The sequence below is a fragment of the Rhopalosiphum padi genome, chromosome 3 (assembly GCF_020882245.1).
Source record: "Rhopalosiphum padi isolate XX-2018 chromosome 3, ASM2088224v1, whole genome shotgun sequence".
Taxonomy (NCBI): Eukaryota; Metazoa; Arthropoda; class Insecta; order Hemiptera; family Aphididae; genus Rhopalosiphum; species Rhopalosiphum padi.
The window spans coordinates 46113646-46174593 of NC_083599.1; the positions used below are offsets into that span (position 1 = coordinate 46113646).

At 28.2% G+C, this 60948-nt stretch overlaps 2 protein-coding genes and 1 long non-coding RNA gene across 6 annotated transcripts; 2 read left to right on the forward strand and 1 right to left on the reverse strand.

Moving 5' to 3' along the window:
• Positions 1 to 7712: 7712 nt before the first annotated feature.
• Positions 7713 to 8845, forward strand: LOC132924504 (uncharacterized). The gene is made up of 2 exons (XM_060988868.1): positions 7713 to 8194; positions 8803 to 8845. Exons 1-2 carry the CDS (start codon positions 7713 to 7715, stop codon positions 8843 to 8845), a joined length of 525 nt encoding a protein of 174 aa, XP_060844851.1.
• Positions 8846 to 8882: 37 nt separating this feature from the next.
• On the forward strand, positions 8883 to 10285 carry LOC132925133 (52 kDa repressor of the inhibitor of the protein kinase-like). Its single transcript, XM_060989553.1, has 3 exons — positions 8883 to 9663; positions 9726 to 9870; positions 10147 to 10285. Exons 1-3 carry the CDS (start codon positions 8883 to 8885, stop codon positions 10283 to 10285), a joined length of 1065 nt encoding a protein of 354 aa, XP_060845536.1.
• Positions 10286 to 21430: 11145 nt separating this feature from the next.
• On the reverse strand, positions 21431 to 51783 carry LOC132924727 (uncharacterized). 4 transcript variants are annotated; one of them, XR_009661379.1, is made up of 7 exons: positions 51510 to 51783; positions 43457 to 43646; positions 43170 to 43370; positions 43016 to 43087; positions 42620 to 42750; positions 42442 to 42534; positions 21431 to 22690 (listed from the first exon to the last, which is right to left on the reverse strand). It is a non-coding gene; the product is annotated as an uncharacterized LOC132924727 (long non-coding RNA). The 4 variants fall into 4 exon arrangements; XR_009661378.1 differs by lacking the exon at positions 21431 to 22690 and adding an exon at positions 31869 to 32187; XR_009661380.1 differs by lacking the exon at positions 21431 to 22690 and adding an exon at positions 36199 to 36544.
• Positions 51784 to 60948: the final 9165 nt, after the last annotated feature.

Genomic DNA, 60948 nt, shown 5'->3' on the forward strand with positions numbered 1-60948 from the left:
AATGTATTATATATAATACATAAGTGCATAGTTTGCTGGAGTTCGACGACAGAAAATTGTGAAATAACAACAATGTAATGATTATGATTATTATTATTATTATCATTCAATTTTCGAGTGCATTACATTCAAAAACTGACTAACCGAACACTATACAATAACGTTACCTATTGAACCATAATATTTATTATATTATGTATAAAGCCGAAATAACGTCATATTAGCCATTATTATATGTACGATAAAGTGATCTCTTAATGTCTGTCCTTATTATTAATATTTATGGAAAGAAGGCGTGCCACGTGGCACACGAAGTGTTTATCCTTGTGGCACTTGTGGACGAATTATTAGCCGTTATCATCGCTCACTTTGAAATGTTTCTATTTCTTTATATACAATATATAAATATAATGCATTATAATAATATACATATGATATAAAACGTTATATATTATCACTATATTATATAGGTATATCTCCTAAACTCAGTAATAATGCACTGTGTAGTAAATGTAGCAATGATTATAAGCTCCTTACCAGTTACCACCGTACATATTTTATATACAACAAAATATGTATGTATTATATAGACCTTATACCTAATATAAGGTCTTTGGTATGTATAGCCATATTGGTAGATATGAAATTATGTTTTTATCCCTCGAAACATTGTGTAAGTATAGCTTATTACCACTGCGAGCGTGCATCGTAAACCGCCACATATGGATCGTAATACTCGTACATAATAGTATAATACATATTAAGGTATGTATCATATGCATTATGCAGACGAGCGACGATTCTGCAGATTGTATTATCATTATTTGAACTTTGTTTTTCTTCTATATTAGGTATATTAACAAACTTGGGTAGTATTCAGAATTCTGGATAATTTTAGAATACCGCTTTCTAAAAATACTAAAACGCTGTATTCTGAATACTCTTAAAAGAATTTCGGTGCCTTATTATTGTTATTTTTTTTTTACATTATCTAATTAGTATATTTAAATCAATTTTTTATTTAAATATTTACTGTTATTTTGTAAATCATGTATTATCACAATTATATATACAATAAATAAACTATATTTAAACATTTACCATAATTTAACATTTTCCTGAAGCCAAAAATTGTTTTAATAATAAATACAAAAAATATATTTTTCAGAATATTATTTGTATTAATTATTGAAATGTACGAATATATTCAAAATACTATTTTTCAAAAATATTTGAGTGTAATAATATGTATAATAATATAGTATTTTTTATTCCCAATACTTTTTAAAAATAGGTTATAACTTATAGTAGATTATCTAAAGTCTAAATATTAATACATTATCAAAATCAGAAATTTTTATAAGTATAAAATCAATTATCAAATAAAAAATTGAATCCAAAACGCTAATATAGTTTATTTAACTGATTATTTTATACCAAGTTTTGATAGGTATCATAATTAATTTTATTGTATGTATAGTGTATACCGTAATATTACCGTACGTGGTGTAATTGTTTTCGATAACAATATTATAATTATGATTATAATATATCAGTTAATTCACGGTTTAAGGTAGGTACGAATAATATTTGAATCATATTTTATTGTTACAAAATGATAGGTATAGGCAGGTAATAAGAAGTATAGTTCTGAGTAGTAAACAAGCGAAAAAAAATCTGTTTATTTATAATTATAATTATAATTATATTTTTTGTATTTATTACACTTATACATACGTATAATTTATGTGTATAAGCAAGTTCTAAATAATATGCAATACAGTCACTCAAACTAAACTATTACTTGTAGAAGTTTATATTGTGCTGTCATTAACGCATGATTGTGATCTACTAAATTATTTTCATAAATTATTTCTAAAAATTAATTTGTCTTAAAAATCCTTTCTTCTCAATTGTTTTATAGTGCTGCTAGCCAGGCGATGTGAGATCACCGCAATTGTAAAAGTTGATATTATATTATAATATTATATCTACATACTACATATCAAATATAAAGGTTCATTATGTATATTATAATAGATAGATTGTTATTGGTTTCCCATACGCGTTTCCGACGCCTGTAGCAATATCACGAGCTTGATCTGTTTCGCGTTTATCTAAATATATTATAATGTTACAATTTACAGCCATGTCCTTGCACCGGTATATTGTAATAGGTACGCTCTTAAGTGAATAACCTAGCTGTGTAATATACGCATTTATCTACACATGATTAAGACTAGAGCAAACAGTTTTATTTCGTGTATATGACTATAATATACATAAATTACGGACAAACAATAATCGTTCGACTAAACACTCATCATGGGATATTTAGATTTTGGATACTTCTATAATGTTGTTTAATTACATTAGACATATAATGAAGTACCTAAAATAATATCTGCAGATTATTATTATTATTTATATATATAGAGAGAGAGAGAGAGAATGTAGATGATATTATATGGGCACTAGAGACAGCCACCGCAGCCGACTAACTTATTGTACTTATACGCACGACTTTATAGCTAGCACCATCATCTGTACTACTGTATAAAGTGTGTGTACAATACATACTTACCTTCTATACTAATCGTATACATTATAATAATATATATATACAATATACATATCCATAGTGTAGGGCTGGGGAGAACTGTCAAAGTGTCAAGATTTGGCAATGAACAGATGAGAGGAGTGGCAGGGAATATTATACTTGACAGTAAGATCTTATAGATCGCTAAATGAAGAAAAAGGCGATATAGATAATATTATGAATCGCAGAAGGTTACCCGTCATATTTATAATAATATTAAATATATTAAATATATCATACAGAATCTGTTAAAGGCAATAGGTATTTAACATTATCTATGGTTGGAAGGTAAAAGATAAAACTTAAAGTTACAATATTGTTGTTTAAATTTATTCATACAAGAAATTTAGTTGTTAAATAGTAGTACTGTATCTTAAACATCAATAATCAATATTTTAAATATTTCAATAAGATACTATTGTCTATCACCATCCTTCACGTTTTTCTAATTATATGCGGTTTAATGCGCCAATTAAGAATCCAAAAACAACGAATGGCTTAGACAGTTTTCATTATTATTTTAATAGATATCCAATTTTACTTGCCACGTCCAAAAATGTACTTACCTATTTATCGAGACAATATTTCAAATTCAATCAGAATTAGATTTAAAATTAAATTTATTAAAGAAAAACATCTTTAATATTCATCGAAAAGTTACAATAGATATAATAAAAAAACGATGTAACAAATCCATAAATCGTTTGAAATGTTAAAAACTATTCGGCACAAAAAATCACGATGATTTTGATTTAGTACAACTTACTGTATTATTATAGGTACGATATGATACAAATATATAAAGTGACAGATAGGGATATTTTATGTTGCCGGAAAATGCTTTCGAGGGGCGAGGGTCTCTAAATAAATAATGCGATGATGCAATAGCGTTAATGTGTATATAATTTGTTAAAAAAAATTTATCGTTATAAAAAAAATATAAAACAAATCTATACCTTATATTGCTACAACTTATAATATTTTAAAAGCTTTTAAAAATAATAAAACTACAAGACCATCATACTACGTGGTATTGAATCATTCATAATTTAGTTTTGCCGTTTTGCGTACCTATTCCTAATCTATACAAAAATGATTTTAGTAAAATCTAAAATCTAAAATTCCTATTTTACCTTCACTTCTCTACAGCTATCAATAATAAAAATTTAACATTATTGAACGGAGTCTAATTTACTTTCCACGGGCAGATTTATCAGCAGAAGACAGCTGCCCATCTCACAGTTCGGTACGCCGGTACTCGTACTCTTCGTCAAACTATATATAATATCTAAGTCCACGGAAATGGTACATAGGTATACAGTTGCTCAAGAATATAAATAATATATTAATACAATATATGAGTTCGGGTGGTCTGTAGCTGCACATGTGCGAGTACCATATTGATGGGTAGGTGCAAGTGTACCAAATAATATTACCGTGTTATAGGTAGGTACCTGCACATCCGTCTAAATGCAATATCCATTAAATTAGACGCAGACGACGAGCCCACGCGGTTTCCGGCGTGCGAAAGTGTTTGAATCGAAAGGGATGGTTTCCTATACAACTACATGCACCTTTACCTATAATATTATAATAACGTATATTATCGGCGCCCTCGAACCCCTATCGTGGGCGCGGAACAAACACCTGTTTGGACCACCGATGCCGGGATAACGCTGTTTCGGTACTTACAGGGGGAAGCGTATTTCAATGAAAAAGATGCTGAAGCCTTCTATAGTTTTTTCAATTGAGAGGTTCTTTTCCAGAACTGCTTGTTTCCATTTTCAAAGAAATTGAGTTATACTTATATATGTAACACTAATATGTAGGAAAACACGACAAATTGATGGGCTTGATTAATTTTTAACAAAATGCACTATTTCCTATTTCATTGTAGATCGTAAAAATGTTTAAGTGGTATTTATTTTAATTGCCAAGTTTAATCTCATTTTAAGAGCACATATTGATAATCAAAAAATCTTAATTCCTTGAGAAAAATGCTTGTGTAAAAATACTATAAAATTGTATATTCTTTATGTTTAAAACAACTAACTAATTATGTTACTGATAAAATAAATAAATATCTTATTTTCGTGGACATTAGTATTTTAGGTACTGAAAAAACGTATATGATATAATAGGTGAAATGAGATAAAAGCTGCATGTACGTTTAAAAAGGAAAAAAATTAATTAATTAAATTTATAATGTAATTTGACATTTTGGCAATATGCCATACCAATTGTAATATAGGCTTGTTATTTTAAATAAAATATACTTCATTTTATCTATATTATTGTATTATATATATTTTTTATTTTTGGAGTTTGCCAAGCTTCAAATACCACCGCATAACACTAGTCCGTAGACTTATAGATAATTTAGGTGTTAACATAAAAAAGTGTTTTGGTAGTTCCACAAAATGCTTTCAATATAAGAGGACAATTTAATGGATTTAGTGTGTAGAATGAAAACAAAAATCCAGGTCATGTTTACATGTGGTGTTATGTTCACGTCATGTTAAATTCGGTGATGATTGACACAATGACACCACTAAAGTTCGCGTTTAAAATTTAAGTTTATTTGAGCTAAACATTAAAATATTATTATAATAACTATCATTTAATTATTGAATATAATATAACATATAAATCACATCATAAATTATAATACATTAAATGCAATTATTTAATTCATATGCTGTATTTGTAAGAATCATATCTAAGAATAGCTAAATGGGATAATATAAGCAAGTATAGAACTAATAACCGTGATAAGTGAAACGCGATAATGGGCTAAATATAAAAGTTTAACTAATGATTTTGAATTAAATGTATGATGTGTATGCTACTTAAAATAGTAATGAACTTACTCGTAATATAATGATGATTTTTATATTTATATAGCAAAAATATTTTTTAAATCTGATAAAAATTATCAAATATTTGAATTTTTATCGAGTGGCGTGACCGCTACCATTCTTCTTTAAGTCGGTGGTCTAATGGTGGAGATGCACCACTTATTTTTATATTATATTTTTGGACTTGACTAACTTTCATAATGGCTCTATTGTTCGAGTGTGAACTCCAGTATTTAGGTTCACAAAATTGTCATTATCATTTATAGTACAACACTATATAAAACCTACAAAACTCAAATATTTAATGATTTTTTATCAGATTTAAAAAATAATTTTGCTAATTGATAGATCACATATCGGACCAGTCCCAGTCTAATTAAATTTGAAACAATAATAACATCTAACAGTTTATCATTTTTAAAAAAACATTCTTTGATAACTCCACTTTCACTTTATTTACTTAACAAGAGAATGAATATATTACAAGCCTATAATATGGTAGGATCAATCAGTGCGTTATGATTAATTATTTATTATAGGTAATAAAAAGTTCTTGATATTCATATTACAAATCAGAGTAATCTTTTTATTTTAATAATCGTTTCTATAGTCTACATATTAAAATGTGAGATTATTGTTAAATAAATATACCCATAATCTTTGTAATTGTAATAAGTACGTAATAGTTATCTAAGGTCGATCACTTTTTAGAAAGAACATTTTTTTTTATCAACAAAAAGAAGTATCAGGTTCTACCACACAGAACTAAATCCACGATTACTCCAACAATAAGCTTATTGGACACGAAATTTAACAAGTCAAAATGTATCAAAAAAGGTCAAAGTTAATGATTATAAAGATGATGTATTTGGCCTCATAGACACCGAATACGACATATGTCTAATTAAGATCAGCGTGACTGAGAAACGTTGTTGAACAATAATTAACTGTGTACGGATATACAAATTCAAATGCAGTGATTGGTGTAACATCTGCACAACTACAAATAGACACCGTAGTTAAACAAGTTGAGCTATGGGTAGTGACTGATTCATCACAGAACTACGACTTGTTCATAGAGCGTACGTTTGCCAACAAAGAAAATGTGACTTTCGTCAAAACACAAAATGAGGCAAGATTTAGCTACAACTTTACATTTCCATTTGCAAACGACAAAATTAATAAAACAGAAACAACAGTGTTTGGAGTAAAAGATGATCAAATTGCCGAAGATATAATCGAGTGCGGATCAACGTTAAGTGATAATCAGAGAAGTGAATTAATGATATAAATAAATAATTAGTGAAATTGTTTTGCGCTCAGTTACAGGAACTAGGTTGTATGGATATTTTAAAAATGAACATAGAAGACCGCCAGTACAATTAAGACCATATAAAAATTCGGAAGCAACGGACGTAACCAAATAGATGCAATAATAAACGAATGGAAGAGTGCCAGAATAGTAACAGAGACTGATTCAGAATCAGTGGCGTATTTGAGGGGGGGCAACAGGGGCATTTGCCCCCCCCCCCGATACTTTTTTTACGCAAAATACGTTAGCACTGAGCTATTATTAAAAGTCAAATTTCATTATTATGCGTATTGCGTATTATGACTATATTGACTAGGCAGTAGGCTTACTCTCCTATCATGCGTTCCCACCAAATATACGGTACCCAGTTTTGAAACTACAATAGTAACCATTTCTAACATAGGTACCATACTACCATGTTCTGTGTTACAATCACGGTCTTAGATTAGTTTACAATCATAGATAATAAAGAAAAATAGTTGTAATCAATATCAATTATCAATATTCTGTGATAATAGTTAATAATAATAGTAAATAATGTTCAGTCTTCAGTGTTTATCTGTTGTATAAATTTCGTATTATTTGTTTCGTAGTTTCGTACGTTAATATGTCAAAATCAAATGTGCAGAAGCAACTAACCCAATGGGTGTTGAAAAAAGGTGCAAAACGTTCTGTTGATGTCATTAATGACAATTCAGAATTGAAATCTAAAAAAAATTGTACATCTGACAATAACAGTACAAATGTCAACTGTCCTCTGTTTTCAAATTCATTTTTTAATACAAAAGAATCATCAACAACATTCCCAATCAATAATGAGCCGACAGCCACTATAAGTAAAAATATTGATATAACTAGTGATATATACAGTGTAGACATAGGTAATTTTTTAAGGACATTTGATAGCTTATTAACTGATCATGTAAAGGCCAAAATTATCAATATGGATAACATACCTTCAAATGATTTTATTTATCCATTTACTTTGAATATCAGAAACGGTAAAAGTATTAAGAGATCATTGAGAAAAAACCATTTTGAACAATACAAATGGCTGACATATTCTAACTTAAAATCTGGTTTATTCTGCAAATATTGTGTTTTATTTATTGTCAAAGGTGGTAAGTATAACAAAATAACTTTAAAAAAATGTATTACTAAATTTTCAAATCTAACTGGGAAAGATGGAGACTTAGAGGTGCACAACAATAATAAGTATCATATAAATGCCATACAAATTGCTAATGATTTTTTGAAAACTCTTATTAATCCAAAAAAAGATGTGATTAATTTAATAAACAATGAAAGATTATGTCAAGTTCTTGAAAATCGAAAAAGACTAATACCAATAATACAATCCATCTTATTCCTTGGTCGCCAAAATATACCATTTAGAGGGCATCGTGAAGAAGGTAATATTTTAGATGATAGTGTTTCCTCTGTTAACATGGGCAATTTTCGTGAACTTCTAAAATATAGAATACTTGGTGGTGATTCTACTTTAGAAAATCATTTAACAACTACTCATTCAAAAGCAACATATATTAGCCCTGTAGTCCAAAATGAATTGATAGATTGTTGTAAACAAATAATAACCCAACAAATTTTACATGAAGTAAAAGAATCAAAATATTACAGTATTTTATTTGACGAAACTACTGATATGAGTCATGTTTCTCAAATGAGTCTTATTTTGAGATACATTAAGAAAGGTGTAATTCAAGAAAATTTTATTGCATTTATTGATTGTCACAGATATATGTATGGTAAAAATAAAACAGTTGATTCTAATGAACATAACATCCAAGATACTACTTATAATACTGTCATAGAACCAAAATTAACTGGTGAAATTTTGGGCAATACTGTTCTTAAGATATTGAAACATTTTTCTTTAGACCCTCAATACTGTGTTGGAGTAGGTACAGATGGATGTTCTGTAATGGTATCTTCTATCAGGGGAGCTATTAAAATAATACAATCAGTTGCTAAAAATGCTATACGTTGTTCTTGTGCTAATCATGCATTAAATTTAGCCATTTCCAAATCATCAACAGTTCAAAGTATAAGAAATAGTGTTGGTCTTGTAAAAGAAATTGTTTCATTTTTTAATATGTCTGCAAAAAGAAACTTTGTTCTAAAATCAGTTTTAAATGGAAAACCTCACTTAAAAAGTCTATGTGAAACGAAATGGACGGACCGCCATGACAGCATAGCAATTTTTAAATCTTCAATGTCTGACATAATAGAAGCCCTGACTAATATATCAGAATGGAATGAATTAGATTCATCATCTAAAGCTAAAACTCTTTTAACAGCTATGTGTACATGTGAATTTATAATTTCAATTAATGCCTTATCTAACATATTATGTGTAACAGCTCCTATAAGCAGAATACTTCAAGGCATTGATAATGATATATTAGCTGCATTTGAATGTATTCAAAATGTAGTAACTATTTTGGAAAATATGCCTACAAATTGTGATACAGTATTTAAGCAAATATTTGAAGAGAGCTGTTTATTAATGAAAGACTTTGAAATTGAAGTAAAAACTCCAAGGTTATCTAAACGTCAAACTCAACGTTCTAATCACCCATCTGAAACTACAGAAGATTTTTATAGGGTGTCTCTATTTATACCATTGGTGGAAAATGTGTTAAAAGATTTAAAGTCACGGTTTTTAAGTAAACAAAACCAGACAGTAACAATTTTGAGTCAACTTATACCAAAATTTATTGTAGATGTAAATGATGAAAAGATTGACTCAATAGTATCAATAATGAAAAATGGTTATAGATTTGATGATGACTTATTAGAACTATTGGAAGAATCACAATTAAAATCAGAAATACAACTATTGAAAGAAAAGTGGAAATCAATAAAAAATGAAGGTAATAATAATTTACTATGAAATAATTATATTATGAAATTATAAGCTTTAATTGTGTTTCAGGTGGAGATGTAATAAAATATGCATTAACAGCTATTGACCAATGTAATGGTATACTGTACCCAAATATTAAAACAATTTTGTATATAATTGCATGCTTGCCTACTACTGTTGCCTCTGCTGAGCGTAGTTTTTCGACACTAAGAAGGTTTGATCCTTATTTCATTAAATTTAAACTAATGATACACAAAATTTACATTTATTGTAATATTGTATTATACTAATGAGTTTAATCACTTTTATTAGCTTTACCACATATCACTGATAATTTTTAAGTATAATTTGAATTAATTATTCATAGTAAATTTCTTATCTGCTATAACTAGCTAATTTTACACTATGTCCAAATAGTCATTTGCTTATTGCTTATTTGCTTATGCATGATAATTTTATTATTTTGTTATGCTTTGCTTTTTCAACTTAGGTTAAAAACTTGGTTGAGGTCAAACATGGGGCAAGATCGCTTAGTTGGATTGGCTTTACTAAATATACACAGGAACAGAGACATACAAATAGATGAAGTTATTGATATGTTTGCTGCCACAAAAAAAAAAAAATATTGACTTAATAATATAATTATTTTTTTTACTAATTGAACTACTTTAATATTGACTATTTATTATTTTATATTATTATATTATTTTTTAGGATTATAACTGTATACAAGTTAGAACCGTGTCTAACAACGAATAAAGTACCAATTACATTCAAATTTCCTGATATTGTAACAGTGAGAGATTTTTGAATTTTGCCCCCCCCCTGAAAAATTATCCCAAATACGCCACTGTTCAGAATACACATCACCAGTGGCGGCTCGTGCCTAGGTGTGCAGGTGTGCGCACACCACATACATTAATATAGATATAATAGTAAAAATGTATAATAATAATGTATACTAATTTATTAATTTTAATACAATATCTGTTAAACTTTAGGTATTTATTAAATAAAAAAATTAAATTTTAAAAACAAAAAAGGCAATTTATTATTATTATACTCCTAAAATGTAATTGAGTTATGTAACAAATACACATAAATTGGTGTGCAGCTCAGTCTGAACACCGCCCGTCCGTATAAAATACGTTTAGTTATCGAGTGGGGGAATCAGCAATTATATGTGACTTTGGTGTGCAGTTCATACTGCACACTCGTCAAGCGGTCGCACAAATAAAAATTAAAAATGCTAATAAATATTTTACTAATTACATTTATATTTTGAACTGATTATTTTTTTTGTTTAATCAACTTTTGAAATAATTGCACACCACCTACTTTGAACACCACGAGCCGCCACAGTACATCACCTGTCATGGTGATCACAAAAAAAGAATGGAGAACATAGATTAGTACGTAGTAGACTACCGCCAACTGAATAATAAAACAATAAAAACAAATTTTCCCGTAGCAAATTTTGATGATTATATGGAAGATTTAGCGGGGACTATGATGTACTGCTCTCTGAGTTTGGCTTCAGGTTATCTTCAAGTACTACTTACAGAGAAAGCTAAACTAAAGAGTGCTTTCATTACACAAATGCAAACAGGTCAGTTTGAAAGGATGATGATGCTTGTTCTTACTAATGCTCCATACATATTTTCAAAACTGATGGTAAATCTACTGGGAAAACTGCCAAATAAAATAGCAAAATGCCAAAATGATATCTGGATGAAATCCTTATTCTAGCAAACGATTTTCCTGGGATGCTAGAACGATTGGAATTGATTTACAAGGCACTTCAAGAAGCAAAACTAACACTCAAGTTACGAAAATGCAAATTTGCATGTGATACCGTACCATTCCAAGGTTTTATATTGATTCTAGAAGGTCTCAACCCGGGTAGTGAAAAATCACAGGCAATATGCAGTTTTCCACAACCAAAGAATAAGCATGAGGTACGGCGGTTCTTAGGTCTTACGGGTTTCTTTAGGAGGTTTGTGCCCGCTTACGCAGTTAAGATACAATCTATTAGCGACCTACTAAAGAAAAATTTAGACTTCACTTGGAGCCAAAATCAGAAGGTATTCTTCAAATTATTAAGATCAATTTTTACTAATAATCCTGTTTTACAACTGTAAAACCAAGCAGCTGGTTCATTTTTCCCGCGCGCGTTAAATATAGCTAATAACATCTTCTCTTCTTTATATTCATTAGATTTTTTTTCATCTACTCGTGATAGTTTTAAATACTATGCTATATTATTTTTAAGAGATAGTGAAATATAAGCTAATTTTATGTAAACTTCATGTACCTATATATTTTTTATCAATTCATTTATTGTAATAATTTTTTTTTATTTTTTTTGTTTTTTTTAATGTTCATACACAATAATATATTATTATAAAGGACCTAGGTCTGTTAAGTTGTTTATAAATAAATAATCTTTGTAATTGTAATACGTGATAGTTATCTAGAAAGTTAATCACTTTTTAGAAAGAACATTTTTTTGTCATTTTTGACGTAACAAAAAGAATTATTCAGGTTTTATCACACAATCTATCATTCAAATATTTAGGAAAAATACTTAATGGGGCTGTTTTAAGCACGTATTTTGTAATTGATAACCACAGCATGTTGCAGCGACACCATCACAACGCATTACAATACACTTGGCAACAACACATCGCGTTACGCAACTATCGACGTTGCCGGTTACGTTATAGTATAACTGGCTGCTGTCATTGAACACGGTGCCGCTTGGGGGCAGCACCTAACAGGACTACATTTATTCATAACAATTTCGAAATATCTTTACGCAGTCTGGTTAGAACATGTTTAATTTTGGTTTAAGAGCAAAAATACTTATTTTAAACTTAAAATATGACAGTATATCGGAGTGCAGGATGGTGCATTATTTATTTATTTCGAATAACCTGTGATTTTTTAAATATGAAATGTTCTATAACCTAATGAAATAGGTACCTAGTTGCGCAATCGACAAATGAATCGAGGTTTATAGGCTTTTAAGAGTAAGAGACAGTGAACTGTACATTTGATGTACTATTAAATAGATAGAGAGAGTTAAATATGACATACTTCTCTACCGATTAAATCTGACTTTGACGACAAAATCATAAAAGATTTTTAAATGCATCAGTTCCATAACAGTATAACAAAGTATAAAAATTTGATTAAGTAGATTTTTTAATATATTTGAATCATACTATAATATCAATTATGTCTGATTAATTATATATGACTTATATTAATTAATTAATTAATTATATAATATAATTCATCAGTTAGTTTTTAAAATATCTTTAATAACTTATTTTGTAAGCTAATAATATTATAAAATATAAATAATTATGTGGAAAATATTAACATACGCGTTACGTGTGATGTGTAACTTGGCCTATTAATTTATGTTTAATATTATCTAGTGTTCATCATCTATACTAATATTATAAAGCTGAAGAGTTTGTTTGTTTGAACGCACTAATCTCAGGAACTACTGGTTCGAATTTAAAAATTATTTTTGTGTTGGATAGTCCATTTTTCGAGGAAGGCTTTAAGCTATATAACATTACGCTGTGACCAATAGGAGCGAAACATCAGTAAAAAATGAAACAAAAAAGAATTATTAACCGCTTATTAGACATATATTTAGTATCCTAGCAACCGCTTAGAAGAAATAACAAATATTATTAAACAATTAAAAAATACATATATCTATAGCTTTTACCCACTTAGAAGTCGGATTTTGAATTCATCTATCTAAATAGATTTTTTTGCGTTTGAAAGAAATGCAAAAGAAAAAATGAGTAATGAGAATCAGGATATGACATTAGCATATAGTGATGATATATACAATGACGCACTTATCATAATTGAAGATAAGATTCATGAGATTTGTGATAAATCATTAACTGATTTTGGGCTTCCTGCATCAAAAAGGAATAATTCACATAATAATTTGGATCCGTTAGAAGTAGCGTTCCGAAAACCGTATGATGTAAATTAATTAAACGAGTATATTACTGAAAATGAACCAAAATTAGTTAATGATCAGAGGACGGCTTACAATCGTGTTAAGCTCAGTGTTCGTTTTAAACGAAGGGTAACGTCGAGTAATTCATTATATAAAATAAAACATAATATTATAGTTGGCACTTTTAATGGGCAATGAAGTGCACGGGATCAGCTAGTTATTTAATTTATTTTACTTAATTTATATGTTGTATCATTTATTATTATTAGTTTTTAAGATTTTTAAATATTCTATTTCCTGATAATTGATATTAACTTCATAAATGTTGTACGTATGTTGTATATCTTTTGATTTAAATTATATGATTAATTTGTCAAGTGTTTATTATAATAATCGTTTTAATTTACATTAGGCAATTATGAATATGCTAACATTTTTTTTTCTTTTCGAGCTGTTGACGATTCTTCTCGATTTTTGTAGGTATAAATAAGCTATAACTAAAGAAATTTCATACCAAATAATGTTCTCAGCCTACATCCCAATATCCTATACAATCTCTATTAACTCATCTCGATTATTAGCTTTTCATAATCAACATTTTGTTTATAGACAAATAAAAAATTATTATTTGCATACGTTGTGTAGTCGATAATATTAATACCAACGTGTTTTCTTATTTAAAATGGTACACCGAAACCGCCGCATCACTGCACCATATTACAGCGAAATCTCGCTACATACGGCAACACTGCATGCATGACTATGCTATTTTAAACTATACGTAACGTATAGAAACTCAACTCATGCTGACAACAACGTACACCAATGCACCTCTGCAACAACGAATGACGTGGCACAATTATTATCGACGCTGCCAGTTGCACTGCAATGTGTGTAGTTCCGCCGTTGTTGAAATTCACGGTGCCGCTTGAGAGCAGCACCTGACGGGACTACATTTATATTTTTTTCCCGTCAAAATGTGTAAATGTGATTCGAGTAAGACTCATTTACATTTGATTTTAGAGCAAAAATACATATTTTAAACTTCAAATGTCTTGCACAACAAAATATTGTAGGCGAGTTATATTCATACTACGTATGCCTGTTTTTACGACTAAAGATCACCGACGGGTGTGGGATCCTTTAGATTATATTTACTATCTTTCATATGAAGTATCGGAATTAATTTTAAAGATGATACTAAATGTTTCCTAAAAGTAATATTTTTATTCTTTATTGAGTTAAACGTTTTAATTTATCAAAATATTTAAGTATTTTAAACTTAAAAAAAACTTAAATTTTAGTAGTTAAGGATTTCTTATTATTTGTTATATTATTAAAACTAATATGTCTTCCTCGTGAATCATGATACATGTTTATTTTTATAATATTTGTTATAACATCATTCATTATCATTTCACATTAATTGATTTATTAATTGATTTATTCATTCATTAATTGTTTATAATTCACATTAAAACGCTATCTTCTTTAGGGGTTTCAATTTCTTATAAAAATTATTATTTTAACAACTATTATTACCACTATTCAAAATAAATTTGAATTTTTTTATAAATATTATTTACCAAAGGTTATGTTAATAAAAAAAAAACAACGTAAAATTGCCTAACAATTAATAACAATAATAGTAATATAAAATATTATGGTTGGAGGAAAAAGTCGTTTACTGCTAGTGCTATATGACGTCAAAACATATTAACCATAATAATATACTGATAACGGGATGAAAATTGTTTGTAAAATTTCTGAATATCTATGTCATAAATGCTAAAAATGTATTATAATTATTAATTGTTTTATATCAATCAACAGACATTTTTTTAAGCATATAAGCTAACTAATGTTTAACAAAGCGATATGATTCAGAGGGAAAAATATTATTTTAATACTTGTGCTGCCACCTACCTTATAATATATTGTACTTATAGTTGTATATAATTTAGAACTATTGATATTATTTTTATTACGGCTATTTAAGTATTTATATTTTTGCCGAAATTACGACGTTTACGATATCTATAATTAGTATTTGGCCATAATGAAGTTCGACTGTTCGAACTTCGAAGAACGTAGATACGTAAATAAATAATAGGTAAACATTAACAACAATCTAACTAATATTATTTAACAAAGCGATATGATTCGGTGTAAAGAAACGTTATTTTATGATATGTGCTGCCATCTAGCTTATAATATATGCATTTATCTGTAATCTTATATTATAAAACGGGACGTCGTTCGCCCGTTTCCCGTCGGCGCTAGCTGTAATTTGAGTGTTTTCCAATCAGAAAATTAAATTTTTCCCAAGCCCCGCCCGGCCGCTTATCACGACGGCGTCGGACAACTGTACGATTATTACTATTATTATTATTTATATTATTACTTTTCTACGGTTTTTTTCCCGTAGTATACGTTATTATTATTATATATTCCGTATTCGCGTAGTATACGTTATTATTATTCTGTCGTGTGATCACGACAAGCGATTGTGTATGAGACATATATAAGTCGTTTAATACATAATATAAATATAATACGCATAAAAGGGATATCGATTACAAATATATTCAAAAGAAAATCAACGAGAATGTCTGTGCGTGTAATGAAATACGAATTAACGAGTAAAACGACGTACAACGCGAATTCGGTGACGGTTCGGAAACGGTTTAAGTGCTCGAGATTTGTCGTGGGTCCTCAACTCAAACTGTAGTCGATAGGATTAGGCGTTAGGTTAGGATAGGAATTATACAGGTAAACGAGATCAAATCCCGCTCCGGCGAAAATCCCGGCGGCGCTTTGATTAGCACTGCGAATCATTTTTTGCATTTTTTTTTTATTTTTATACGATTTTGCTGGCAACGTCGGTCTATTTTTTTTATTACTCAACTAATAAAAAGCAGTATTTCAATACATATGTACTAATTTTCTTTTTGAATCGAACATATAATATATTGCAAGTGTTAAATATATATGTTTTGGTATCAGCTTTGTTATTATGTTTTTTGTAATAGTACTTATTCACTACCACTGAGTATGTTGTATTATATTATTTATTTTTTAAAAAATTTAATTATATTTCTATATTTATTATATTGTAAAAAAGATTGGTACCTACCTGATGAAACACAATATGTGTATGTATGGAATACCTAGAAAATATTTTAAGAGACTGTGCTATAATGTATTTATTAAAGTCATATAGATCGGGTATGCACACTAATATTTAATTACAACCTGATGTAATAAATGTATTGTGGATTATTTCACTTATAATAACTCATAATACTCACACTGTACGCGATCCGACGCAGTCTGATTGCCTACCTGAGGGGTTTGGTAACACTTAAAGTATATTCAATTTTTAGAAAATAAAAAATTCAGATTTCATAATTTGCGCCCACATAGTCTGCAATTCGACGCAGTAAATAGGACGTAGATGGGACGTTATAACACTTCGTTCGACTTAAACTTTTTCTCCTACTATACGACATCAGACTTTCGACGTCAGGAGGTATAACAATCCGCCGTAGGCGTATTGCCCAGCACAGGTATCGATTTGCATCGAATGAGGACTGATAGCTAGACACTCGATTACCATTTTTCGTACTTCTTTATTTTTTATACATTCAAAAAAGAGCCGGGCAAGCCTCGAGACAAACTATATATGTGACCGATTTCTAAACACCCGACTACCATTTCCAACCGAATTTTCCTTGAAACGATTTTCACTCGACCCCCTCGAAGGCGGCTTCCACAAACCGAGAATCGAGGCATTATAATAATAATTTAAAAATAATATTATTATCGACGCCACGAACGTCTTATTAATTTCCGACAACAACCGCCTTATCATCATTCATCCCGATAAGACTCGCAGTACTACCAATCAGCGGTAGGTATTTCTTTTTTGAAAACTTTCCACTTTCAAGCTCTTTCATCCGTCCTAGGGTATTCACTTACAGCGAGTTTCGCTCAAAGCGAGTTTCACTCAAAGCGAGACACACCCGAAGCTAGTTTTGAATTAATAATTCGATACAAATTCATTCTAACACATCTTTTACCTAATCCAGTAAGTACTCCAAAGAGGATTTATTTTATTACTTACTCAAGTTAAATACAACGTTTGTATACTGTTTGTATCCATGCATGTATTCTCGTAGGATATACGCGTATACATAAATCTGGTGATTTCAACCGTATGTCCGTGAAATGACATGAATGAATTTTTGTTACGGCTACATAAATATTTATATTTTCACCAAAATAACGACGTTTACGATATCCATTATAGGAATTTGGTCATGATAATAGCATTCAGCTAAGAACTTCGAAGAACATAGATACAAAACAGCGATAAACTGAAAATCAATACACATTACACATGCATACAATATATACCTATTCATAATCAGCCGTCGCGCCCGTTCAATGTATAAATTATAATTGTGTTGTACGATTTAGTTACTAATTACGAGTTTATAAACAAATATTATTTTAATCTAAGATTACCTGTTCGATCCTTTTGTCCAAAACTGATTACCGCTGGTCTTGGACAGGGGTATGATAAGTGACCGCGCTCGGTTACCAGCGAAGTTGGCACCACTGACGTGTACGTCGCCCTGGTTCGGGCAACGACGCATACGCCGCCGCCAACGGTCGTTGTCGTTGTTTACGATTCACGTGCTCTCATGTTAACGGCCATTTTTGTCGTACGAAGTGTATTCTCACTTGCAATATTCGTTATTATTGCTATTGCTGTAAAAGCTTATTATAATCTGATCCGATTTACTGTATGATCCATACATCGAGCTCCGATCGAATTCGTAATAATTACGTCGCGCTCTGTTCCGTTCGCCGTTGCGTACATTCACGTGCTCACGTGTTAACGGACATCTTGTTGCCAATAGGTGTGCTCGCACCACAAGATTGCTCCGTTGATATTTCTCTATCAGCATATTATAAATCTATTCGATTTAACTATACGATCGCATCGAGCTCCCGATCGAAAACGTCATTTAACATGCGAGTGTCGATACGACGTTGATTCGCGTGCGCGACGTTCCGGTGCTCCCCGATCCACGTGTTCCTGAAGTCTTCAGTTCCGAGATATAGCAGCTCCGCCTTCAATCAAAGATCAACCGCAGTTCAGCATAGCCCCAGGCAGTTCCGCCCATCATTGAGTGTTCCCTCAGAGCGGTGTTCCCCGCCCACGCTACACGCTCGTAGTCGCGTACAGTTAATATTTATGTGTAAAATATATACCTCGTATTATTTATATCTTTGGTTATAATCATTTTTACAAACAAGTGTTACCTATTACTCCCAAGGCTCCGGAGGACCGTGTGCCCGACGATAACCTTGTTAAAAGGCTCGTTGGTACAAACATTACCTATAATCTAATAATATGAATCAAACTTGAACCAATATTTTAAGTTATTTTTCTTTTTAATTTACAGTGTTTAATGTTTATCCTTTTTAATTTACACATAATAAAATGTAGTTACTTAAAATGTAATCTAAGTAAATGATTTTGTATTGTGAATGTTATTTATTTTATTATTCCATAAGCGCAAATTGAAGGGGGCTTGGGAGGGGGCTAAATCCCCTCAAAATAAATCATTGCCCTCCCCAAAATGATTTGTTTATATCCCCTTCCACCTTTATAAAGCTCAGAGATCATACAAACAGTACATACATGCAAATTATAAAATTATAATAGCCCCCAAATTTAAGACTCAAATTGCACCAATATGGTAATAAACTGTAAAACCCGTGTATGGATTAAACATTTTTTTAAACCATTTTTATTTAGGAATGGATAAAACTCGATAAAAATTTAGTTACCATTCATTCTAAAAGAATAAAATACTATTTATCGTATAAATATGTCGTAGGTACTTCTATTTGTATTGTTTATTATGTGTTTACCGATCAGATAAATGTGCACAAAACAAAAAAACTAAAAACTTTCAAATTACTTATAAACCACTTACAGACTAACCATAATCAGAATATTAAAGTAGAATTAATCAAATTTAATACTATGGAAGGTAAATTAAAAAAAATTAAAAAAAAAAAAAGAGCTAGGTACTTTTAGTAAATGTTTTAATTTAACTTAAGATAAATACTTCATATACTTCGTCACACTTATCAGTTTTAAAATAATTATTTATAACATATTATGTATGAGTTAAATTAACAGAAAACAGAAGTCAATACTTTATAATACTTGTATAGTTTGATAAATTATACACAACTGTTGTTATTGATAGATATGGAAATGGATATCCAGTTTCTTCTTGCTTTTCAATTAACACGTTAACAATTTTATTAGTAAAATCAATCCTTATATTTTTATGTCTGATGACAAGCTAGCATATTATAATACTTGGAGTAGAGTAATGAAGCCAGTTTAAAAGCAGTTATTATGAACATGGAATGTTTTAAGAAACGGGTTTAAAAATGTATGTAAAATGCGTACCAGTGTAAAAAATTGTGTGTATAAATAAAACCATAAAAACATTATTGCGCGATACAGAGGCAGAACAAGGAGGACTTTATGTTGAAATATCTCAAGTAACATCACAATTCATAAATGATACAAATACAGTTGAATTTGGTAAATATTTTGTGAAAAATTATTCAACAAAAATTGAAAAATGGGCTTATTTCAACAGAAATCCTTGTGGAATAAACACTAATATGTACTTAGAGGCACTACACAAAAATATAAAACATTCGTACCTCGACGGAAAACAGTAAGCGAATAAACTTGGATATTCATGTAATAATAATATTAGTCATTAGTACGAGATAAGAGTTTTGAAAAGATGATTGAAATGTCTAAACAAAAAAGATCTTCAAAGTTAGTAAAAATTATTGCAAGTCACAATAAGACTACTAATATATTATCAAATACAATTGCAAATGTTTAGGATATTAATCGCCTCTCCTAGTCTCATCCGTACTTCCTATTGTTTGTTTTATTTGTATAATTAGTTTTATTTGTATTTGTATATTTTTGTAAACGGTATCAACCTATCGGCAACTCAAAGTGCACAGCACCGAACACCGACGTTCGGATGAGATACCTTACGTGCACTTCATGCAATGTTGTCGTGATCGTCGCTCGAGTCGTTGTACGTCGGCTATAACACTTTTTTGTTTTTGTTGTGTATGATTTATACAACACAATACCGTACCATTTTTTGTGCCGTCTTGTGCTACCATCGTTGTCAACCGTTTGACACCGCCAACTACCCGATTACAACACCATACATACCATTCACCCTTTGCCATCTACCAATCACGATCATCATTCGACTATCACCATCTTCGCGTATCGTTATTTTGTTATTATTATTTTATATATCTATACCTATATTATCTACCGTATTTATATTATTAGTAGTCATTTTAATATTATTTTATAAGATAGAATTAGTCCCTCTGTCGGCCGGCATACTTTTGTGCCCACTTATACATATATACCTACTGATTTATAACCAGTCTATTGGTTTTATTATTTTGTTTTATATTTAATTATTAATCAATATTATTCCATCATTGCGGTAATTTACCAACAAACATCATTTGTTTTATTTTATTTTTATTTTTTATTGCCTTTTTTTTCCAATTATTTCATACAGTCCACTTTCATCCCAAACAACAAATTTTGATTACTTTTGGATGGTTATATCTGAAAAATATACGACTATTACATGTTGTTTATTATAGATGACAAAATAAGTATCAGCTATTTCAGTACAACTCATATTGAGATTTTTAATAAAGTACCATATTCGTACAAAACGTTACTATAACGCACACACAACCACATGAAAGAAAGGAACATGGTTAAGTACAATTTTTTTAGCTTAGGTGTGTACAAGATTACATAATGATAACACTTATATCTTAACAGTAAAATGATACCAGTTAACAACACTCCCACTTAATCTTGTAACTATTAACATTTATAAATTTCTAGTATACATATAATAATAAAATAATAATAAACATATAAAACAATATAACTAATATAACATAATTACATAAATCATAATATAATAAAACTAATCTCACTAATCTTAGTATTCATTGACACCAATAGGTTTCTTCAGTCTCATAAATGTTGAAGCTGGCAGTGGTTTAGTAAGAATATCGCCTAGCTGATTTTCTAATCGAATATACTCCAGTTTTATTTCATTGTTGGCAATGGATTCATTAATGAAATTGTACTGGGTATCTAGATGTTTAAATTATTGGTGTTTTTTTTGGCTTTTCAGCAATTTTGATGCAGGATTGATTGTCTTCATATAAAACAATTTGTTTATCTATTCCTATAACACTAATTTCAACAAGTAAACCTTTGAGCCACATAGCTTCTTGTATAGCCGATGCCAATGAGAAAATAGATATTCAGCCTCTGTTGAAGAAAGTGCTACTGTTGATTGCTTTCTTGTTGACCAGCAAACTTTAGATCCGTATATTTTAAATAAGTATCCAGAGGTAGATTTTCTATCGTGGATGTCATTAGCGAAATCTGCATCAACAAATCCCCTTAATGGGCTTACTTCCTTACCTTTTGTATATATAAGACCATCATCAGTAGTACCCTTCACATAGCATAGTACTCTTTTTAGTTAATTATACAAGCTGTCTGTTGGTTGAGACTGATATCGACTAAATAAATTAACTGCAACGCTTAAATCTGGTCTTGTTTGAATCATTACATACATAAGACTCCAATTAATTCGCGATAAGGTTTATTGGTTGTCTCTCCATTTTCTGTATTAAATTTTGTGTCTATAGGTGTCGATATCGGCTTGCAGTCTTCCATTGAAAATTTCTTCAATAACTTTTGCAAATAATGAGTTTGACTAATTTTCATAGTTTCTTTAGTACGTTCTATTTTAATACCTAAAAACGATTTTGCTTCATCTTGATCGGTTAATTAAAATTCTTCTTTCGGCGTTCTTCTAAAGTCATCCATCCATTGACTTCATAGAGCTGCTCACTAGTAAAACATCATCCACATACAAAAGTAAAAATAAACATACATTACTGTTAATTTTTATATATAAGCATTGATTAGATATCTTAACAGTAAAATGATAACAGTTAACAACATTACATAGGTACAAAGTAGAGAAAACAGTTGCAATTTGTCATAATTGTTTAGGTACTACACTGTAATATATTTTGCCAAATTTGTATGCATACATAAAAATGCACTTTTAAGGACCATGTTATGTGCTAGAGACAATAAATATATTGACAATTAATAAATATCATATAATATATCAATAACTCCTCTAATTTTATTTGAAAATCATTTAGTGATAGAGAATTAATTAAATAATTTTGAATTTAAGGAAGACTCAGAAAAAAAGTCTTCAAATAAGAAGCAAGATTGAAATGATGATGGGTATGTATAATAAATCTTTTTTTATAGTTTTAAACCGAAGGGGCCGTGGGAACAGCTTTCGAATTCCTTCCACGACGTCACCATAATTTATTTGACATCAAAATATAATAAATACAAGTTTTTTCAGACAAAACAAGACTTACCCTCTTACAGTTACAGTTATTATTATTTATCACCTGCTATCTTAGGTCTTCGCGGGTCGACTGAAGTCCGTCGCTATGGTGCTCTGGAAGTCGTTCGTCGTGCGATACCGTAATCGCCATCCTTCCCAATGTATAATAAATCTAACTTACCGAAAGATGACGAAAATGGCGTTAAGAAATATATATTGTCATAAAATATTAACTTAACTCATTAAAAATGAAGAGAAATATTTTAAGAAAACTTAGATTAATAATAAAAGAAAACGAAAATGTATTCCTGAAAATATAAATAAAGTTCAGTAGAATAAAATATTATTAGAAAATCTTTAATAATAATATAAAAAAATATGTATTAATCGTAAATGAAAATAAATTTGATGTGTATTTGTGTGTAATGTACATTGTTTGTTTATTATAAACGAAATACGAAGGTCGGATATTGAATATGGAATTATTATTATTTATCACGACTCTCTTAGGTTTAGGAATCATTGATAAGAAACCATGCTGTCAAAATCTTAAGTCCTAACCTAACGCATGCGAGAGAATGCTTGGAACGTCCCGGCGCAGATCAAATCGTGATAAAATAAAGTAATATAATCACATGGAAGAAACGATAAAATGCAGTTGCTGATCTCAAAATTTAAAACTCTGATTTAAAAAAAACACTCTTATCAGTTGTTTTCTGAGAAACCCGTTGGGTATAGGGTGAGATAACATATTACATTTATTCTAACCACGAGTTACATAATTTGCTTATTTTTTATGTAAAAAAGTCGTCAAGAAGAGAAAACATTCTTAAAAGAGTATCTTTAAATTAAAATTATAATCTTGATTTAACGAAAGACCTTCGAAAATTGTCGAAATAATTGATCTCAAATTATTCTTATATCACAACAAATTTCAAAAGAAATTTAAATAATACCAAATTTATCTGAACGTGTAAGGTGTAACACATATCAAAAAAAGTAAACCATTCTCTGACAAAAATACAATAGCAGAATCTTCTATGTCAAACGACAAAAAAAAACCTGTACAAAAGCTACAATGATATACTAACCCCTCGCCAGTACCATTAATTGAAAAATCTTAACAGTTTTATTATTTCATTTGTGATTTTTCTAAATAACTTGGCAAGTTAAATCAAGTGATAAAGCCATTGAATTCAGATTTTTAAAAATTAAATAGCGTACCTGTAGACTGTAGTTATAAAATTATTTATAAGTAAACCAAAATATTTTAATTTATTGTGTATAGTATACAATGTATATCAAAAACACACTATAACATACTACACATACTACATGTTATCACAATTATATTATTAAGTCAAATTAAAAGTAAATTTTACAAATGGGCTATTAATTTACTTTTTAAAAATAGTTTGGTGAGCTTTATGGTGATGAATTTATATCACATAATGTTCATTCACTGTTATATACTTGTGATGATTTTATATGTTATGATAAGTACGGCAGTAGGGTTTATTAAATAATTGATCTTGTTTCCATTTGAAAACTTAAGAAAGAGGTTGAACCTATTGAACAGATTAAAAATGACTCAATAAAAATAAAATCATTTTGTATTAGTAAATGAATTAATGATTATTTTTAACTATTAATTATGATAGTATTTAACATTTATTACAAATATGTTACTAAAAAACATTTTTATTTGTAAATAATTTATTCCAGTAGTCACTTTAATTAAAACCTATGATTTTTAAAATTGCTTGTGTTAGTAATTTTTAATATCATTTAACATCTATCGATATTGATGATAAATGTTGGAAGAAATATATACTATTTAAAAGGTATTTACGATGATAGAAATATTAAGATTGCGTTTCCTTCTTTATACTAAAAATAAATAACACTACATTGTTATAAATTTAAAAAATCTATAAATGTATGTATGTCGATTGTAAAAAATTGTATATATTTATTTTAGATTTCATAAATTATGATAATATTTGTATAATTTATGACAACATTATTATTTAATTTAAATTAGCATTTTTATTGATCAATGTAAAGTACCTATTCTGTGGTTCATTTACCATTGAAGCGATTCCAATAGTTTGAGTCTATAACAATATCATGAATATACTTGGTCTAAAAGTTGTGCAAAGCCATTAAACTTAATTGAAAAAAGTTATACTAAATAAGAAAGAATTTAAGTAGTTCAAAGACAAACAGAAAATATTAAATAAAAAAAACTTGTTTGATGAATGATATTATATTCTTAAATAATAGTTACCTAACACTGTTCTTTTAATAAGGATCTTTTAACAAAACAATTCAAAAGCTATGAAAGCATAATTTACTTTAAATTTGTCAGAGTGATAACAAAGCTAATCAAAAATACAATACTAAAAATATTACTCGTTCTCTATCAGCGGCTTTAACTTCATCAGATAATTACTATCAAAACTTTTCTTAAGTTTTATAAATATTTAATTATTTTACATTATAAAATATTAACTAGTTTATGAATAAATAGGTTTTAATACTATATTATATATTCTATAAAAAAATTGTGAGAATTTATTATCCAAGTATACAAGTAAAAGTTCTATCAAAAATGAAAAAAAGGTCATATTGTATGACATCATATCATAACAAAATCAAATCTCAATTTAAAATAATACAACTAAATAATGAAACAAATACTTTAATACACAAAATTCCAATTAATTAAAAAATATTAAAATACTATAATTCATTATCAATTATATTTATTTTTAAATGTAGTTATTTTATGGCAAATGTTGGTAAAGTATTAATTTCTGTCTTAACCTTAGCAATATCATAAAACTCTAAGTTCAGGGAGGGACACTTTTCCCTGTGTACAAAATTTCCATTAATACTTACTATTTACTCTAAAAAACATAAATGAATCTTTTGGTAATGTTAATGTTTATATTTTTATGTGTGAGAAAGCAAACAACAAATCCCTAACAATTCCAAATGTTTTTAATTCCTCATTTTTTAAATAATTTATGTATTTCATTATTTATTATGATATAATTTTACCTAAATTTGGGTAAATAATTTCTATAATTAATATTTCTAAATGTGTGTTATAAATGTTATAATATAATTTATCTAGATATAACACAATTAAAAATGTTAAAATAAGGTTATATTTATTGTACCTATTCTTAATCATTAAGTTTTATAGATACCTATATGAATCATTAATTGTGGTTCTTACGCCAGAAAAAAAAATGAAAAATGGTTGGTCTCTATAATCATCCACGAAAAAATGAAAGGTAGATTGTGTATTAAAATAATTATTAACTAAATGACAATTTGTTATTTAAAATATATATTTAATATTAAATCTTAGTAACAATGCAAAAAAATACTTTAAAATAATTGTTTGATATTATTTATTAATTCCAGCTCTAACCTTTACCAGGATAAAAGTAGTTAATTTATATATATATATATATTTTATTTATTTATTTATTTATTTAATTTAATTTCATATACATATGAATACTGGGCCCCACTGAGATGACTCGTGTGGGGGCCCAGGAGTTCAAAAATATAATAATTACATACAAATTACAAGTATAAAGTTAAAACGAAAATATATAAAAAGAAATAAGCGTATGAAGATTTAAGGTGTATACAAATTGAGTTAGGTAACTTATAATAGAATTAACAATTGAAAATAAATACAGAAATATATTATTATAAATTTAATTCGTAAGGAGAATCCAATAGCCATTGTAGAATGTTCCTTTTAAATAAGTTTATTGGGAGGTTTGTTATATAAGATGGTATTTTATTGTATAGTTTGGTACCAATTGTTTCAAAATATCTGCTTGTAGTGGTTTTTTTTACTTTTTTTTATGTAATAATGATTTTTTGCGTATCTAATGTTGGCTCCATCGCATTGGTTGCAATAAGTTATGATTTTTTATGAAAATAGCTGTTATTTTTAAATATATTTTTTTATAGGAAGTACATTTAATTCAATATATAAGTTTTTTGTTGGATACATACGATCTTTATTGAGTAATAATCTTATAATTTGATTTTGACATATTGGTAGGTGACTTATAGTATTTTCGAAAGCACCACCCCAGCCTATTATTCCATATGAGATAATCGATTCAACCAACGCTAAATAAACCTGACGTATTTTTTGTAATTCTAGAACTTTATTTAAATTTCTTAATATATACATCATTTTTCTAAGTTTTCTTCTTAATTGTTCAATTTGGTTTTTCCATTTCATATTGCTATTTATTTCGATACCTAAATAGTTAACGTTATATTCAATATTTATTGAATCACAAAAGCAATTATTGTCTAGTGTGCAGGGGTCATTATGAATTTTTATTTTTGTTTTAGTAGGTAGTACATTTTCTATTAAGGCATGAGGGACAACAAATGTTTTTTCTAAATTAAGAAATAAATTATTTTCATTTTTTTATCAATTTTAAGTCGGTTTTTATTATATTAAATATCTCATCCCACGAGTCACCTATACATAGCACAACTGTATCATCTGCATAGCAAATTAGTTTACTTTTTAAGGGGAGTGTGTGAATATCATTTAGCTGTATATTGAAAAGTATGGGGGAGATGACTGTTCCTTGCGGTACACCACATTTTACAATATTTAGTGAACTGATAAAATCATTTATTTTGACACATTGTTTTCTATCACTTAAGTATGAACAAAATAGCTGTAGAGCTTTATTTCGTAATCCTAATTGTTCTATCTTGTGTAATAGTATGCTATGATCAATAGTATCGAATGCCTTAGCAAGGTCTAAATAGACCGTAGCACATTTTTTACTATCATCTAAGGATTTATAAATAAATTCAGTCACTTTAGCGATGGCTTGATCTGTGCCTTTACCTTTTTGGAAACCATATTGTGATTGATGTATAATATTGTTTGTATCTAGGAATGAAACAAGTCTATCTTTAGTAATTTTTTCAAATATTTTTGCAATATTTGAAATCATTGAGATTGGTCGATAGTTATTGAGTAAATTTGTTTCGCCTTTTTTGAAAATTGGTGTGACTATGGACGTTTTGAATAAATCTGGTACTGTTGCCTTTGAAAAACTTATATATATATATATATATATAGTAAAAGATGTTAAATTTATATTTACAATTTTTAACCAGAAATTAATGTTAATAGATAATAATTAATATTTTGCTAAGTTTATAACGTTAATTACTAAGGATATACGTAAATTCCAATCATGTTAATTGTATTTAAATGTTTGTATTTTTACACAATAATTAACTATGGTAATATTGGTATTTCGAATTGCATCATTTTCCAACTACTCGACAGGCGCATTTATTCGTTTTACACTCTGTCTTACCATCTAAAGGCTATTACATCCTGCTGCTTTTCAAAATGTCATCTCTTTTTATCTAGATAATTCAAATATAGTTTTAAGACCAACCAAAATTTCTTTGCTTATCTTGTATACTTTTATTTGAGAAATCCATTTTTGGTACCTTATTCAAATATAATTTTTTTTTATATAAAAAACAATTTATTATAGAAATTAACACATTTTAACAATTTAACAATACAAATATAAAGTTTATTAACCTCCTGTAAACAATAAGGCTTGTGTCGGTTAGGTTAGAGAGTTATAATAATTAATAATATATGTAGAAAAATTTAGATTGCATAATTTAATTCATATTCAGCAATTTAAACACTAAAATTAATTAAAAGAAAAACTTATAAATATATAAAACATTATTGGTAATAAATACAACAAAGATAAATGATCACATGAAAGGACATAAGGTAAGTTAGTTGCTATATAAAGTGAACAAGAATACTATATTTATTTACTATATTTCTGGCCTATATTTTTTTTTTAATAATATATTTTAATATCGTAGGCAATAGTTTCTTGTTTATTGGTAATATTTTTAATTAGTGGAAGTTTTTTTAAGATAAAAGAAATAGTTTGTTTCTTATATAGCTGATATACAGGTAGAACACCAAGTTCTAGGTAGTTTTTGTACATGATACAATTTTATTTATTTTATTTAGGCAGATACGAATGGCTTTATTCTGCTATGTGATTAATGGTCTTAGTATATTCTCAGTAGCTCCCCTCCCCCCATACTATTATTCCATATTGGCAAATAGATTGATATAAAAACATGTATAATATTCTCCATGATATCATTAGAGATAATTTTTTTATTATAAAGTTTGAATATGATTGTCCTTAACTGTGTTGTAATGTTTAGTATATGTTTATGCTATCTCATATTATAATCGAAAATCAGACCTAAATATCTTATTTTAGTGACTCTATTTATTTTGGAGTATGTTAAGTTATATGTATTATTATCATTATAACACACTATTAATTCTTTAAAAGTGAAGTTTGAGCAATTGTATACAGAGAGGCCATGCAAACTGTTTTTTGATAGTTTATAGTCTTTTTTATAGAGTTTAGTTTATGTATTATACGGTTTGTTTCCATAATTGATTTATGGACTAGATTCCTTGAATTATCAGAAAAAACTGAACATGTATCATCCACATATGTAGTTATAGATCAATCAATTTGCATGTTGCATGTACTATTTATGTACATTATGAATAAAACCGGACCAAGGACACTCCCTTGAGGTAACTACACCACAATTTGGAGTTGACTTATTTCAAAATCATGAATACATTTCATTTTATTTTACTTACAATTGGGTGTAGTACAGATTATAATTATTATTTATTACTCATTATTTATTATGTGTCATCCACATTACTAGCATGTCTTTGCTATCTCGGTTAGTTCTCTCTCTACACACCCTTGACAAGTTTAATAAGACGCTCTTTATTATTTATTGTTAAAACATCATACTTACATACCATTTGATAAATTTTTATACCTAATATTTTTTCTTGAAATTTTCATCACAAATTTTGAATGTTTTAATTGTTCAATACGAATATTGTACTCATAAATGGTTAGAAATTAGTAATTATCGCTACCTACGTTTTTTTTTTTTATTAATTTTAACTGATATAATATGTAGTTAAATTTGTTTTCCATATCAAGTTCATTCATATTTATTTTTTTCATATTTATCCTGTGGTATTACAAGTATACGACAATAATATAACGAACAATATCAATTCTATGGGTAGGTACCGTGAAAGGCTGATAAAAATATTATCTAAAATAATTACAATTGAGTCCTACATTCTTACAAGCCCATCTAAAGTTATTTGTAAACATAACTGTAGTGACTAGTGGTTGTAGTTAGACCATAGGTTAGGTATTTATTAAACACAGGACTAACCTATAGTAGATATTAGATACTTCCTATATTCCGTGGCTCTATCTACTGCGACTGTAATACTAACTCATAAGTCATAACATTTAGATAACATTTTAACAACATTTATTACATTTTCTGTCGTATGTAGAAATTATCGATAATCAAATCCAAAAATAATTAACCACGATAATTACTAGTTTGTTAGGTAACTATTGTTTTTTTTATTAGAAAATAACGTTAGTTTGATGTATAACATCATTTACTGTAACATATATATATATATAATTAATTACATTTTTGATTAATAGTAGGTATTTTGAAAAATAGTTTAGCATGCAAATATTTTTTTAAATTTCAACACCAGAAATTTGTAGTTCTATGTCTTACCATTAAATATAAATTGGTGATTATTTTATTTGATAATTTTTATTGTTTCGTTGTAAGATTGCTCCATTCCGATAAACAGAGAAGTAGATTTGGTTATCTTTGCGGATAAAACGCTTGGTAAATTTAAATTAAACTTGGAATATTTAATTGTACCATTTGTACCTAAATATACAGTTTAAAAATTAATTCTTTTAAAAAGTAGAATTTGTTCTTGTCTTATAGCTTCATGAACTTTGTGTGTTAGAACTTAGAAGCAGTAATAAAGTTGCAGTTAAGAGGATAATAAAAAAGTTCTTTACCAGCAATTTATTAAAATAATATTCATTTTCTTGACGGAAGAGGAAAATACATTTTTCTTTTTGTATGGCCAATGGCTGGCCATTGATACTTACAGCCGGATTCATAGAAAGTACTAAGTAAATTCTAAGAAAAAACTTGTGTAGGAAAATTCGTAGATAATTTTTGAAGAAAGTATTCAGAAAAAAAAGAAGATAATTATCAGTCAAGATTTTCGTTTAGATTTTTCTAAGTCGTTACAAAAATCTTAGTTAACAATATACTAATCACTTGGAAAAGAAAACGTCATTGACATCGCTATCATCATATTTGTTGTTGTTATCACTTAAAATGTTATTTGAAATTTAACACGTTATTTATTTTTAAACTCATATAGTCATATTAGCCATACATATTATTTTTTATATTCTTTATAATTGTAATTTTCAAACATGGATAAAAGTATTGTTGAAAAAATGTGCCAAAGACAAAAAATAAACCTTTTATACCTGATGAATTGTCACTGCTTTCTGAGCTAGTATACAAACACAGGTTTATATTAGAAAAAGTTGGTAAGCAATATTCGACAGTGACTGACAAAAGAAATACTTGGGAATTATTGACTAATGAATTTAATAGCACGGGATTAAATGTTACTGTAAGTATCAATGGTATCATTTATTTGTATTGATCTATAATTTGTTTAAATATTTTATTTTTTTATTAATTTTCCAATTATATAATATTTTATTTTATTTTTAGCGTTCTCCTGACCAGCTTAAGAAAAAATGGGACAATATCAAACAGACTAGAAAGACAGAAATAAGAGACACAAAAAGACATCAATATGCAACGGGTGGAGGCCCATCTTGTCAACCAATTATTAATGACTGTACAGCCGATCAATTTTTAAATGAAATAACTGATATTGAATTAATTGACACACCAGATAGTGATTACATACCATTACACTGCAGTGTACCTACAACAATAGAAAACAAAACAGTTTCAGATCAACCAGTGTATTTTATAACAACTACATCTAATAACATTTCACTTAAATCACCAAAAGCATGTCCAACAGGAAAAAAAGATAGTGACAAAATAAAAAAAACCGGTAATTATCTTTTCTTTAATTACCTATCCACAAATTTAAAATTATATTGCCTGTAATATTACATTTTTATGAAAGGAGTACTTATTCAATGCCCTTACTTATACTTATAGATATCTTAGCTATATAAAACCATCATAAATTATATAAGTGCTGCCTAACTCTCATTAATATTATTATTATTAATTTGTATTTTATAGATGATTTTGAACAGAAACGTTTGGAAAGTTTCAATAATGAAGCTGAATTAAGAATTAAACGACAAATTAATTTAATTGAACAAGAAAAAATAATACATTCCTTAGAGGTAAATGTTTATGAAAAAAAAATAGAATTACTTAATCTAAAAATAAAAAATAAAAAAATGAAGCTTAATGAAAATCAATAAATTAATATAAATATTGTCCTACGATAAACTGTGATTATATTAAATAAAAATATGTTAATTACTTAAAAATACTTATATTATTTTTAAATTGCATAAACTGTTATTGTTTAATAAAAAAGACTATAAGTCATTTTTACTTTATTATTAAATAAATATATATTAATTACTTTAAAATACTTATATTATTTTAAAATTGTTATTATTCAATAAAAAAAGACTATATTATGTAAGTCATGTTTACTTTATTATTAAATAAATATATATTACTTTGAAATACTTATATTATTTTTAAATTGTTTAAACTGTTATTGTTCAATAAAAAAGACTGGTCATATTGTGACATTATGAAAAATTACCAACAATAAATTCTTCTCTGATTAAACTACCTCTTACATCATTAGAATTTACTTGTACTATAGGTGTTTGAAGGTTTTCAGAGAAATTTTCTTCTATAGTGTTATTAAATTTGTAATGAATGCAAATGTTATGTAAAATAACACAGGCAATAATTATTCTAGTTGATGTTTGTAACTGTGTTCCAAGTTTGGATTTATTGGATTAAACTATTGGATTTATACTTTTTAACACTATTGGCAATAAAATTTCTAAAACAATGCATTTAGGAAATCGAAACCTATCTAAAAACTGTGTGTCGTTAAAGAATTCAATGGGATTTTGCATATCTCTAATTTACCTTTTTGGTATTTTTTGCACAGTATAAAAATTGTCAATATAAAAATTATCAAAATAAAAGTCATCATTGTACATATCCATGTTTTTACCAGTTAAATAATAATTATTAAATAATTATAAAAGATTTTTAAAATTCAAATACAAACAATTTGATAAATGATAAGCATAAAGGTAGCTACTAACTGACCTAAGAATTAACTTAGAATTTTCCTATTAGAAAATTAATTATGTTACTAGATAATTCTATGAATATCCAATAAAAATTTAGAATCCAAGATTTTCTTTTATCTAAGAATTATCTTAGAAAAATCTTAGAAAATATGTCTATGAATAGGAATTTGATTATAAATCTTAGATTTATCTAAGAATATTTTAAGTGCCATCTATGAATCCGGCTGTTAGTATAAGTGTGTGATCATTCTACATTATAATTGTTTATAGTTATTTACATTATATTACTATATATTGTTAAAAGATAACATGGATTTATACAAGTACTTGTACTACTTTTCAAAATCAAAATAATCAACTATAACCTATAGAAAGGTACGCATTTTATTATATACATGTTTTTTCTAGTTAGTCCAAAACTTGACTTCTAAACATTAAAAGTTCATAAATTGTATTACAACAGATATTAATCAATCAATTTTAACTTCACAAATAACAATATTATCTTGTATTTTAAATACTTTAAAACATGATTATTTTTTTAAAAATCTTCAATATTTTTACATTGATTTCTTGTATTATGGGGAGAAACATTTTATAACTAAAATTTAAATACGATATTGAATACAATTTGCTTTAATTTGTGTATATACATTTTTTTATCGAAATTACTGGCATAAGCTCCATTTATTGACTAATATAAAACTAAGATTATTTATTATTATTTTTAAATTATACTAATAATAATTATGATATTTTGAAGAAGACTCAGTTTAATATTAAATAAAAATTCTATATGGTATTGACGTCAGATGAATTGATATTATTTAATTATAGAGTTAAAATTCTTAGAGAAGAAGGATTATATAACCCCATTAACAGTTAAATAATAAAATAAAATCCGAAATAATAAGTAATAAAAATAAATAGTCTAAGAAATAATAATTTATATACAAAATCATACAGTAACAAATCGTTTTATTTCCCTTTTTTCACAAGCATATCCATTGGAATTTACTTTATAGTATTTACTATATCAAATTAATTCTATGAGGCATATGCAAGTATAATATAATCAGCCAAAGAAGAAACTGTTCAGGCGCTTTCAATAATAGTGCAACCATGGGCGTAGGTAGGAAATATTTTCGGAGGCGGTTTTTGTCTAAATCTATATTAATAATATAAAATTATGAATAATTTATTTGTATTTATTAAATAATACAATTGTTTTATATAATTTCTGGGGGTGTTTGAACACCCAAAACCCTCCCCTTACCTACGCCCATGAGTGCGACAACTATAGTTAGGTCTTAGATATAGCAGTATATCTCACATTGTAGAGCCTAAAATATTAAATAATTATTCCTCAACTTGATCTTCGTCCTAATCTTCAATAATTCACCACCACCAGTATTATAATATTATTTTGAAGGCACTTTTTTTTTTTTTGATAAAGTATTAAAAACACAATACATAGAATAACCTTAATATACGAGTAAATATATATATTTTTTGTATATAATTAGGTATTTAATATAAAATTATTGATTTTTACCTTTCACCATTCAACTCAAGTCGGACTAATTGTTTGGTTCAATATATTTGTTATATTTTGCCATAATATGCGTAACAGCTATGAATTCTTCAAAATAAACAAAATTTCTAATTCTTTGATATTTAATTTAGGATACTTTTGAAAAAAATCAATTAGTAAATTTAATATTCTTACTCATAAGTTACCTATACTTAAAGACTTTTTGTTTTTGCTTCCATTATGCTTTTCACACCACAAAATATACTTATACAGTAACTACTTTTATGTTTTACATTATACTCATTTAATTATGTATTTCATTATTTGTTACAAAATTTTAATTTTAATTATATTACCTATTTTTTATAATTTTAATACATTTTTATAAATCATGTAAATTAAACAAATAAATAAATAAAAAAGGTGGGCAACTGGATATCACTCTGCTGTATAGTACACAGGAGATGAGTAGGTCACTATAATGGACATGTTGAATTTGAATGCAATGACAGGTATCATTGTACCTATCCAAAAATTGATTCTGAATGGAGATGATTTGTAAGTCTAAGATAATTAGTAGGATATATTATATTATTACCTATATTTAAATTGTAATATATCGTTATTATCGTTAAATCGTTATTTTATTCGATTTCGTAAAATAATAAAATACTTACACTCATTAAATTTTTCTACATTGAGGCTGGAGTTTTTTTTTACTGTTATTTGAAGAAAACGTTATGGAGAACCTTGTGTTGGGTTTTTTTAACCTAAGATATAAATCATAAAAATGTTATGAATTTTCAACTTCAAAATTCCTTGCAAATTTTCGCGATTTTGACATTGTAAACATTTGAACTTTTAATACTTAAAAAGTTAAAAACAAAAATTGTGACTAGTAAAAATTATAAAGTCAATAAAAGGAAAAACCATACAAAAAAAAATGTCTAAAGCTTGTCGTTATCGTGTACTTTATCATTGATAAATAATAAAAGAAAATACCAATTCCAGTTAAATGCACTAAAAGTTTAATTTATTATAGGGTTGATAAGGTACTATAACATTTATGCCAATGATAAGTGCGAACTCAAAATCAGTAGTTTATTATTATTTTTAATTTTTATTGTCATTATAAACTTTCATATCATCGTCCGCAGTTCCGCACTCCACTGTACGTTGTTATTATTGTATTGTTTCCAACTCGTTGTATCCTTATTTTTTTTGCGAATTATCCCAGCGACCGTCGATCATTTTCTTTGTTCGCACGAATGTACGATCACAAGGATCACAGTATTACACTGATGACTGATCATAGATTTAATAAAACCAGATAGTGCACTTAAGGATTTATTAAAATTACAAACACTATGTGGATTCAACGCCTCGTGCTGAATCAGATTAGGATCGCCAAAACTATGTGTACATGCCAAAACAGTTTGCTAGTAAAAAAAAAAAAGGATGAAACAATAATTAATTTCCAAATAACGGTTCGTGTCGTTTGATGTTTTTGATTGATAACATAAATATTGTAGATACAATTTACAATAATATTGTACACATGTGTAAACAAAACAAAAAAAAACATTATCATGAAAAATCTAACATACTACCAACACACTGAAACGTAACGAATTTAAATTTGTTTTCTTGGCCATACTGATTCGAAAAGAATAAACATATTATTTTGTTTACAATTTTACGATTTTCGAAAGTGCAATGTCTCAACTACATAGTTATTTTGAATTTGTGGTATTTTGGTACGATCATTAATACGTCCACCCACGAACGCCCATCCATCAGGCATACGACACTGTGTGAGTGATTCAGTCTAATTAGATGAATTGAACACGGCAGAAGTAAACGTTTCCGTAATTCAGGTAAACAAACGCATATCCTAAGACTTTAAGCAAGTGTCGGCAAGTAATTTCTATTGGAATCCGGAAGATTAAAAATACACAAATGATGCCCGAACAAAAAAAAATGTTGTCAAATCTTTATAATAAATGAATTACGTACACAAGCTAATTGAGATATTTTGAGGGTCCAATATTTTGCCTTCCGAGTTCAGATTGTGTCCACCAGTTGCCGACTGTTGTCTTTAGTAAGAAGACTCGTCTCCTTGTTTTCATGAAGTTCATATTTCAGATTTATTATAATATGTGTTCTTGGATACAAGCTAACCATAAGAAACTGCGTCTTTTTACCCAAATCGGGTTATAGTGACCTTGGACACGGAATTCTCAGGGGGAGGATGTGGTTACGTTATTATAAATACCGTTAGATAAATCATATCAATACTCAATAGCATAAGAGTAATAACAAAAAATAACAATATTAATATATTATGATATTAAGTTTCTAGTAAAACGATTACAAAAACAGTATCGTCAAGAGTACTGAAAAACGAAACTATGAAAAAATAAAACTCGTTTGGTCGTTAGGTAATGTTTTATACTATTACCCATTTATAATTAGGTAACAATACATATTGTCGACATTCTATCAAATTACGAATACGGTTTAAACTTTTGAGTTGAATATTTTAAAGTAATCCAAACTTAAAGGGGTATAGTCGTAAAACGCAATATAATCGACAGTCATCATAATTCCTTTGTTCGATGAAAAATATTTTCATTGACCTCGAAATTTTCTCTTCTTTTTTTTCTATGATATTCGTGATAATGATACTTGTAAAAATTTAACAAATGTTCTATGGTTCTGATACGGGGCAATAAATACGTTATAAAATAAATGGTTATTAATTATTACAACACCATGCCGAGCCTCCACAGAATTCTTGTAAAACCTCCAGGCTAATGTAAGCAAATCGAATTGGAATAAAGTACAGTGGATTGATCAGTTGATTGAATATCGCTTCCATATTGTTCTGTGATACAACACGTATCTTCTCGTTGAATAAATAGTTTTATTTATGTAAAAAAAACGCCAAAACTCGTTTGGCATTATCAAATATCTATAACTAATAACTATTCGGTATACTTCGCACTACAATAAGAGATCACAACTCCGCTACGCATCCAAATCAAAGAATTCCTCACTATGCGGTCTCTAGTACTCTCTGCCGTGTGACTGGTTATGACGTGTTTCGCCACCGGTATTTCAATTTATCGTAGCGCTGAGTATTTTCTGTTCGCCGAAGCTAACACACGCATCACAACAAGAATGATAACAAACATTGATAACTCACGGCAGTCTTTCGAAATGTGACCAACATAACAAGGCATTCACCAACAATTTCAATCGATAAAATGGCGTCGTAACATATATCACTGCCGTCAGCTTACATATGCGAAACGGGTGCATTATCTCGTCAAGGAGTCTCGTCAAAAAGCTTAGAGTTTTTCCCCCATTTGCAGAGCTAATAATACGAATTGTGTCCCGGTTTTTTTTTGGATATCATACTATAGTTATGTCCGGCAAATTATAAAAACTAAACAATATTTCGCTTACCGTTTTTATACAGACTTTGTCTATACCTAGTAATAATTACAATAGGTAGATTAAAAATATTGTTTTTGTTTTTAATATTATAATTTTATTATTGCAGATATTTGTAATTGTAATAAATAAAAAATATTACTATTTTGTGAATTCAAATCTACTAATTTGTTTTAATTAAAAATCTGTCATCACTTGTCTTGAAAATGGTTCTTTATTAATTTGGATGGTTATAATATTATGGTTGTTTAAGTGAGTACTTCGTTTTTTTGTATAAATATTAGTTTGTAACTTGTTCAGAAAATGATGAATTGAAAAATGTTTGGATGGGCATTATAAAACGTCATGTTGAGCTTAGAATGATGAGCCGCACAACTATTCGTAGTTCGCATAGTAGTAGCCGAGTATTCTGTCTTTAATAAAGGTTAGATTAGATTCCAGTTGTGTATACAGTTTCTAATACATATTCAGTGAATATATTTATTATTTCATCCAACGGTTTAATAGATAATAAATTATCTGTGAAGTATTTAATCATTTCGTCAGAATATAGAAACAATAAACCAAAAAAATATTTCAAAAATTTACTTGAAAGAATTTATCTTTATTGCATTTTCTTATAACAAAAATTTTAAACCAAATGCAATCCTCATCTTTTTAGAGTTGTAGAAGGCCAAACTGATAAAATTGTAAAATTTTCAAAACATTTTTTGGAAAAAATATGATATTGATTTAATTACATTCAAACAAAATGTGCAAAAACGCTTTTTGATAAATTTTTGATTCCTTATCGGTAAGTAGAAAAATTAATAGTGGTGTATATTTACCATTTTGTAAACCATGTACTATGAAGATTCGAATAAAAAGGCTTGAACAACTTTTAATTTTAATTTTTACAATGTTGCTTAAAATGATTCAGTTAGTTTTAGTAAGAAATAATAAAATATTCGAATCCTTCGTTAATAATTAATCACTCAAATTGTCCAATGAAGTATATTTAATTCCTCCAAATGTATTGATGATTTTGGCAAAATAGACGATCGTGCATACCTAGTTCATATTTTTTTCAGATTAATTATATATCATATGTAGTTAACGTATCTACATAACAGTATAAGTAATTCACAATTAATTATTTTACTTGATTTCTCACAAATATCGAGAGCATTTTGTTGTAATTTATTACTCACGATTTGACCGCTTTATATTTTGTTTTCTAAACGATAATATTGTCCATAAGAAATCTATAAAATTGGACCTCTTACATTAATGCATAAACTGGAATAAAATGTTCTTAAATCTTTGGTATAATGGTACCCAAGGACAAAAATTGTAACACTATATTTGAAGGCATGTGGATTAAAAAAAACCAAATAATTGTATGTATGAAGCTGAACAAATTATTGGGAAATGGGTTAGGAAATTGAGGGAGTAGTAAACTGAGTCCCAAATAATTGGGTGGATATCGGTGCTAGGTAAATTTAGTCTGGTAAACTTTAACGTGCTAGGTAAACTGAGTCCCGAGAAATAATATTTTTTGAAAGAATAATTTATAAATAACAACAATGTACCTACTTAAAAATAAAAAGTCTCTTCAATGAGTACTGTATAGTGATTATAGTCACCAATTAGTGATTATCGATTACCGATTTGCTTACTTAAATACATTCAAATATATATATATACGTAGCAAAGAGGTAGGTATAATTAAAATGAAAAAAATAATAGAAAACAATTTTTTTGAGACAAGAAATGATGTTGAAATATGAAAATAAAAATATTTCAAAATTTGAATTTGTTAAGAATATCTGAATATATCAAATACATTTTTACCATGTACATAAATAACAATAAATAGTAATAATCAAAAAAAAAAATTTGACTTGAATTTGTATATTATATATTTAATTAGTAGTGATTTTTAAATACAACGTAGTGAATTATATTAGATATTAAAAACAACAAAAACACATTTTTAACCACACCAGTTATATTATTATTTATCCATAATGCAAGGCTGGGCATTAACGAATTAATAAGTTAAAAGTTAAGTTAATTTTAACTTCTTAACTTAACTAGTTACGTTTGGATTTTCATTTACTTAACTATTAACTTACTTAATTTATTTTTTAATTAACGTGAAATTAATGAATTTATTTTTCATTTTAAGAAATAAATTGAGCTAATTTTTTTTTTTTACATTCACTATTTCAGTCGTTTTCATGTCAAAAAATATTTTATTGTGAATTTATTTAGAAAACGAAACGAAAAAAAATTAAATATAACACATACTACCTATATAGAAATACTGTATGTATGAAGTATAAGCATTATAGTCTATAATTTAGTTGTGTGTTGATAAGAAATAAAGTACGCTAACAAATAAAAAAAAAATGTGTATTAACTTTTAACTTAACTCAGTTAACCAAACATTTTATTAACTTATAACTTTTTCTTATTGTAGAAGATTAACTTAACTTAACTGAGTTAAAAAAAATCATTAACTTGCCCAGTCTTGCCATAATGAATTGTGATTTTTATGTACAACGTTGTGTATTATATTAGATATTAAAAGCAAAAAAAGTATATTTTTAACCACGCCAGTTATGTTAACAATAGATAGTACCAAGCCTGTAAAAGTGAGAGGGAAAATGTGCTGTTTTGAAAACTAAACCTATTATAACCAGGGAATAAGTTTACCTTATACCTTTTCAAATCCGGGACTCAGTTTATTACCACAAAAACGGTATTTCGGACTCAATTTACCTAGCCCCGGAAATTGTGATTTAAAAGTTCTTAAGACATTTAAGAAACAGAGATGATGGCTATTATTGAAGTATCATTTAGTGTTTATGGCTGTTAATTTAAATGTTGAAATGGAAAATAGAAAAATTAAATGTTGTCACTCAGTCAGAACCCCTTTATCTGTAAGTTGAACACATAATTCAAGTATAAAAATTTGGAATGTTATATGGGTATACGTAAGGTATGTTTTTCAGCTCAAACCTTACTATATTCATAGCAGATTCTTTAGAATTTTTATAAGATAATAAATACCTAGAGTTTTCTAAGATTTAAATAACAACAGAATATTTCCTGGTTGTTGACCTGATGAGTTATAAGCAAAGCTGGGCAATAACTAGTTAAAAAGTTAAATGTTAAATTAAAAGTTATTTTTTTATTAGCCTCTAGTTAAAAAAAATAGAATGTTAGATTGTTAAAAAATAACTTAGTAACTACTAAGCAACTAATTTATTTCTTTTTATAAATAACTGTAAACTAGTTATACTGTTAAAATTAAAGTTATTTATAATGTTTTTGTATTATATTATATTTATAAATATATTACCATACATTTTTTGCATTGATTTCAGGTAATTTTTTTTACTGTGTTTAAAAATCTGATCATATTGTAATATTGTAAATACCATCGTGCATGTACAGCGACAACGGACATAATAATACATGGCAATATTTATCCATTTTTGGTTTAACATAAATTAACTGCTACCTAATGAATTCATTTTTTTTCGAATGAACTAATCAAATGTATTTAACAGTACCTCATAATATTTCCGTTTTATAATTATATCACATTTTGGTTTAACCTTTTAGAAATAAATAACACTTAAAGAAATTATATTGCGAATTTAATAAAATGAATTTATCATTGTAACAATAATTTCTTAGTACTCAATAAAATAGGCATGTTTTTGTGCTAATAAAACATAATAATCATTAAACGGAAAGAACTGGGAATGGCACATCGGACTGCTTTGAAAATTAGACAGGAGCAAATGCCCACCTTGCCCCCAAATGACACCACTATATGGCTATTAAATTAATTACGAAACTGTAAATTTCATACTATACATACCTAATGCTGAGTTATCAATTGTAGCACTGGTCCTGGAGACTTTAAAGAGCGACGAGGATGTATAAATAAATTCTTGTGCTTCATCTTGTGCATCTGAAAAAAAGGATAATTGACATAATTATTAGAAGTTTTTTAATTTTTAAAAATAATCTTTATAATATTATTATTATATACATACTAAGTACTTCGGCAGCTGGTATTAACTCTGGGCTCAAAGATAGCTCATCAAAAAAATCTAATTGTCTTTTAACTGATTGGTTGCTCGATAATACTTTATCAATAATAATTTTATTCCTAGAGGTGGAGTGTCTATAAAGAACAATAATTATAAATAAATAGTATAATACTGATTAAAAACAAAAAATAAAGTAATAGAATGTTGATTTTGTAAAAATAATAATATGTTTAAAATTTAACCAAGTATGTGGTATACTGGTATATATGATTTTTTTACTAATTAAAAAAATCTACAATTTAAAATCTAAACTACGCTGTTGCTGTATCCTGCATTCCTACTACGGGCCTATAAACAAACTAAATAATACATGCAGTGTACTGATTATAATTTTCATACCAATATGTATGTTATCTGGATTATTGAACTCATTGTCACAATTAGTATTCTCTTAAATTTCCCCACATGACCCTAAGAATCAAACAGTAATTTTAATAAATACCTACTATTCTAATGGGTAGGTATATAAAATATTTTTATTTTTTACAATTACCTAGACTTTTAATGGAATCTGGACTCCATGCTGGATTTTTAATTGCTTTATTTTTTTGAATCTTCACCATTTTATTATATTCTTTTTTTGTTGTCTTCTTATGCCTAGTTCTGATTTCATCATCTGTTTCATATGATGAAGATGAAACGTTAGAAGTATTTTCAGACTTTTTTGCTCGGACCTTAGCCTGAAAATAATCATCTGAAAAATATAAAAATATTTTAATAACATAATAGACAATAGCAATAAAATGTATTCTTTAGTATTATTGTACATTAAAATATTACCCAAGTCCTTGCACATTTTTTTTTTAATTGATAAATACTCAAAATCATATTTATTTGGTACTAATCTTTGTTTTATAAAGTGATTTGCGTTTTTTTTTGGCCAAGCAGATTTATTTTCTTTGACCCAAAATGATAGCACAACTGCAACTCCATTGTCATCAGAAAAATTTACAACTGACCACATATTTTACTGAAATATTGTAAATATTAAAATAATAAAACTGCCACACTTTAAATTATTTTAAATTTATTAAATATATTTTTTAAATAGGTATTAATAAATTAATATAATATGTACTATAACTATAACTTAAATTAACATTAAAACCAACTAATGATAAATATAATTAACAATCTTTATACTTGATTACTAAAAACGAACATTAAATATAAAATATTAATAACTATTAACTATGCATTACAAGATCTATGAATTAATGGTAAAGCTATTAACACATTACTGTCAGAATGAATTAAAATCATTTTTTTTTTTAATCTCATTTATAGGATAGAAGTAGAGCTCATGACTTAATGTACTAACATTATAAATATCTAATTCTGAAGATTTAATTGGTTTATCAAATAAAATGTCTTTATTTTGAAATTGTTTACAAATTAAAAATATTGCATCATTTTTATCTTTAACTATATTGAAGACTTTAATTATGTCACCGTTACAGGTTAAAAGACAACTATCAGCTTCTGTATTTAATTTAATAGTAAATGTTTTCGTTTTTAAGGTAGTATACTGGGATCCTTGTATATTTTGTATCAATGGTCCACGTTTATGAAATCCAGAAAAATTAAATTCTGGTATTTCTTTTTGAGAATCTAATTTCAACAAACTTATTTCGTTACTTCTTTTAACAACTTGTATAAGTGGCTTGTCTGGCTTCCGTATCATGTTCTTTAAAGTACTCATGTAATTCTCGAATGGAAATGTAGAACAATTGTCCAATGGACCAATTTAATATAATCATCACATATATGCGTTAATCCATGGACGTTGTGTGACATAAGATGCCAACCATACAAAATTTCGAAGGTTTTAACAAAATTATCCACAGTTTCTTAGCAATATTAATATATTGTGCATAGTCAGGACTCAATAATATTGTCATTGCTAAACTTAAATCAAAAAAGTGTTTCCAGTGTTTCTTTAATACAACAGACTTGATAGCAGAAGAACCCAAATACAATAAAAATGTACGAAATTCAGTAGCTTTCCAGTTTTTTATAAGTGCCAAACTTCTTGGTTTTCTATTGATTTCACAAGGTATACTGACTCTTAGACCTATCAGTATTGTAGATAATTGTTCTATTTTCCAAGATGGATAACGTATAGGCACTGGGCCTTTAATCCATAAATACATAATTTTTCTAACCTCACCAAGGCAGACTAAATGTTGATAATCCAATGAAAAATCCGTAACAGTATTAAAATATGGTACTGTAGTTAATATAGAAGTATTTCCAGTATGATATTCCTGATCAAACTGAGAAATATAACTCTGATGAGTTCTCTTGGATAGTCGATTATCTGGTGTTGTATATGGAAAACACATTCTATTCAATAAGTGTTCTCCTTCATGCTCACATCTTGAACAAGAAGAGAATCCAGCATGTCCTTTAGTTTTTAACATGAATGATTTAGCTGGAGCGTCACAGCACAACACATCCAACATAATTTTAAAGTTTTTTCCATTAATTTCAATACCATTGTTGTCTAGAAAATTTATTTCTTCTACAAAATACTTCAGGAATGTATTGCTGTCCAAGGGTTTTCTATTTCCACAGTAAATCCCTACTGGAAACACATTACTTCTATTTGGCTGTATATAAGCAAGTATTGGCCAAAATTCTTCAGCAGTTGATTTAAATAAAGGCAAACCATCTATTCCTGCTACAATATGGATCACTGAATCATTATTATTTAAATTTAATGGAATATTTTCTTTGATAGCATTAGCTAAGCCAAAATGATAATAGTTTCCAGGTTCTACCGAGTGAATATTTAAGATGTTGATTGGTTTAGTGGTTTAGTCTGTAAGATTTTTCTTGAATCTTTAGGCAAATATTCAAAACAAGTGTGTTGCCTTAAAATACCTAATAAGTCATTAAGAGCATTTTGAGATATTTTAAAGTTAACGGCCCATTCAGCAACTAATGACACAAAAAATGATGTATTACCATACTTATTTGAAGTAGAACAATTATCTTCATTTGATGAAGACTCAATAACACTAACATCAGATAGTGCGTCATCCGATTCTGACACTAAATTGTGATAACTGATTTATTCGGGGATTTATTAATACTTCTCTGTGAAGGCGCAACACAAACATTGTCCACAGATTTAACAATAATAACCAAATTTGCTTCTGGAATAATATTAATTCTTGTTGAATGAGCTGTCAAAGATACATTTTTGTCAATTGTAGGAGCTGATAAAGGTAAAGTTGTGTTTTTGAGTTCTTCATTGACTCTTCTTCTCTTAGAACGCATACTTAGGTTTGACTTTTTTTGATAAGACATTATTGCTACTTATACAACAGTAGGTACCTACAAGATCAGGCATATATTCAATATATTAAGATACAAATATGTAAGTACCTAGATTAAATTCTTGTTAAATACATATATACCCATATGCTATCTACCTAACATTTAGTGTTAATGAGTATGATGTCTACCTATAAGACTATAAGCATCCAATTTTATTTAGATTCAAGTCTATTGGCTAGTCTTTAATATTGTGTAAGTATGGGTAAAAATCATACTTAATAAGTTTCAAAATTTGGAATACCTATTACCTAATTAATACTAAATAAATAATGCTAAAGTAACTACTAACTTATTTTTATTAAGTATCAGATTATTGGTTGTGGCTTACACTCATATAAGTTCTATTTGAGCACTCGTTGCAAGAGGTGTATCATTGCATGATTTGTGCGTTATTGTATTCTGTATCGTTTAGATCGTTTGTAGGTGTACCGTTTTTATCTTAATTAGTTTCAATATCACACCATGCCGTGCAGTAAGTGTAATATTAATATTTCCTCGTCTAAATCGGCAGTCTGCTTAAACTGTAGTTCAAATTTCCATCCAACATGTACAAAATTAAAAACCTTTACAAACTTTAAGGCCGTTAAAGACAGTTGGATTTGCGAACTTTGTACAGAAAAATTAAATGCAAAAGCTGTACCACGTAAGATACTAGGAAGCGATCTCAATAATGACGATGATAATATGTATAACCTTAATTCGGTTAAACATGATTTGAAAAAAGTATTTAAACAAATTGAATCTCTTTCACACAATATGAAATCCATTGAAAAATCTATAACTTTCTGTTCTGATTCAATTGATGACTTTGGGACTAAGTTAGAAAGTGCAATAATAGCATGAATATTCGAAGTATTCACAAACACTTTAATGAACTTATTATTTTTTTAAGTACTACTGATATTAAATTTGATATAATATGTTTGTTTCAGGATAGACAAAGGATCGGAATCGACACGCCCCTCGACACCGCTCTTGGACCAGAAACAGAGGACAACATCAAGATGATAGATTTCTTAAAATCAACTAATTTATTCAACTCCATCTAAAAATTTTCTGTAATTAACTAATGTCTGTAACTAATGTCTGCAATTAACTAATTTCTGTAACTAATGGCCATAGATGCCGGGTTGTAAATATATTTTTGGATCAATAAAAAAAAAAAAAAAAAAAAATATGTTTGTTTGAAACATGGTTGGAAAAAGATACTTTTGATTTTCATATTGATGGTTTTTCAAGTTATAATTATTATAGTAAATTGAATAAATCAGATGGTATAACAGTATTCGTTAAAAACTCAATAAAAATTAATTCGATAAATTTTAGTGTGATTAATTTCTGTAGCTCTCTGAATATTAACATTGTATTTAATGAGTCTGCTCTTAATTTAATTTGTATTTATCGGTCTCCAAGTTTACTTCAAGAAAGTTTTTTAGATAGTTTAGAAATTTTTTTGGATGGTCTTGATAATAATATTTCGTGTATATTATGTGGTGATATAAATATTGATTTAAATATATTAAATGCAGTTTCAGTTAGATACCTAAATATTCTTAGTTTTTATGGATTTAAATCTTGCATAAATAAAGACACTAGAGTAAATATTACGAGTGGTTCTTCAACTTGTATTGATCATATTTTTTTAAAGAATGTTAATGATTTTGATAATATAATTGGGTACGTATGTCAAAATAATATAACTGACCATTATAGTACAATTCTATCTTTAAATAAAATCGGTTTAATTAATCAAAATAATAATATTTCTAATGTAAAAAAAATCGATTATATATTTTTTGATAAACTCAAGTTTTTTCTGAGCAGCGAAAATTGGGATAACGTGTTAAACTCGACAAATGTAGATACTGCAGTCGAACTTTTCTTTTCTAAGATAGAAAATTATATAAAAATGTGTAAATTAACAAAATGTATATGTTTATCTAAATCTAAAATTAAAATTAAAAAATGGATTACACCCGGTATAGTAATCTCAATAAGACGTAGAGACAAGCTATTTCATAAATTAAAAAAACAACCATTCAATTCTAAACTTAAAATTAAATATAAAACATATCAAAACCTATTAACTAAAGTTATAAAATGTGCAAGAGATATGTACTTCACAAAAAATATTATTATGTCAAAAGGAGATCCCAAACAACTTTGGAATTTAATAAATGAAGCTATGTTTAATAAAGCGAACAATAATAAAAATGTAAACATTTCTTCGGTTACTGATTCCAAAAATAAAATAATAACTGATGATGCTGATATTGCTAATGAATTTAATACATTTTTTGCTACAGTTGATGGAAATATTGCTGATAAAATTAAAACCCAAAACCCTTCTATTAATTATAAATCTAAAATTAAAGTTAACACAAATTCAATTTTTCTTAGCAATATTACTAAGGATGAAATTAAAAAACATATTCTCAGCTGCAAAGATAGCACTTCCTTTTATTGTTGTAATTTGTCAAACCATATATTGAAACAAATAGTAGACTATATTTTAGATCCATTAGAGTATATTTTTAATTTATTTCTTTCTTAAGGAATTTTCCCAAATTTATTTAAACATACTCTAGTTATACCACTTTTTAAACAAGGTGATAAAATAAATTGTTCAAATTATCATCCAATTTCCTTAACATATACATTATCAAAAGTTTTGGAGAAATGTCTTAAAATACGTTTATATAATTTCCTTGAGAAATCTAATGTTTTTTCTAAAAATCAATTTGGTTTTAGGCAAAATAAAGGTACATCAATTGCTTTACAAACACTCGTCAGTGGTATACGTAATAATTTAGATGAGGGTAATTTAACACTTGGCATATTTCTTGATGTAAAAAAAGCATTTGATTCTGTTGACCATAAAATATTATTAAATAAGTTAGATAAATATGGTATTAGAGGGATCGCTAATAATCTAATTAAAAGTTTTTGAGAAAATCGTAACCAACAAGTTTGTATAAATGATGTACTTAGTAACTTAAATGTTTTGAATTATGGTGTTCCGCAAGGTACGGTCTTAGGACCATTAATGTTTATTATATACATAAATGACCTTCTTAGTTTGGATCTTGAATGCTCTATTTTCTGTTTTGCTGATGACACTACGATCTTGATTCATGATTTAAATAAATTTAATTTAATGAGTAAAGCAGCAAAAATTATGTCGTCTATTAAAAATTGGTTTGATGCAAACTCACTTGAAATAAATTTTAATAAAACATGTTATATCCCCTTTACCATATCAAAAGTCAAAAGTCTTGATATCTATGAACCCATTAAAATACATGATGACTCATGTCAAGAGATAAATTTGATAGGTACTTGTAATTGTAACTATATAAGTGTAAGAGGTGTAGAATCAATGAAGTATCTGGGGGTCATGATTGATAAGTTTTTAAAATGGAATTTTCATATTGACTCAATGATTAAAAAATTAAGAAGTATGTTTGGTAGATTCAAAACATTAAATAATATTTTATCACCTAACAATATTAAAATGGTTTTCTGTGCAATTGCACAGTCAGTATATACATACGGAATTTGTGTGTGTGGGGCGGTACCTTTGATAAATATTTAGGTTTGCTTAGAACTACTATAAACTCATTACTAAGGATAGCTTTTAAGAAACCCTTTCATTCGAATACTGATATACTATACAATACTTATTATATATTAAATTTGGAGAAGTCTCATGCAAAAGAAATACTAACAAATCTATATTTTTATAAATTTGAAAGTGTCAGTTTTAATCATAATTATTCTACTCGTCAAAATAGATACAATGTTTTTAGATTATAAAAATATAATACGGAATTTGGGAAAAAAGATCCCTTTAATATAGGTATACATTTATGTATGAAGTACGATATACCTATTAAACAATTTTTATTTTATAATGATTTTGAACATTATAAAAAGTATATTAAGTATAAAATTAAAACTTGTTTATAAAACCTACATTTGTGCTGAGCTTAAATATTGTGCCTGTCTTATAATTTATTGTTTAATTATTACTTTTATTTGTACAAACTTAAGTTATAAATTTTGATAAGAATTAGTAGTTGTCTTAAAATTGTAAACACACCTTAAAATTAGAACTGTTGTCTCCTCCACAAGCCTAGGCTTTTGGAGACAATCATTTAAAATTTGTTTTACTTGTATAATGTATGTTAATTTTTTTCTTAAATGCAATAAAGTTATTATTATTATTATTATTATTATTATATAAATTAAGTTTTAACTCTAATAACACAGAGACATAACTCTTATTGGTTTTTAATTCTTAAAAGCTTACTATTAGTATTTATTATGTTATGTTTTAGGTATGTAGTTAGTTATTATTATGTGCTGTTATGATTTTTGAAGATCGAAATTTCCAAAGAAACATTATCGTTAATTAATGAGATAGGTACCCAGAGATATACCTATTACCTTCTGGTATTTAATACTACATTATCCAAAAATGTAATAAAAGTATAGTACCTATGTGTTAATTCAATATGAAAACAAGAATAATTGTACCTACATAAAAATAAACTAAATCATAATAAATATACCTAACATAGTTTAACATTATTGTATGATTTGAAACAATGAGTTGAGACTTTAATTATGTTATGTCACCATTACATGTTAAAAGACAACTTTTAATTATATACCCAGTTTTATAGCATTTTAGAATTGATTTTGGTTTAATTTAAAATGTATAAAAGAATTATTTTCATGTGGGTTTGTTGGCAAATCAATTTCAACTTAACTATTTGATTGTGACTTTTATCAGGTAACATTAAGGAAGAAGAAACATCATAATTAACCACCATAACAATATCATCACTGATATTATTGTAATAATACCTAACGGTATTGCCTCTTTAACCCTTCTTCGTTTTGTTTGACTACTTAGTAGGTGCTTAGATTGGTTTGTTTTCGAGATGACATTTTTCTATATAAGGAAAACAATAAGTCAGACAACACATGTGAGTGTAGCAACCTCTTTATAACAATTGAAAATGTATAAGTATTCAATCGCCTATAAAGAATATTTTTCTATTTTACATTTGTAATAATTAAAATACATGTTTTATCACATAATAACTGCTATTAATAATCAATACAGAATACCTACATAACATTTATAATCAAATTATGTATAATTAAAATCAATAGTAGGTACATATTATTACTGATATTATACAATATAAATACTATAAATTCTGTGTAAAATATTAAATACATTGGTAGGTACATATTTATAAAACAATTGCAGATTACTTATCATTTATTAATATAATAATATGTAATTCTGTATGTAATTTAAAAGTATTTAAATACCTAGTAATAACTACCTATAGGGTTGACATATGGTAAAATATGTTATATAAAAAGTATTGTGAGTATATTTACAAAGTACATCTAAATAACCTATTAAATATAAAATAACTATACAAAACTTAAAACCTTGATCACTTACCTATAAGAAACGAAGGACAGCAATCCCACAATGCAATAGGCAGTTGGCACTATAATGCACAAATATTTAATAAATATAATATAGGTAGATGATTAACGGCGAACACTATTGGTTAAATACGAAAATTAAACATTAAACGTCATTAAACTACGAAAACAACTTAGAAAAGTGAATGACTTTTCGATCATAAAAACAAAATATTATGCTTTGTAATTTTCAAGCTGCCGTCGCGCATCGCTGCCGATAATGAACGATCAACGATTACTATTTTGGTATTTACTCATTGAATCTATGGCAGTATGGCTTATCGGTGCTGCTTAATATAGTAGTATTGGTAAAGATGTGTACTACGACGACTATACAACGAATTAGGAAAATCCGCACTGTAATCAGTGTTATCGTCGTTTAAAATATCTATAAATATCCTAATAATTATTATCGATAATAATCTACGTTTATAATATGATGGGTGGTAACGAATAATAATGTAAAATATGAATATTCAAAATTTGAATTTTTATTTTAGGTATTTAATAATATAATGAAAAAAAAAGCAAGAGTGCACTTAGTGATAAGCCTACACTTCCAACTACTATAATGGTGAAATACTCATGACTATTATAGTCATAATGTTATTATTTATTAGTTATTTACTAATATTATATTTCATTTAGTAATGAAAAAAGCATGAATAGCATGGAAATACTGAAACCACAATAATCAATGGTAGACCCGTCGTCTCTTTCTAAACACATGTGAAACATCAATGCTGTATAGTGTATTGCTGTTACTAGTGTCCTTAGTGTCTATAGCTCGTACATGGCACACTACACAGGCACACAGTACATTTTAGTAACAGCAAAGGTTCAAACCTTGCAACTACCTAGTACCATTTTTTTTATGTGACACCGCTACATTAGGACCAAACCGCGTAAACATTGCTTAATGCTTTATGGTTTTATGCTTATTGCTTAGTTCCATTTACCTAGTACACACCTTATATTTCAAAAATAATAAAAATATTTAATTATATAATAATTGTGGATGCCACACTCGCATAATGTTCTCACTCTCAGTGATTACTGATTAGTGAACAACAAAACATTAATCTACACAAAATGTCAAGACACAACGATTTCGATCGCTACCTAATGGACAATGGTTATATTTTCTACAATCTTCAGACAAAAATTATAATGTATACCTATATATAGGTATAATGTGTTATATACGCATTAGCTATTAGTATATAGTATAAGTCTATTGTATATTAATTATAAGAGTATATTATTGTAGTCTGTCGATAACGAATAATGTGTAGGCGACTCACAGAATAGTGTACGCGGAATTCACGAGCGAGCCAGAGAGTCAGTCGATCCAGCACTCTTAAAACTGTACGTCGTCTCGACGACCATTAACGAATTGTACATTGAATTAAATATTTCGACTCACATTAAAATTATATTAGTATAAAAATTCTTATAACTGTTTGTTGTACTTTCTCCTAACAAATTGAACCTCACACTACCGAAAAAACAACGTTCGAACGGAACAACCCGGACGAGCACTACAACTGGTGGCAGCGGTGTCGCGGTCGTAATTTTTTTTGGAGAACAATCAACTTCAGAAGGATAACTAATATATCTAAATTTAATATATATCCTATTCGAGGTAATTTTATATTTCTCTTTGCAAATATTAAAGCTATCACGATCGCCGTAGGTATATCGTCATAAGACTATACGAGGGGTATATATATATCACACTCGTCAAAATTTCATGGGCGTTCCAGTTATTAAAAACTGCACGCACCGTCTATAGTGGGCACGCATTGTACGTGTTCGACTTCGTGTTTCACTCTTCACAACCCCATCACAACCGCGGTGCCGTCATCGTTATCGTCTTGCCGCTACCGTGTTGCTGCAGCCGCCGCCGTCACATTAAACAGTGTAACCAACGCCGACACGTCGTGGGAGCATAATTCAGATGAATGCGATGCATTCATGGGTAATATTGTAAGCTTACTACGAAAATATTATTTTTTTTTTTTTACATATCAACTGATAGGAGTATAAATTGTAATCATTATCACTATTAGTATAATCATTATTATTTTATTTTAATAATAGTGATATTAACTTTTAAGATTGGTGATATTACGATACAATTTTTCTACTAATTTATACATTATTACGTTTATTTTTTTTTTATTATTTAAAATTGAATGTATGTCAGATAGGTCTAGTAATAGTAACGACAGTTACGATAGTTTTGATTTAGACAAAGACTACGTCCCTTCACGACCAGTTGATATAAATCTATTAGGACCGTTTAGACCTGTTACTAAATTACTGAGTAATCGCAAAAAAGAAAATTTAATACAAGATTGTAGGGAATCAGACAATTTTAATTCAGTAGTATCGGGAGATTTAATAAATAATATTCAAATTTTAGAAACTAATAACACAATGGCACTACCTACTTCGACTACATTGTCCCTGGAGACAGCTATTAAATTAATTCCACATTTCAATGAGGAGAATGTACAGGAGGTTTATCCATTCATAAATGTATGTAATTTTCTCATAAGAAATGTTGAGGAGTCCATACAACCGGTGCTCTTACAAGTTATAATAACTAAATTGGCAGGCAAAGCATTCGCAATAACCCAACATAGGGACATTTCTACGTGGGAAATACTTAAGGATTATTTGGAAAGCAAATTCTGTGCTACACGCACACCCGGATACCTTCAGTTAGAAATCACTACTACTAAGTTCCAACAGGGTGAAACCATACGAGAGTATTCAACAAGAGTAGAAAAACTATTACATGAACTCTGTAACGTAAGCACAAAAGATAAGTTAACTAGTGACGCTAAAGCTATACATAATTACATAAAAGAAACAACTTTAACCACATATATAGAAGGTTTACCATTTACTATTCGAGGTGTAGTTAAATCAAAAAATCATTCATCGCTAGAAGAAGCCATAAAGGATAGCCTAGAGGAAGAAAAGATTTTTCAATCGAATAAAGGAACCCAACGTTTGTTAAATTACAAACAAAATAATACGAATACTGGTAAATATTGCAAAAATTGCAAAAATTGCCGAAAAACAAACCATAACACAAATGAGTGCAGATACGGAAACCACAATTCCGATACGGGACAACAAAGTAAGCAATCCAAAGGATTCAATAATCAAAGAAATCAGGATACTAAACAAGTATCATGTAATTATTGCAAAAAACCTGGTCATACTATAGAGGTATGCTATAAAAAGAAAAATGCGGATTTGAAAAAATCAAATAATAATGAGCAATCAAACTCGGGAAACGACAAGGAATCGGTCAAAAAGGGCATTTGTCCGGTTCGTGAATTAAAGATAATAGCCCAAGATTAAATGTGCCAACATTTAAAATCAAATTAACAAACAATCATGCTACGTATCAAATGCCACAATGTATTAAAGGAATAGCCAATTTACTCATAGATACAGGAGCAGATTTTAATATAATTAAAATAAATGTACTACAAGACGATGTCATGGTATCCGATACTAAAATTTACCAAATGCAAGGAATTAATTATCAATTAGTCATTACCTTAGGAAACACAACCCTTAACGTGTCGATAAACAATACAATTTACAAAACAGAATTCCAAGTAGTTAGTTCAAACTTTCCAATAAGTGGAGATGGAATATTAGGGAACCCTTTCCTTAAAGATAACCAGATCATAATCGATGTTTGTAAGGGAGAATTAACTTCAAAAAATGATAATACAACTACTATTCCAGCATGGCATGATATGATCATTCCAATACAGTTTGACGTCGAGGATTCATCCGAACAACGAAATATACTTATTCATGCGCAAAAATTAGGCGAAAACATTCTATGTGGTAATATATTAAATATTGTAAAACATAATCAAGTACTTATAAATGTTATGAATCCAACAGAAGAAAATCAAGTTATAAAAATACCAAAACTTTCAGATCTGTCACACGAAATTTTTGATATAGTTGCAATGGATAACATACAAACAAATGAAATTGTAAACACGAAAAACCGTATTCAACTACTGAAAAACACATTAAAATGTGACCATATGAACAAAGAAGAAGAAAAAGTGATTTTAGATTTATGTAGTGAATTCTCAAATATATTCTTTTTAGAAGGAGACCGAATGACATGTACCGACGCAGTGTACACCATGAAATTAAAACTCCTAGAGTCACTCAACCAATCCATCAAAAACCATATAGGCTTCCTTATGCAAAAAAAGAAGAAATAGCTAAACAGGTTAAAGAAATGCAACAAGATGGTATAATAACACCAAGTGATAGCCCTTGGAATGCTCCATTATTGATTGTACCCAAAAAATCAGATGTATTAGGTGAAAAGAAATATAGAGTAGTTGTTGACTTCCGCAAACTTAACAGTATTACTGTCGGGGATGCTTTTCCCATGCCAAATATCACAGAAATACTTCATCAACTAGGTAAAGCAAAATATTTTACTTGCTTAGATATGGCAAGTAGATACCACCAAATACCATTACATCCAGATGATCGAGAAAAAACTGGATTTAACACGGATCAAGGTCATTTTGAATTTCAAAGAATGTGTTTTGGTTTGAAGGAAGCACCAGCTACATTCCAAAGACTGATGAATCAAGTACTCACTGGTCTCAACGGTATAAATGCTTTTGTTTACTTAGATGATGTCATCGTAATCGGAACATCATTAGAAGATCATTTAAAGCAATTAAAAAAAGTTTTTTATAGATTCCAAAAATATAATTTGAAATTAAAACCGTCTAAATGCGAATTCTTGAGAAAAGAGGTTTGCTACTTGGGACACATTATCACGGATAAAGTTGTCAAACCAAACCCAAGGATCACAAATTGCGTATCAAATTTTCCAACTCCAAAAACTGAAAAAGATGTCAAATCTTTTCTAGGTTTAGCGGGATATTACAGACGTTTTATTTCGAATTTTAGCCAAATTTCTAAACCTCTAACAACTTTGTTAAAAAAAGATGCAGATTTCATTTGGACAGATTTGTGTCAAGATGCGTTCTTAGAGTTAAAACAGTTATTATCACAACAACCAATATTACAATATCCAGATTTTTCTCGTCCTTTTATTGTTACAACGGATGCCAGTAATGTAGCCATTGGCGCTATTTTGTCACAGGGGAAAGTAGGATCTGATTTACCAATGTCTCCTGTACTTTGAATAAAGCCGAGAAAAACTACAATACATCAGAGAAAGAATTATTATCGATAGTTTGGGCTGTAAAGCAGTTTCGACCATACATTTTTGGCGTCAGTTCACGGTCGTCACAGACCATAGACCGTTGACTTGGCTATTTAATGTCAAGGATCCGGGGGCTAGATTAGTGAGGTGGCGTCTACAACTGGAAGAACACGATTATGAGATATTTTATAAACCAGGAATATTGAACTCAAATGCGGATGCGTTAAGTCGCATTACCCAAGTTAATTCTTCTGCACAACTGGTAAACCATAGTTTAGCTACGTACGAGGGATATATGGATGATATACGATCAAAAATAATAACAAACTCAAATATTGTAGAAGTGGAAGGAGATTTATTTCAAGCCACAGAAGATTATGCACTAGGACACTGTGTATCCAAAGATTTCAAAATGTCTAAGGGGATAGCCTTAGAATTTAGAAGAAAATTTGGGCAAATCGACCAGCTACTTCTGCAAAATAAACAAGTCACTGAAATAGCAGCTATAAAACGTGATCAACGTAGTATTTTATACATAATCACTATGAATTCATATCATCAAAAGCCAACTTATGAAACAATGTTTTATGCCATAAAAAATTTACGAAAATTCTGTGAATCCAATAATTTAAATAAAGTGGCTCTACCCAAAATCGGCAGTGGCTACGATCAGCTTAACTGGGAACAAATCCGAACAATGCTACGATATATTTTTAAGAATTCTGAAATCAAAATAATGGTTTACAGTGGTGACTCTTATTCAGAAGAAGAGAAACATAAAATTATCGAGGAGTTCCATTTATCACCATTAGGAGGACAACAAGGTATTTCTAGAACAATTAAGCGAATTAAATTACACCATACGTGGAAAGGCTTGAAGAAAGATGTTATAGAGTTCATAAAAAAATGTACCTCTTGCCAGATTAACAAAAGTAGTAATCACAAAACTCAGCAACCCATGGTAGTAACATCTACAGCTAATAAACCATTTGAAAAAATTTTTCTTGACATCGTTGGGCCACTCGAAACTTCAACTGAAGGAAACACATACATTCTTACAATGCAGGACGATTTAACAACATTTTCTTCAGCGGTTCCATTAGTAGACCATACAGCCAACTCTATAGCGAAAGCGTTTGTTGAAAATTTTGTTTGCTTACATGGAATACCAGAGTCAATAGTGACGGACCAAGGACAAGATTTTTTAAGCAAAATATTTACTGCGTGTTGTAAACTGCTTCAAATAGATAAAATCAAAACCACGGCATATCACCCTCAATCAAACGGCGCGTTGGAGAGATCACACCGTACGTTAGCAGAATATTTAAGACATTTCGTCAATGATAAAAAACAAAATTGGGACCAATACTTAGCATATTCTATGTTTGTATATAATAGTTCAGTGCATTCTACAACTGGATTTCAACCCTATGAACTGGTTTATGGTAGGCAGTTAGAGGTTCCACACTCACTAAGTAGGACGCCACAACAAAACTATAACTATGAAGATTATAATTTTGAAATAAAAAAACGGTTTCAAGAGTCGCATAAAATAGCACGTGATAAGCTAATGGAGATGAAACAGAGATCAAAAATAACATATGATAGAAAACAGCATGAAATTATCATTAATGTTGGTGATAAAGTTTTAGTAAAAGATAATAAACAAAAAGGAAAATTACAATCTTAATGGATGGGACCATATTCAGTTACAGCTCTTCATGATAATGAAAACGTATCCATGCAACGTGGACGCAAAGAAGTAGTAATACACAAAAATCAATTAAAAATATTTAACTCATAATATAAATAACAATCGAATAACATATATCAAGAATCAACATTTTACTAAGATATAAAATTAAAATAATCTAAAATAAAACTTATATCAATTGTTTCAGAGCACTCTGTGCAACTGGACCCTATATAAAAGCAGATTCATTATATAATGTTTCTCAGACAAACGAATCGTCTGGGATTTATTTCGACTTCATTTCCGATATGCGAACAGTTGCAGCTAATTGGGAAATCACAGTATACTTAAATATAACAATTTATTATACACATTACATACAAGTTAGAAGCTTACAAGAAAAAACATTATCGCTTTGTAATGAAGCTACTAAAAGTTTTAAAAACGATTGTAACTTTTTGTGTTTTAGCAAAAAATTTCATACAAAGGATATGTGTTTAAATTTTAAATCAGAGCCAGATAAAATTTTAAATAAATTTGAATCAGAAACTAATAGCCTTCTTCAAGTAATTGAAGGACAAAATCATTTAAGAAATAAAAGACAGTTATCTAAAAACATAGGAGATATGATTTATACATTGTTTGGAACAATTAATTTAAATGATATTGCCAAATGGTACTCAAACATAAAGAATATGATAAAAAACGGTAGGAAATTTCAAAGCATAGTAGAAAATAAAATGATGATCACTCCTGCTAGTACAAATGATGCGATAATACTTGATAAAAAACAATAGAAGCAACAACAGAAGTTTCGAATAATATTAGGAAAATACGTCATTATATTACTTCGGATAAGGACAATTTTAACGATAAAAATATGGAGATAATTACAGAAAATCAAATTCTAAATTTAGAAACAATTTATAACCAATATTCTTTAGAATTGGCGAGGGTAAATCAAATCTTGCATTTTGCTATACAGGGAAAACTTCACCCACTAGTTATTTCCTCAGCTCAGTTATTAGAAGAAATTAAAATAATTAAATTAAATCTTCCGTCTAACCTCGACATCCCGGTAAAACTAGACCTATCGGATATGTCAGAAATTTTTAAAATTATGCAAACAAATATTGTTAAAAGTAATGATGTAATTATGTTTATTAACACTATTCCAATAATTTCTAGTAGTTTATATAGTTTATATAATATTATCCCTAACCCAGTGTTAGTACTTAGTAGAAAACAACTTTTTTATGTTAATTAAACCTAGGATTAAGTATATAGCTTTAACGATTGACCAAGAATATTATGTGAACTTAGATCAAAATGAATTTAACATGTGCTACGACACAAAATATTAAAATATGTAAAAATCTTTTATACAAAAAAAGAGTAATGACAACTGAGGACTGTGAAATAAAGTTAATCACTAATACAAATTTGTCCAACATCGATAATGTTTGTAAGGTTAAATACACGTCAATAAAAAACGGTATTTTCCATAAATTAATGTCAACAAATTCATGGTTGTATACAGTAAATCAACAAAATTTAATTATTTCTTGTTCAGATCAGAAGCAAATTATTAAACAAATTTTTGGTACAGGAATTATATCACTTAGCGAACAATGTTCGGCTGCGTCTGGAGGTTACCACATGATACCGTTCAGAACCATATATTCTGATATAGATTCAGATATTGTACCGAGCATAAATATGTTTCGCTACACTCGCAAAGCTCTTAATATAAACAATTTAATACCTTCGGAATCTATTTTCGAAAATTACGAAGGAGATGAAATTGTCACTCAGAATTGCACAAATAATGAGTCAATTCTAGTAAATTTCAATTTTGTAATTTGCATCTGTACACTGTTAATCATAATATCTATCTTAAGCATAATAATAGTATACAAATATAAAGTAAAACATGTAAACCAACTGAGTTCGACGGATCCAACCAACACAGAACTCGAACTAGCTCTAGATGAAGGAAAATCATCAGCCAAAATAATAGTTCTTTAAACATAGGGCCATGATCTTCCGTTTAACCCGGCGGGTGTTATATACGCATTAGCTATTAGTATATAGTATAAGTCTACTGTATATTAATTATAAGAGTATATTATTGTAGTCTGTCGATAACGAATAATGTGTAGGCGATTCACAGAATAGTGTACGCGGAATTCACGAGCGAGCCAGAGAGTCAGTCGATCCAGCACTCTTAAAACTGTACGTCGTCTCGACGACCATTAACGAATTGTACATTGAATTAAATATTTTGACTAACATTAAAATTATATTAGTATAAAAATTCTTATAACTGTTTGTTGTACTTTCTCCTAACAAATTGAACCTCACACTACCGAAAAAACAACGTTCGAACGGAACAACCCTGACGAGCACAACAAATGTATACCTATCCATATTAAAAATATACTTTAAATGTATAATTTATTCACTTATAATGTA

What these genes read in the sequence shown, in the direction of transcription:
- LOC132924504 (XM_060988868.1), top strand. Translation starts at nt 7,713, where the DNA reads ATGGATAACATACCTTCAAATGATTTTATTTATCCATTTACTTTGAAT. An exon ending in GAAGAAGGTAATATTTTAGA is followed by an intron (nt 8,195 to 8,802) that starts TGATAGTGTTTC and finishes ATGCATTAAATT; the next exon opens with TAGCCATTTCCAAATCATCA.
- LOC132925133 (XM_060989553.1), top strand. Translation starts at nt 8,883, where the DNA reads ATGTCTGCAAAAAGAAACTTTGTTCTAAAATCAGTTTTAAATGGAAAA. An exon ending in GAAATCAATAAAAAATGAAG is followed by an intron (nt 9,664 to 9,725) that starts GTAATAATAATT and finishes ATTGTGTTTCAG; the next exon opens with GTGGAGATGTAATAAAATAT. An exon ending in AGTTTTTCGACACTAAGAAG is followed by an intron (nt 9,871 to 10,146) that starts GTTTGATCCTTA and finishes TTTTCAACTTAG; the next exon opens with GTTAAAAACTTGGTTGAGGT.